Source organism: Pollachius pollachius (assembly GCF_949987615.1).
Source record: "Pollachius pollachius genome assembly, chromosome: 13".
NCBI lineage: Eukaryota > Metazoa > Chordata > Actinopteri > Gadiformes > Gadidae > Pollachius > Pollachius pollachius.
In genome coordinates this window covers 2,762,450-2,834,538 of record NC_136946.1, presented here as the reverse complement: position 1 = coordinate 2,834,538, position 72,089 = coordinate 2,762,450, and the positions used below count along the sequence as shown (strand labels likewise).

The 72,089-nt window shown below is 42.0% G+C and overlaps 4 protein-coding genes and 2 long non-coding RNA genes across 6 annotated transcripts; all 6 read left to right on the top strand.

The window, feature by feature from the left end:
• Positions 1 to 6,402: 6,402 nt before the first annotated feature.
• On the top strand, positions 6,403 to 7,579 carry LOC307084963 (uncharacterized protein). Its single transcript, XM_079749522.1, has 4 exons — positions 6,403 to 6,530; positions 6,681 to 6,807; positions 7,051 to 7,184; positions 7,343 to 7,579. The coding sequence occupies exons 1-4, from the start codon at positions 6,521 to 6,523 to the stop codon at positions 7,402 to 7,404; spliced, it is 333 nt and encodes a 110-aa protein (XP_079605648.1). The 5' UTR covers positions 6,403 to 6,520; the 3' UTR covers positions 7,405 to 7,579.
• Positions 7,580 to 17,172: 9,593 nt separating this feature from the next.
• LOC307085127 lies at positions 17,173 to 17,698 on the top strand. The gene is made up of 2 exons (XR_013812349.1): positions 17,173 to 17,297; positions 17,462 to 17,698. It is a non-coding gene; the product is annotated as an uncharacterized lncRNA (long non-coding RNA).
• Positions 17,699 to 31,449: 13,751 nt separating this feature from the next.
• On the top strand, positions 31,450 to 33,520 carry LOC307085126 (uncharacterized protein). Its single transcript, XM_079749801.1, has 4 exons — positions 31,450 to 31,537; positions 31,893 to 32,034; positions 32,375 to 32,511; positions 32,615 to 33,520. Exons 1-4 carry the CDS (start codon positions 31,474 to 31,476, stop codon positions 32,674 to 32,676), a joined length of 405 nt encoding a protein of 134 aa, XP_079605927.1. The 5' UTR covers positions 31,450 to 31,473; the 3' UTR covers positions 32,677 to 33,520.
• Positions 33,521 to 45,865: 12,345 nt separating this feature from the next.
• Positions 45,866 to 46,679, top strand: LOC307085391. Its single transcript, XR_013812371.1, has 3 exons — positions 45,866 to 45,932; positions 46,148 to 46,281; positions 46,438 to 46,679. It is a non-coding gene; the product is annotated as an uncharacterized lncRNA (long non-coding RNA).
• Positions 46,680 to 49,486: 2,807 nt separating this feature from the next.
• LOC307085387 (uncharacterized protein) lies at positions 49,487 to 50,579 on the top strand. The gene is made up of 4 exons (XM_079750167.1): positions 49,487 to 49,539; positions 49,690 to 49,810; positions 50,026 to 50,159; positions 50,338 to 50,579. The coding sequence occupies exons 1-4, from the start codon at positions 49,530 to 49,532 to the stop codon at positions 50,397 to 50,399; spliced, it is 327 nt and encodes a 108-aa protein (XP_079606293.1). The 5' UTR covers positions 49,487 to 49,529; the 3' UTR covers positions 50,400 to 50,579.
• Positions 50,580 to 69,067: 18,488 nt separating this feature from the next.
• LOC307085355 (uncharacterized protein) lies at positions 69,068 to 70,115 on the top strand. The gene is made up of 4 exons (XM_079750132.1): positions 69,068 to 69,120; positions 69,271 to 69,391; positions 69,607 to 69,740; positions 69,873 to 70,115. Exons 1-4 carry the CDS (start codon positions 69,111 to 69,113, stop codon positions 69,932 to 69,934), a joined length of 327 nt encoding a protein of 108 aa, XP_079606258.1. The 5' UTR covers positions 69,068 to 69,110; the 3' UTR covers positions 69,935 to 70,115.
• Positions 70,116 to 72,089: the final 1,974 nt, after the last annotated feature.

Here is a 72,089-nt window from a genome sequence, read left to right as displayed (position 1 = left end):
TGCCTGGGCGCTAGATCTCCTTTCAACAAATCATTTAGTGGCCTAACAACCCTGGCATAGTCTCTCACAAATCTTCGGTAATACCCTGTGAAACCTAAAAATGACCGAAGCTCTTTGGCTGTTTGAGGCCGGGGCCATTCTTTTACAGCAGCAACTTTGTCAGGATCGGGTTGGATTCCCTCAGCAGATATCACATGCCCTAGGTATTTCACAGAGGTCTGGAAGAATTTGCATTTGGAAGGGGACAGTTTGAGGCCAAAATCAGAGACGCGTTTGAGAACCTTCATTAATCTCTCCTCATGTTCCTCCAAAGAGCTAGAGAATATTATGAGATCATCAAGGAAAGCAACAACCTCTTGGAGGTTGATACCTTGCATCACCTTCTCCATGGTTCGCTGGAAGGTTGCTGGAGCGTTGGTCAGGCCTTGGGGCATTCTCCGAAATTGCCATGTTCCAAAGGGTGTTGTGAATGCTGTCTTTGGCCGATCAGAGGGTTCAACCTCCATCTGATAGTACCCACTCTTTAGATCAAGTACAGTGAACCATTTTGAGCCTGACAGCAGGGAGAATGTCTCCTCTATACGGGGTAATAGGTAGGCATCTTTTTTAGTCAAGTTGTTCAGTCTGCGGTAATCCACCACCATTCGCAGATCTCCGTTCTTTTTCCGGACAAGAACAATTGGAGAGGCGTAGGGGCTATGTGATTCCTCTATGATGCCTATGGCCAAAAGGTCTTGGAGATGCCTTTTTAAGTCATTGAAGTCGGCAGGTGAGACACGTCGAGTTCGCTCTTTGAATGGTACATGAGGGTCAAGCTCTATGCGATGAGTGACTCCTGCAATGTTACCAACATCTAGATCATGTCTAGAAAACGCATCTGGCACTTCTTTGTTTATTCTAGCCTGTATGTGCTCCCTTAGTTCTGGTGCTATGGGGCTGTCGCTGAAATCAGGATAGAAGATTTCAGCTGCTGAATTGATCTTTTCATTTTGTGACACCGACAGAGCATGTGTCTGTGGAAGGGCAACATCTGACTGTTTGTTCTGGTCAAAGTGTGAAACGGGCACTGCCCAGTCAATGGGAGAGCACTCAGCAATGACTGTTTTTGGGTATAAGGTGATGTCACGCTGAGAAATATTTCTGACAGCAAGCTTAAATTTATTGTGGGATTGAGGCTTTACATCCACTATCTGGTCATAGACGATCAGGCCTCCTGGCGTGGGTATTTCCTCCGTACCACCCACAAGAGCTTGGAACTCACATTCACCAGGTTTATTGTGACAGATGCCCCTTAAAGTACAAAGCTCGCCACGCTTCAAGCGTATGGGTACTTTGCTGCTGAGCCTTACACGCAGAACTTTGGCGTCTTTTGTTTGGGAGTCAGTCCGGTTGTCACACTCTCTAAAGCCATTAGCCAGCTGGCCTGGATGGAAGGGTTTCTGGGAACTTAGTTCCGCCTTGCCTAATGCAGTCTTGAATCATTGGACGCAGGACATTAGTACCTACAAGCAAAGAATGCTTGTCATTGTATGACTGATCTGGGCTTACTAAAGCTAGGATGTGAAAACATTGGTTTGTGCCACATTTATCTTTAGGGAACTGCACATCCACTTCAACATAGCCCAAATATGGAACCTTTTGTCCCGCTGCACCTTCAATGTTTAGGGCATCTTTAATAGAGAATAACTGTCGGTGGGAAAGGTAACGGGAATAAAATGACTGGGATATGATTGTTACTTGAGACCCTGTGTCAATTATGCAATTGCATTGGACTCCATCTAACCATGCTTCACTATCACAAGGCTCTCCAACAAGTCCTGCTGGAATCTGAATAGTTGCTGATGCATTTGGGGGTTCATGCATGCACTGGCTCAAAACAGGGGAACTAGTTTGACACTGAGCTCCTGCTTGTCCCACAGCAGGAGCCCTTAACTGTTTAAAGACAGATTTGGCTGGGGGCTTGTCTGTTGGTAGCTTAGTGGATGTTGGGTTTGTCTAGTTTGGTGTCTCTCACAAAGTTTCTTCTGCACAAGCACAGCATTAGTTTGGTTTGTGCATTGCGGCATCATATGTGACTCCTCTCCACAATTGTAACAAAACCTGCCTGCTTTAATGAGATTCTCTGTGGGCACGGCTTGGAGTGGTGGAGCTGTGTTGCTGCCTTTTGCTTTCGGTGAGAACTTTCGTCCTGCTTTATCATATCTGGGGGAATTGGCATTTTGAGTAGTGACACTTTGCTTTAGCTCAGCCTCTAACAGTCTGATTCTCTCCTCAAGCTGCTCCCTAGTGTTAGCATCGCACACCGCTAGGACTTTGTTGCTAGGGGGCTCAGACTCATCAGTAGTTAGGTGTGTCTTAGTATGAACTTTGGTTGTGCTCCCAGCAGTATGTCGCTTTTTCCTCATTTCCTTTAGCTGACTTTCTTTCTCATAATTTCTTATTTTGAACAGCAACTCTGAGAAAGTGGGCGTGCTCTGGGAGGGTTCATTGAGTTGTTCTTTTAGGTGCAATGTGGTTATCATACTGTCTTCCCAGCAGCCTCTTAGGAACTGCTTTAAAAGTTGAGAATCACCATTTTGTTTAGCCACACCTTTATTTTCAACTACTTCCTGTAACAGAGTTTGGAGTCGACGCAGGTAGTCGGATGCTTTCTCCCCACTGTCCTGATGGGTCTCTAAGAACTGAATATACAGCTCCTCACCTCCTGTAACGTTACAATAAGCCTTGTCTAGTTCATGGAGATAGTCACTTGGTGGGGCTTGGGCTCCAATAGAGAAAGCCACATTTAAAGCAGGGGTATGAAGGCTATCAAGAAGCATACGTCGCTGCTGTGCCTCTGACAGGCTGGAGTCATTTATTACTTGCTTAGCTCTAAGCCGCCACACTTTGTAATCCACCTCTGTGGAAGGTTTAGGAGAATTTCCGGAGAATGGACGCAGTTCTCTTGCAGGTTGAATGAACACCAGGGAGTCGTGTTTTACAATATGTTCCACGATTACTCTCTGAACATCTGCAGGGAGGGGGTCAACAAGCAGAGTGTCATTAGGGGCCTGTCTTGGACTGGACGAATAGCTATCAGCACTGAAGACAACCGGTCTTGGATTAGGGGTAGACTGTGCTTTAAATGCCGGGGCTTTAAGAGCAGATGCTGGGGTAGACGTTACTGGGCCCTTGTCACTATCCCCTTTTCCAGAAATATGATTCACTGCTACTTGATTCAAAGTAATGGGGCTCATGTTGTATGTTAGAGCTAACTCATTTACCTGCTCTCTGAAATTGACTGTCATGTCATTAATAGCACGAGCAAGAGGCACTACATCATCTGTGGGTGGCTCACTGACTGACTTAGGTGGACAGTATTCATCTATCTGCATAACCTCCCAATATGAGTCATCAGCTGGATGCTCGCGGTCTAGAAGCATTGGAGTTAAAGACTCGCTAAACTGACACAGAATGGTATTGGGAAGGCTGTCAATGTGATGCACTCCAACAACATCATCTAGTAATGCAAAAACCCTTTTTACATCTTCCAGTTTAACCTTAGCTGGGACACCCTTAAGCATAACTGTGCGCTCTGGGTCAAAACCATACATGTCACAAAACTCCATTTTGTTTTCTCAATTAAGCCAACCTTACAATTTTCAGATGATTATACTTTAAAGAGTTTTTATATTTAAGATCAAGTAGACACACTTCAGTCCCTGTTCGGGCGCCAATTTTCGTCTGTAACCAATAAACAGAATTTACTCGGGTTGTGATAGCAGTTTACTATCGATCCAGTTTTATTTAACATTTGCTGAACTGAAATGCATCTTACTTGATCAAAATGTAGGTCAGGAACAACATAAAACAGTAAACCTTAAATCACATGGAAATGTGATTATATTTTTGGTAACCCATGAAAACAAAATGGATACCGAACGGTCTTCTTATAGAACATAGAACAAATCTTGAAGTGTCCTTATATTGTCTTTAGCAACAAAAAAAATAACAAAATAAAGTAAAGTAAGGTGCTGGCCAGCAAAACAATATTATAGAGCTCTATATGTGTGTGGTTATTGAATTGGTTTTGCCTTCAATCCTTGGCGACGTTCAGAAGATGGCGACGGCTCCTCACGAGCCACTGGGAAAAGCAACTCAGGAAACAGCAGCCGTCTCTTTCATCAATGTTCATTAACTCGGCGGAGTTCCCTTCTTATGGCCTTCTTGTGTATACACTTTGCCGACGGGCTTCCGGCTTATTATCAAAAGCAGACCGAGTACTTTGTATGGTATATATTACACTTAAAATACTTTTAACAAGTTAAACTCCGGAAAAAAACAGCAGGAGAATTACAGCTTGACCACACGTTGCTTGCAGGCATTGAAAAAAAAAATCTACCCGCGAAAACTTAGTCTCCAAGGTAACAATAACACACACCGTAAAACAGCAGTCGTAAAGCTGCCGCAACATAAAGTGGTCGTAACCCTTAAAGAGACACACACCAAAAACAGTGATAATACAGAAAAGCATTAGCTGACTGAAAATATATCTGGGTTACATTCCCAAGAGGCTGTGCTTACAGGAAGGGTTACTGCAATCTTGCACGGTCTAAAGAGCTCAAAGAACACGTCCCTGTTCTACCGTTCATTCCTCATTTCATGATAGCTGCTATAAGAAGAAAAAAAACTTAGGGGCATTCATTAGATTTCGTTGAATAACCATCGCTCCCTACTTAACACGGGCAGATAGCCTTCTTCTCTTTACTCAAATGAATTTGGAATCGCAATGCAGAAGCCAAAACGGATGAAAATATGTGGTTAACATCACAACATTGTGTAGCCTAGACCTAGCAAGGATATTGACATCTGGATACTCGCTTCCTCTTCGATGAGTTTCCTTAGATATGATTAAGTTTCTAAATATATTGAGACCAGATATTTACAAACTGAATTTCATCATCAGTGTGAGGAACTAAAGTAGCACGGTTATGTGCAAAACAACAAGTGACTTATAAAATGAAATCGTATTGCTTAACTTCGACTCTTGCAACAGGAGAAATCGTTGCTCCTTTCTGCAAGAGAATTCGTTGAGCTCTCATTTACCGAGCAGCAGCAGCACGGTGTTGGGGTTAGAGTTGGCTCGGTCGCGAAGGAATCAGTTCGAATGAACGAATCTTTAAGACGAACAAAACGAACTTCGAAACGAATCTTTTCATTCTAAGTACACAAATACAGATCATCATGAATATTTATATAATTATGAATAGTTATTTATATTGTTCTTCATAGTCATTATTAATTTAGTAATTAATAGCTAGCATTAATATAGTTCAGTTTATATTCTATAAACTGCCTGCATATTATTTGATTCTATTCTTAAAAGCAAGATTCTGTGTTTATGTCTTATGCCTGTGTGCGTGTGTGTGTGTGTGTGTGTCTGTGTCTGGTGTTTGTGTGTGTGTCTGTCCGTGCGTGTTTTAGAAAGAATAATGTTTTATGGGAGGGTGTGTGTGTGTTATAGGGGTTGCAACTAACTTCAACTTTACTATTGCTCACTGCTGCTTTGAAAGGTCTTGGCACACCATTCCACTATAGAAACTATCATATGATATGTCTTATGTCCTTCTATGTGAATGTTTGTAGGTAGTGAATAAAGAAAGTGGCAGAAAGAGAATAAGCAGTATGCAAGAGTCCTCACCAATACTTACCCTTCATGCAGCAGTTGTCCAATCAACTCGGAGTTCAGCATCACACACAAATCAGAGTAATTTAAGAGACCACCCCATGGAAACATATATTGACATGACATCTTCACATTAAAAGTGGAGCGGCCGAAAAAAAGACAACAAAAATACAGAAAAAATAATAAAGAGAAAGAAATAATGATTACATTAAAAAAAAGACAAAAAACAGGCAAATAGACGGACTGATAGACCAACAAAAGATAAATAAACACACATACAAACATTCTCACTCAGAAGCTACACAGCTAACTGGACAAACAGCGACCCACTTAAAAAGACATAATATTTACACATGAAGGATGGGAGAACAGAGTTATGTTCTTCATTCAATCATTTTGAGAACATCAATGAATAAGACCTTGATGTTTATAATATGGTAAACCTCTTGACCCTGGGTTTTATTTAATTGAATTGTTCAGCGTTAGGATGCAGACCCAAAGACAGGTTGAGGTTTAAACACTTTTGACTGCAAGAAAAGATGAAGAAACAGCGTAGGATATTTCACACACAAAGCAAAGTCATCCGGGCTGGATGACTTTCCAAGGTGTGGACCAAGAAAGATGTATATCTATGTAATGGTGTTGCAATAATTACTTAATATGCTGAGTTACTGGGCATATTGCAAAGTACCCTGGACCATTGCCTTGTAACTAGTCTGAGGTTGGTTATCCTCTTGCTCTCACAACGTCTTCTCTGAGGTTGACTATAAAAGCAGGGGCCCCAAGAGTAGTAACCTCACCAACGACTCCCATCGCTGCAGAAGAACAGAACCAGTGAAGATCAACCTTCTAGACATGGCTGCAGGTAGGAGATACACAACCTCTCACTTTTTGGCAAGGGTTAGCCATCGGATTTTGGACAAACATTAAGAGCTTACACATTACTCAACTATAGCTAGACTAGGTTTTATACACTTAATACTTGTTCCTTATGCTTTTCCTTGTGCTGTTGAAGTGAGCTTTAAACTGGTGGTGGTGTTTGCTGATGAAAACAAGAGAGTTGAATACAAACCTGCTTCGCACTGCCACCAGTATCTCGGTTGGGCTTTGAAAGAATTTGAAGATTCAGTCTCAAACTTCAGGTAGGCTGTGTAGTCAAAATGTGTTGGCCCCTTTCATGTCCTCAATCCTCATTCATCAATCATCTGGTGCATGGAAACGAAGCCAGTCCTGAATCCCATTTTACTTCCTCTACATAATCTGAAAGATTTTACAATTCTTTCTGATTTGTAAAAGATTTTTATAATTCTTTATTTCATAAATCCAGATGGTCATTATGAATCAAACTAATTTACCTGTTGTCTATTTCTGTGTCCTCATTACAGTTTCAAAATGGAAGGCAAATTTGGATTGCCACCCTATTTGACCCAAGTGACTTTTGGTAATAACACTATTACCAAAACTGACAACAGCTTCTGGCAAATTCTGGTGAAAAACCACAACATGCTAACACCTGTTGGTAAGCTGAGAGCACTACGACAGACACACACACACACACACACACACACACACACACACACACACACACACACACACACACCTTTAAACATATATATGTCCGTTTGGTAAGTTTTTATTGGCTGCTGACATTTAGATTTCTTTCATCTGGTTTCTCAGCACTCTTCAACTACAAAGTCAATGACAGTGATGAGATCATCCTGCGCTACATGACCGTGTGATCCTGACTGTGGCGCCATCTCCCTGCAGGGTCCTGAATTACACTGAGTGCCTCTCGCTCCTTAAACATGAAGATTATTTAGTCTAAAAATGTCAAATGTAACAAATATGTTGAATTGAACATAGATATAAATGAATTAGAAGTGAAACATATAATGGAATAAAGGATTGCAATTATCTCATTCGTATCATTCCACTGTTTTTGCACACACTCACTCACAATAACCAGCCCACACTGCCTGCCATCCTGTCTCTTTTCATTCTAAGTACACAAATACAGATTATCACGTATATTTATATAGTTATGAATAGTTATTAATATTGTTCTCTATTGTTATTATTAATGTCTTACTACTATAATAGCAGGCCTGTCGCACCAGTTACTGAAGTTACTCAAGTGTGCATGTGCCAAGTGCTGACACACATATATAAGGAAACGCACACACACGCACACACATTACAAACACACACACACACAAGTACGAGGACACACTGCAAGTCAACACAAAGGCAGCAACACATACACGGAAGTGCACACTCAGGCACACGCAAACACACACACACACACACAATTACAATTAGGGCATTTAGCAGACGCTTTTATCCAAAGCGACTTACATCGGTTAATATACACATTGACACACCGACGGCAGAGTCAACCATGCAAGGCGACAGCCAGCTCGTCAGGAGCAGTTAGGGTTAAGTGTCTTGCTCAGGGACACATCAACAATCAGCTAGGAGGGGCTGGGGATCGAACTAGCGACCTTTCGGTTACAAGGCAACTGCTCTACCTCCTGAGCTAAGCCGACCCCCACACACACACACACACACACACACACACACACACACACACACACAGGTAAGACGTTTAACGGCTCCGCCATCGGCAAACGTGCAGGTAAGAACACACACGCAAGCACGCACATAAGCACGAACATACACGGAAACACACAAGCACGCGCACAAACCGCACGTTAACACAAAGGCAGCGACACATACATGGAAGCGCACACACGCGCCCACACACACGCGCACAGGTAAAGACGTTTAACGGCTCCACCATCGGCAAACCCGCAGGTAAGAACACACACGCAAGCACGCACCGAAGCGACACTCACCCAGTTAAGTCGTTATATTTTTAAACACGTCGACAAACTCTCACAGGTAACACGTTCTGTCTATAGACTGTAGAAATTGCGATAAAATAAGGGAAGAGGCAATTGCTCACCTCGACAAGCAACAGTGGGTCGTTCATTTTGTCATATGAAAACCGTTAAATTCAAACACCGCACAGACTAGTGTTGACTCGTTCGCGAACTAATCAGTTCGAATGAACGAATCGTGAAGACGAACGAACTGAACTGGTTCCTCTCTCTCGTTCGCCTCGTTCGTCTCGTTCGCCTCGTTCGTTCTCAGACTCGACTCCTCCCAGACCCACTAGTCGCTGACTCGCTGACAGTTCGTTCACTCACTCTGTGAGTGGTGAGGAGGGACCGACTGAGAGACGTCGCAACTCACGATAGCCAATCGTATGCTGTTCTAGGACTGAGTCTAGGACGCTCTCGTTGAATTTGTCAATGAGAGACAAAAATCAACCGGTATAATGGGGAAAAAACAAATGGGCTTAGTGAGCCAGCTATCTATTATTCACATTGGCCATATGTTGCATGGACGTATTTAAAGGATGCATTGTACATATTTATAATTCGAAATTCGTCCCAGCCTTTATACCACATTTTTCACAACCTACCAGCTCTCGTTGTGAAGACTATTCACCGCGCAATTCGTTTCAATGGAAATCGCGACAGTATACTTTCAACATAAAGTGTACATATTTATCATTTGGAATTCGTCCCAGCCTTTATACCAGAAACTCTAGAGTCTATAGTGTAGCGACCCTGGGACATTTAAAGAGTTTGTGTGTTATGTGTTGCATTGTATTTCATTGTCCGTTATGCCAGTTGTTCTCTGTGCATGCATTGGATGTTCTTCTTGTCAATCAGTGTGGGGGGCGAATCATCAGGTCAGCTGGGGGAGGGCCTTGGGAGAACAGGAGGGTGGGGGCTTGCACGTTGAAGGGACCGGGTTGGGGGGTTGTAACCGGTTGTTGTTAGTGTGGCTTTTTGCCGTTGGTTACGGGTTTTCAGTGACCTGGTTTGTCACCAGCGAGGTCATTACAATAGCGTATAACTGCGTTGTCTGATGACAGTTTAATGCATTTTTCACAATTAACCAGCTCTCGTTTTGAAGGCAGTGTTAATTTTGGCAGCTAGATTTAGTCTTTGGCTGCACAGGGTTCTGTTTATGGGAGCCTAAAACACCCGGGACACCCACCATCATTGCTAAATCAAGTCTATTGTTTTGCTGATATGTTAAACATCCAATAATCAACTACACCCCCCATCCCGCTGCGTTTGGTTAAAGTTGTAATGTTGACGTATGAGAATGAGAACGAGGGAGGCGCTGAGTCTGAGCCGTTCATTCCATGATTCTACCGGAAACTCGACTGAACCGGAAACCCGACTGAACTAACGAACTAACCAACGAACGAGGGGCTGAGTCTGACTGACTCAGACAACCGTGTATGATTCGATTCACCGCTACCGGAAACTCGACTGAACGAACGAACGAACGATTCGCGAACGACTCCTCTTGGCGAACTGAATGACGTGAACTGGTTCGCGGAAACGAATCACTAAGTCCAACCCTAGCACAGACCGCCATATAAACAAAGAAGTCACGTGATTCTTAAAAAGACAGTGTTCCTAAAACATGGAACGAAAACATGTCAATAACACAGTATGGTGAATTACGTCTATAGAGTCCACCACAAGACTACACTTTGTTGCTCAAATGTAATATCACTCCCCTTCTTGAGCCTCCCAACATTTCTTTACACTTTGTTGCTCAAACTTAATATTACTCTCCTCTTCATTAGCCTCCCCAAATGTATTGCGATATTGATATCCACCCCTCCCCTCTGTGGACGGTTTTAGCTGTTTTATTTTTCTTATATTTTGTGTGTGACTGTAGGCTACTGCTGCCTGTCTTAACCAGGACACTGGAAGAGATGTTTAATCACAATGAAGATTATTATTTTTCAACTAACCAATAGTAGTTGCCTTGCATTTTAAAGTGTCAATGCACTTTTCAGCCCTGAATAACAGTAAAAGCTATTTAATAATTGATTTGCATCCATAGTAAATTACACTTTCCATTGAATAACTTTCCCTGTTACCATAAATTTACAAATTTTATAATGTAATCAAATGCTCACACACTAGCTGCTTTCAGACACACGTGTAAGTCCTGATATTCTCCTGATGGGCTGTATGTGTGAACAATATATGCTGACATTTGTACCCTGAAAATCTCCTGAATAATACTACCCCTGAGGTAGTATTTTCTCTGTAGGAAATGTGAATTACTTTATATGTGAATGAGGAGTATAAAGCCGGTATTCCTCACACCACTTCAGTGGGCGTGTTGATGACAGTTCTGCCCGTCATTGAGTGGCCCCCTAAATGATCATCAGCCTGTTGTTCGCTGAATGGTTTAAAAAAATTAAAATGTTGGCACAGCTTTTGAGAGTCATTTGTTGTAAACGAATGTTATACGTTGGGTTTAATGGGTTTAATTGCAACTTAGGGATGATGCACGCGCGGAAACTCTAGTAGTTATTAATAGTTAGGATTAATATACTTCAGTTGATATTGTATAAGCTTCCTTCATATTATTAGATTTTTTTCTTAAAAGCAAGATTTATAAACGAAACAGGACGATGCATTACATTTACTTGAATGTATTAATTTTTAACCATACAGGACAGGTTCATTTACATTTTAAAGCTGTGCAAACAATTTATATATAGAGAGAAATGTCACATAATGCACATTCAAAGAAGGTTTGTATTCGCATCTCTTGTTGCCATCAGCAGTCTCCACCACCAGTTTAAAGATCACTTCAACAGTACAAAGAAAAGCATAAGGAACAAGTAGTGGACAAATAAAGCCTAGTCCAGCTATAGTTTGAGTAATGAGTAAACTCTTAATGTTCGTCCCAAATCCGATGGTTAACCCTTACCCTAAAAGTGAGCGGTTGTGTATCTCCTACCTTGAGCCATGTCTAGAAGCTTGATCTTCACATGTTCTGTTCTTCTGCAGCGATGGGAATCGTTGGTGAGCTTACTGCTCTTGGGGCCCCCTCTGTATAAGTACACAAATACAGATCATCACATATTTTTATATAGTTATAAATAGTTATTAATATGGTTCTTTATAGTTATTATTAATATAGTAATTAATTTTTAACATTAATATTGTTCAGTTTATATTGTATAAACTGCAAACATATTAATTGATTTTTTTCTTAAAAGCAAGATTCTGTGTCTATGTCTTGTGTGTGTGTGTGTTTCTGTGTGTGTGTGTGTGTGTGCGCGTAAAAAGTGTGTGTTGGAAAGAATAAGAGTGTATTTGTGTGTGTGTGTGTGTGTGTTATGGGATGGTGTGTGTGTGTGTTATAGGGTTAGTGTGTGTCCCACAAACACATAATATTGCTTCTTACTTCAACGTTACTATTGCTCACTGCTGCTTTGAAAGGTCTTGCCCAGTGTTGGGCAAGTTACTTTAAATTAGTAACTTAGTTACAGTTACTAGTTACTTCTTTCAAAAGTAACTCAGTTACTTTAAATTACTCGTTACTTTCAAGGTAACTAGTTACTAGGGAAAGTAACTTTTTTTTTCTAAATTATCTTATTTTGTGGCATCCCGCCGCCGTACCTCGGACCGGGCGGGTCCGAGGAGACGCAGGAGACCTGGTTTACCGTCGCCACCCTCCAGCCGGCGACAGAGAGCACCAAGTCTCTCCCCCCAATCAGCGCGATCGGGGACACCTGGCCGGAGGAAGGGAAAGGACCAGGAGCCGGGCTTAAAAGGAGCACCAAACCGGGCAAACGAGAGAGTGCCACGGAGAGAGTCCGCGCCACATGGAGAGTGACACGGGGGGAGTCCGACCCACGAAGCGAGCGACACGGAGGGAGTAAGCACCAGGCCGGGCGAACGGCGAAGCAACACGGAGGGATTACGCACCACGCCGGCGATCTAGAGGCTCCCGGAGACCCTAGCACGAGGACACAGTATTTATTCTTGTGAAATAAACGCAAACTGCGGCTTTAACCCTTGCTTTCCTCGTTATTCCTACCGGGTATCTGACACTTGGGGAGACGGGCTGCCACAATTTGTATCTTATGTGTTGCCTCCCTAACTGGATAGCTAGGGAGGCTGCCAGTCCTCTGGCTTGCTTACATGTAAGTCCTATCCTACCACAAGCGCAATGCGCCACTAGTGACCTGAACGTGCCATAGCAGTGTAGTAGTGTGAGTGCAAATGAATGAAATATTTCCATTGTTTCCAACTGTTTCCAACCCTCTACAAATGCACACACAATATTTTGGGGTTGATGTGGCATAGTGTTCGACAAAACAACTGTAAAATTTGATCATTGTAACCAGTATCACTACGATGAAGCAGTGGATAAACAAAACACAACATACAGTATGTTTTGAAACTTTTGATAGGCATATTTATCGTAGCCATTGAAACAGGTACAAAGTATAGTTTTGGCAGTGCAAAAATTAAACTGTTCCTCAGACCATTTAGCAACTGTAGGAATCAATAATGCAAAACTGATACAATAGATGTTTACAATGTAAACACAGTGAGGTTTATCCGTTCTTTGTAAGTTAACCTTAACTCAAAACAGCTAAACTCCACCAACTGGAGACCTCATCATCAATAATGATGGGCAAACTTAAAAGTATTTTCAGCCTCACAAAGAGAAACTAAATAAATAAAAAGTACTTTCAGCCTCACAAACATAGTTAATGTTTAAAAAAAATAATATTTCCTCCACTCTGGCCATTTAGATAAATAAAACAACTGATGAAATCAATAATGGAGGATAATGTGCTTTAGTAGTCTATGTTAGTATGTCTACGTCTATATCAGTCTTTGTCCATACATCTCCATCATTTGTTTAGCTGTGTCTGGGTTATAGACTGTGCAACAGGCTTTGTAAAATCAAGCTATCGTTGTTCGGCTGGAGTGGCTTCTCCTTTAGCGTCGGCGGAGCTGACGTTAGCAGCAGCATCACCTGTGTTACCTTCAGAGTCTTTTTCAACTAGCTTGGTAGATGCGTGTTGTTTCTGAAGATGTTTCATCAGATTAGAATTGCTAGTTTTTGATGTGGCTAGAGTTTTCGAACCTCCACAAAGATGACAGGTCACCAAAATATTCCTTATGTCTTTTACTGTCAGAAAGGAAAAAAGATGTGCATATTTCCATGAGAGAAATACGCCTGGACCGTCGTCGACTGCCGCTGTCACACCAAATTTGTACCGGGTGCCAAATTTGTACCGGGTACGTAATCCATACGTAATCCATTCCAAACCTGCCTGGCAACAGATGATCGCGGACGATCGCGTCGATTGACGTAGGAAGGTTCAAGAACATTCGCGGTTAAACACTCGGTTTGCTACACATTAAAGACAGAGGTTACTAGCTAAATTCGATTAAACAATTAAATGCAATACAAATATAAAGTTAGGAACGCTAATAAATGTAATTTGTCACACCAAATTTGTACCGGGTACGTAATCCATACGTAATGCATTCCAAACCTGCCTGGCAACAGATGATCGCGGACGATCGCGTCGATTGACGTAGGAAGGTTCAAGAACATTCGCGAAGTCGTTCATTGAGTTCAAGAACATTCGCGAAGTGAGCGCGTCAAGACAGATAGCCCTAACTTTACAAATTACATTTATTAGCGTTCCTAACTTTATATTTGTATTGCATTTAATTGTTTAATCGAATTTAGCTAGTAACCTCTGTGTTTAATGTGTAGTAAACTGAGTGTTTAACCGCGAATGTTCTTGAACCTTCCTACGTCAATCGACGCGATCGTCCGCGATCATCTGTTGCCAGGCAGGTTTGGAATGGATTACGTATGGATTACGTACCCGGTACAAATTTGGCACCCGGTACAAATTTGGTGTGACACCGCCATTGTTTTAATTCATTTACTTGCGCGTCGCTGCGTCACGTGACTCACGTCCGCTTCACGTTCACCACGGAAACTGTAGTTCTGGGTTATGCACGTGAAGTAACGAGTAACAAATCTCCAGGGTACAACCAAGTGCAAAACAATAGGCCATTTCCTATTTATTTTATCAGTTTCAGTGTTGATAAACTGTGTTCCCAAGAGGCTGTACTTACAGGAAGGGTTACTGCAATCTTGCACGGTCTAATGAGCTCAAAGAACACGTCCCGGTTCTACCGTTCATTCCTCATTTCATGATAGCTGCTATAAGAAGAAAAAACGTAGGGGCATGCATTAGATTTCGTTGAATAACCATCGCTCCCTACTTAACACGGGCAGATAGCCTTCTTCTCTTTACTCAAATGCATTTGGAATCGCAATGCAGAAGCCAAAACGGATGAAAATATGTGGTTAACATCACAACATTGTGTAGCCTAGACCTAGCAAGGATATTGACATCTGGATACTCGCTTGCTCTTCGATGAGTTTCCTTAGATATGATTAAGTTTCTAAATATATTGAGACCAGATATTTACAAACTGAATTTCATCATCAGTGTGAGGAACTAAAGAAGCACGGTTATGTGCAAAACAACAAGTCACTTATAAAATGAAGTCTTTTTGCTTAACTTCGACTCTTGCAACAGGAGAAATCGTTGCTCCTTTCTGCAAGAGAAGTCGTTGAGCTCTCATTTACCGAGCAGCAGCAGCACGGTGTTGGGGTTAGAGTTGGCTCGGTCGCGAAGGAATCAGTTCGAATGAACGAATCTTTAAGACGAACAAAACGAACTTCGAAACGAATCTTTTCATTCTAAGTACACAAATACAGATCATCATGAATATTTATATAATTATGAATAGTTATTTATATTGTTCTTCATAGTTATTATTAATTTAGTAATTAATAGCTAGCATTAATATAGTTCAGTTTATATTCTATAAACTGCCTGCATATTGTTTGATTCTATTCTTAAAAGCAAGATTCTGGGTTTATGTCTTATGCCTGTGTGCGTGTGTGTGTGTGTGTGTGTGTCTGTGTCTGGTGTTTGTGTGTGTGTCTGTCCGTGCGTGTTTTAGAAAGAATAATGTTTTATGGGAGGGTGTGTGTGTGTTATAGGGGTTGCAACTAACTTCAACTTTACTATTGCTCACTGCTGCTTTGAAAGGTCTTGGCACACCATTCCACTATAGAAACTATCATATGATATGTCTTTTGTCCTTCTATGTGAATGTTTGTAGGTAGTGAATAAAGAAAGTGGCAGAAAGAGAATAAGCAGTATGCAAGAGTCCTCACCAATACTTACCCTTCATGCAGCAGTTGTCCAATCAACTCGGAGTTCAGCATCACACACCAATCAGAGTAATTTAAGAGACCACCCCATGGAAACATATATTGACATGACATCTTCACATTAAAAGTGGAGCGGCCGAAAAAAAGACAACAAAAATACAGAAAAAATAATAAAGAGAAAGAAATAATGATTACATTAAAAAAAAGACAAAAAACAGGCAAATAGACGGACTGATAGACCAACAAAAGATAAATAAACACACATACAAACATTCTCACTCAAAAGCTACACAGCTAACTGGACAAACAGCGACCCAGTTAAAAAGACATAATATTTACACATGAAGGATGGGAGAACAGAGTTATGTTCTTCATTCAATCACTTTGAGAACATCAATGAATAAGACCTTGATGTTTATAATATGGTAAACCTCTTGACCCTGGGTTTTATTTAATTGAATTGTTCAGCGTTAGGATGCAGACCCAAAGACAGGTTGAGGTTTAAACACTTTTGACTGCAAGAAAAGATGAAGAAACAGCGTAGGATATTTCACACACAAAGCAAAGTCATCCGGGCTGGATGACTTTCCAAGGTGTGGACCAAGAAAGATGTATATCTATGTAATGGTGTTGCAATAATTACTTAATATGCTGAGTTACTGGGCATATTGCAAAGTACCCTGGACCATTGCCTTGTAACTAGTCTGGGGTTGGTTATCCTCTTGCTCTCACAACGTCTTCTCTGAGGTTGACTATAAAAGCAGGGGCCCCAAGAGTAGTAACCTCACCAACGACTCCCATCGCTGCAGAAGAACAGAACCAGTGAAGATCAACCTTCTAGACATGGCTGCAGGTAGGAGATACACAACCTCTCACTTTTTGGCAAGGGTTAGCCATCGGATTTTGGACAAACATTAAGAGCTTACACATTACTCAACTATAGCTAGACTAGGTTTTATACACTTAATACTTGTTCCTTATGCTTTTCCTTGTGCTGTTGAAGTGAGCTTTAAACTGGTGGTGGTGTCTGCTGATGAAAACAAGAGAGTTGAATACAAACCTGCTTCGCACTGCCACCAGCATCTCGGTTGGGCTTTGAAAGAATTTGAAGATTCAGTCTCAAACTTCAGGTAGGCTGTGTAGTCAAAATGTGTTGGCCCCTTTCATGTCCTCAATCCTCATTCATCAATCATCTGGTGCATGGAAACGAAGCCAGTCCTGAATCCCATTTTACTTCCTCTACATAATCTGAAAGATTTTATAATTCTTTCTGATTTGTAAAAGATTTTTATAATTCTTTATTTCATAAATCCAGATGGTCATTATGAATCAAACTAATTTACCTGTTGTCTATTTCTGTGTCCTCATTACAGTTTCAAAATGGAAGGCAAATTTGGATTGCCACCCTATTTGACACAAGTGACTTTTGGTAATAACACTATTACCAAAACTGACAACAGCTTCTGGCAAATTCTGGTGAAAAACCACAACATGCTAACACCTGTTGGTAAGCTGAGAGCACTACGACAGACACACACACACACACACACACACACACACACACACACACACACACACACACACACACACACACCTTTAAACATATATATGTCCGTTTGGTAAGTTTTTATTGGCTGCTGACATTTAGATTTCTTTCATCTGGTTTCTCAGCACTCTTCAACTACAAAGTCAATGACAGTGATGAGATCATCCTGCGCTACATGACCGTGTGATCCTGACTGTGGCGCCATCTCCCTGCAGGGTCCTGAATTACACTGAGTGCCTCTCGCTCCTTAAACATGAAGATTATTTAGTCTAAAAATGTCAAATGTAACAAATATGTTGAATTGAACATAGATATAAATGAATTAGAAGTGAAACATATAATGGAATAAAGGATTGCAATTATCTCATTCGTATCATTCCACTGTTTTTGCACACACTCACTCACAATAACCAGCCCACACTGCCTGCCATCCTGTCTCTTTTCATTCTAAGTACACAAATACAGATTATCACGTATATTTATATAGTTATGAATAGTTATTAATATTGTTCTCTATTGTTATTATTAATATCTTACTACTATAATAGCAGGCCTGTCGCACCAGTAACTGAAGTTACTCAAGTGTGCATGTGCCAAGTAATGACACACATATATAAGGAAACGCACACACACGCACAAACACACAAGTACGAGGACACACTGCAAGTCAACACAAAGGCAGCAACACATACACGGAAGTGCACACTCAGGCGCACGCAAACACACACAATTACAATTAGGGCATTTAGCAGACGCTTTTATCCAAAGCGACTTACATCGGTTAATATACACATTGACACACCGACGGCAGAGTCAACCATGCAAGGCGACAGCCAGCTCGTCAGGAGCAGTTAGGGTTAAGTGTCTTGCTCAGGGACACATCAACAATCAGCTAGGAGGGGCTGGGGATCGAACTAGCGACCTTTCGGTTACAAGGCAACTGCTCTACCTCCTGAGCTAAGCCGACCCCCACACACACACACACACACACACACACACACACACACACACACACACACACACACACACACACACACACACACACACACACACACACACACACACACACACACACACACAAAGGTAAGACGTTTAACGGCTCCGCCATCGGCAAACGTGCAGGTAAGAACACACACGCAAGCACGCACATAAGCACGAACATACACGGAAACACACAAGCACGCGCACAAACCGCACGTTAACACAAAGGCAGCGACACATACATGGAAGCGCACACACGCGCCCACACACACACGCGCACAGGTAAAGACGTTTAACGGCTCCGCCATCGGCAAACGCGCAGGTAAGAACACACACGCACACGCACACACCGAAGCGACACTCCCCCAGTTAAGTCGTTATATTTTTAAACACGTCGACAAACTCTCACAGGTAACACGTTCTGTCTATAGACTGTAGAAATTGCGATAAAATAAGGGAAGAGGCAATTGCTCACCTCGACAAGCAACAGTGGGTCGTTCATTTTGTCATATGAAAACCGTTAAATTCAAACACCGCACAGACTAGTGTTGACTCGTTCGCGAACGAATCAGTTCGAATGAACGAATCGTTAAGACGAACGAACTGAACTGGTTCCTCTCTCTCGTTCGCCTCGTTCGTCTCGTTCGTCTCGTTCGTTCTCAGACTCGACTCCTCCCAGACCCACTAGTCGCTGACTCGCTGACAGTTCGGTCACTCACTGTGTGAGTGTTGAGGAGGGACCGACTGAGAGACGTCGCAACTCACGATAGCCAATCGTATGCTGTTCTAGGACTGAGTCTAGGACACTCTCGTTGAATTTGTCAATGAGAGACAGAAATCAACCGGTTTAATGGGGAAAAAACAAATGGGCTTAGTGAGCCAGCTATCTATTATTCACATTGGCCATATGTTGCATGGACATATTTAAAGGATGCATTGTACATATTTATAATTCGAAATTCGTCCCAGCCTTTATACCACATTTTTCACAACCTACCAGCTCTCGTTGTGAAGACTATTCACCGCGCAATTCGTTTCAATGGAAATCGCGACAGTATACTTTCAACATAAAGTGTACATATTTATCATTTGGAATTCGTCCCAGCCTTTATACCAGAAACTCTAGAGTCTATAGTGTAGCGACCCTGGGACATTTAAAGAGTTTGTGTGTTATGTGTTGCATTGTATTTCATTGTCCGTTATGCCAGTTGTTCTCTGTGCATGCATTGGATGTTCTTCTTGTCAATCAGTGTGGGGGGCGAATCATCAGGTCAGCTGGGGGAGGGCCTTGGGAGAACAGGAGGGTGGGGGCTTGCACGTTAAAGGGACCGGGTTGGGGGGTTGCCCGGGTAACCGGTTGTTGTTAGTGTGGATTTTTGCCGTTGGTTACGGGTTTTCAGTGACCTGGTTTGTCACCGGCGAGGTCATTACAATAGCGTATAACTGCGTTGTCTGATGACAGTTGAATTCATTTTTCACAATTAACCAGCTCTCGTTTTGAAGGCAGTGTTAATTTTGGCAGCTAGATTTAGTCTTTGGCTGCACAGGGTTCTGTTTATGGGAGCCTAAAACACCCGGGACACCCACCATCATTGCTAAATCAAGTCTATTGTTTTGCTGATATGTTAAACATCCAATTATCAACTATAACCCCCCATCCCGCTGCGTTTGGTTAAAGTTGTAATGTTGACGTATGAGAATGAGAACGAGGGAGGCGCTGAGTCTGAGCCGTTCATTCCATGATTCTACCGGAAACTCGACTGAACCGGAAACTCGACTGAACTAACGAACTAACCAACGAACGAGGGGCTGAGTCTGACTGACTCAGAGAACCGTGTATGATTCGATTCACCGCTACCGGAAACTCGACTGAACGAACGAACGAACGATTCGCGAACGACTCCTCTTGGCGAACTGAATGACGTGAACTGGTTCGCGGAAACTAATCACTAAGTCCAACCCTAGCACAGACCGCCATATAAACAAAGAAGTCACGTGATTCTTAAAAAGACAGTGTTCCTAAAACACGGAACGAAAACATGTCAATAACACAGTATGATGAATTACGTCTATAGAGTCCACCACAAGACTACACTTTGTTGCTCAAATGTAATATCACTCCCCTTCTTGAGCCTCCCAACATTTCTTTACACTTTGTTGCTCAAACTTAATATTACTCTCCTCTTCATTAGCCTCCCCAAATGTATTGCGATATTGATATCCACCCCTCCCCTCTGTGGACGGTTTTAGCTGTTTTATTTTTCTTATATTTTGTGTGTGACTGTAGGCTACTGCTGCCTGTCTTAACCAGGACACTGGAAGAGATGTTTAATCACAATGAAGATTATTATTTTTCAACTAACCAATAGTAGTTGCCTTGCATTTTAAAGTGTCAATGCACTTTTCAGCCCTGAATAACAGTAAAAGCTATTTAATAATTGATTTGCATCCATAGTAAATTACACTTTCCATTGAATAACTTTCCCTGTTACCATAAATTTACAAATTTTACAATGTAATCAAATGCTCACACACTAGCTGCTTTCAGACACACGTGTAAGTCCTGATATTCTCCTGATGGGCTGTATGTGTGAACAACATATGCTGACATTTGTACCCTGAAAATCTCCTGAATAATACTACCCCTGAGGTAGTATTTTCTCTGTAGGAAATGTGAATTACTTTATATGTGAATGAGGAGTATAAAGCCGGTATTCCTCACACCACTTCAGTGGGCGTGTTGATGACAGTTCTGCCCGTCATTGAGTGGCCCCCTAAATGATCATCAGCCTGTTGTTCGCTGAATGGTTTAAAAAAATTAAAATGTTGGCACAGCTTTTGAGAGTCATTTGTTGTAAACGAATGTTATACGTTGGGTTTAATGGGTTTAATTGCAACTTAGGGATGATGCACGCGCGGAAACTCTAGTAGTTATTAATAGTTAGGATTAATATACTTCAGTTGATATTGTATAAGCTTCCTTCATATTATTAGATTTTTTTCTTAAAAGCAAGATTTACAAACGAAACAGGACGATGCATTACATTTACTTGAATGTATTAATTTTTAACCATACAGGACAGGTTCATTTACATTTGGAAGCTGTGCAAACAATTTATATATAGAGAGAAATGTCACATAATGCACATTCAAAGAAGGTTTGAATTCGCATCTCTTGTTGCCATCAGCAGTCTCCACCACCAGTTTAAAGATCACTTCAACAGCACAAAGAAAAGCATAAGGAACAAGTAGTGGACAAATAAAGCCTAGTCCAGCTATAGTTTGAGTAATGAGTAAACTCTTAATGTTCGTCCCAAATCCGATGGCTAACCCTTACCCTAAAAGTGAGAGGTTGTGTATCTCCTACCTTGAGCCATGTCTAGAAGCTTGATCTTCACATGTTCTGTTCTTCTGCAGCGATGGGAATCGTTGGTGAGCTTACTGCTCTTGGGGCCCCCTCTGTATAAGAACACAAATACAGATCATCACATATTTTTATATAGTTATAAATAGTTATTAATATGGTTCTTTATAGTTATTATTAATATAGTAATTCATTTTTAACATTAATATTGTTCAGTTGATATTGTATAAACTGCCTATATATTAATTGATTTTTTTCTTAAAAGCAAGATTCTGTGTCTATGTCTTGTGTGTGTGTGTGTGTGTGTGTGTGTGTGTGTGTGTGTGTGTGCGCGTGCATGTGTTAGAAAGAATAAGAGTATATTTGTGTGTGTGTTTGTGTGTTATGGGAGGGTGTGTGTGTGTGTGTGTTATAGGGTTAGTGTGTGTCCCACAAACACATTTTGTTGCTTCTTACTTCAACGTTACTATTGCTCACTGCTGCTTTGAAAGGTCTTGCCACACCATTCCACTATTGATACTATCATATGCTGTGGCGGTTTAGTGTTTAACCAGAGGGGCACAAAAAAAAGGCAAAAAATGACATTTAAGGATCATAAACTTTTTTAAGTACACAAATACAGATTATCATGTATATTTATATAGTTATTAATATTGTTCTTTATTTTCATTATTAATAGTTAGCATTAATATAGTTCAGTTTGTATTGTTTAAACTGTCTTCATATTATTTGATTTTCTTCTTAAAAGCAAGATTTATAAACTAAACAGGACAAGGCATTACATTTATTTGAATCCAGTCATCGACTGGATTGGTTATGGGGGCACTTTGATCAGGAGTGGGTTCTTTTCTTTTCAAATATTTATACATGTTTGCGTTGCGTTACTCGCGTGTACATCAATCACTTCATCTGTAATTTATTGTTTGCATATCTTCCAATTAATTGCACTGCCTACCGCCACCAACAGGCATATGGGAGTATTTACGTAGCATACCACCAACAGCGCGACCACGCGCACTCGGCTCAGACTGGCTTACACAGAGTAGACCAATATATATATTGTTTAACCAATGAAGTGAATTCACATCATGTTTCATGGCACACCTGTCCATCTCTCACGGCACAGTAGTGTGCCGTGGCACAGTGGTTGAAAAACAATGATTTATAGCATTAATAAAGTTCAGTTTATATTGTATAAACTGCCTACATATTATTAGATTTTCTTCTTAAAAGCAAGATTCTGTGTCTTTGTCTTGTGTGCGTGTGTGTGTGTGTGTGTGCGTGCGTGCGTATGTGTTACGCGCTGGTGGCTCGGAGTAGGACGCAACATAAGGGCAACAGGTTTGGGCAAGTGAGGGTGCAGCCAAACAAAATCCAAGACAAAAGGTGAATTCAATATAAAGTGTTTACTTACAAAAAAAAGGCAACACAGGGATCAACAAGGACTGTCAGTGGCACCAAAGAAAAGAACATAACAAAACCCACCCCCCCATTGACAGGTGCTTTGCACCCAAAAAGTACAGTGGGTGGTGCTCACTCTAACCTAGGGTATTAACAACAGGTAAACCTACGTGTATGAAATATGTAAAGCCCAGGGTATCTTACCTATCCTTATTGCCCCTGTGCGCACAACAAAATAATTAACAAAGGCAAAGACAAAACTAAAGTAGGCTGCTAACAACTAAAGTAATGAGGTTTAAACAAGTGTGTAATAACTAAAGACAATACACTAAACCAACAAAGAAACCAAGCACTCGCAACCACTAGTAAACACTAGCAAATACACTCCAAAACAAGCCAACAGAGCTCAACTAAAGCTTTGCCACAGCTCAAACCAAAGCACTCCCCCCTGACAAATAAACACAGGACTATTTAAAGGGGAATGGTTGATGGGAGATCTGGAACAGGTGTGGTGATTTGGTGACTGGGACCAGGTGTGCACATCTGAGAATTTGGAGAATGAAAACAGGAGGAGGAGACAGAACAACACAAACATACTACACAAAACAGAACACAATACATGTAGGCCTATACCATGTATAACATATAAGACATACAAAACACTGTACGTAACAGTATGTGTTTGTGTGCGTGCGTGTTTTGGAAATAATAAGAGTTTAATTTTGTTTGTGTGTTTCATGGGAGTGTGTGTGTGCGTTATAAGGGTTGTGCGTGTTCCACAAACACATGGGTGTTGCAACTTACTTAAACTTTACAATTGCTCACTGCTGCTTTGAAAGGTCTTGGCACACCATTCCACTATAGAAACTATCATATGATATGTCTTTTGTCCTTCTATGTGAATGTTTGTAGGTAGTGAATAAAGAAAGTGGCAGAAAGAGAATAGGCAGTATGCAAGAGTCCTCAGCAATACTTACCCTTCATGCAGCAGTTTTCCAATCAACTCAGAGTTCAGCATCACACACCAATCAGTCATTTAAGAGATCAACTCATGGAAACATGTATAAAAATATATATATATTTTAAATTGACGTGACATCTTCACAATGAAAGTGGATCTGCCGAAAAAAAGACAACAAAAATACTGAAAAAATTAGAGAAGAAATAAATAAAGATGAAGAAATAATGATTACATTTAAAACAACAAGACAGAAAACAGACCAATTGATGGACTGATTGACCGACAAAAGATAAATAAACACACATACAAACATTCTCACTCAGAAGCTACACAGCTAACTGGACAAACAGCGACCCAGTCAAAAATACATAATATTTACACATGAAGGATGGGAGAACAGAGTTATGTTCTTCATTATATAATTTTGAGAACATCAGTGAATAAGACCTTCATGTTTATAATATGGTAAACCTCTTGACCCTGGTTTTTTTTTTAATTGAATTGTTCAGCGTTAGGATGCAGACCCAAAGGCAGGTTGAGGTTTAAACACTTTTGACTGCAAGAAAAGATGAAGAAACAACGTAGGATATTTCACAAACATAGCAAAGTCATCCGGGCTGGATGACTTTCCAAGTTGTGGACCAAGAAAGATGTATATCTGTGTAATGGTGTTGCAATAATAACTTAATATGCTGAGTTACTGGGCATATTGCAAAGTACCCTGGACCATTGCCTAGTAACTAGTCTGGGGTTGGTTATCCTCTTGCTCTCACAACGTCTTCTCTGAGGTTGACTATAAAAGCAGGGGGCCCAAGAGCAGTAACCTCACCAACGACTCCCATCGCTTCAGAAGAACAGAACCAGTGAAGATCAACCTTCTAGACATGGTTGCAGGTAGGAGATACACAACCTCTCACTTTTAGGGCAAGGGTTAGCCATCGGATTTTGGACAAACATTAAGAGCTTACACATTACTCAACTATAGCTGGACTAGGTTTTATACACTTAATACTTGTTCCTTATGCTTTTCCTTGTGCTGCTGAAGTGAACTTTAAACTGGTGGTGGAGTCTGCTGATGGCAACAAGCGAGCTGAATACAAACCTGCTTCGCACTGCCGCCAGAAACTCGGTTGGGCTTTGAATGAATTTGAAGATTCAGTCTCAAACTTCAGGTAGGTTGTGTAGTTAAAATGTGTTGGCCCCTTTCATGTCCTCAATCCTCATTCATCAATCATCTGGTGCATGGAAACGAAGCCAGTCCTGAATCCCATTTTACTTCCTCTACATAATCTGCAAGATTTTACAATTCTTTTTGATTTGTAAAAGATTTTTATAATTCTTTATTTCATAAATCCAGATGGTCATTATGAATCAAACTAATTTACCTGTTGTCTATTTCTGTGTCCTCATTACAGTTTCAAAATGGAAGGCAAATTTGGATTGCCACCCTATTTGACCCAAGTGACTTTTGGTGATATCACTATTACCAAAACTAACAATAGCTTCTGGCTTATTCTGGTGAAAAACCACAACATGACAACACCTATTGGTAAGCTGAGAGCACTACAACAGACACACACAAACACACACACACACACACACACACACACACACACACACACACACACACACACACACACACACACACCTTTAAACATATATATGTCCGTTTGGTAAGTTTTTATTGGCTGCTGATATTTAGATTTCTTTCATCTGGTTTCTCAGGACTCTTCAACCACATTGTCCAGGACGGTGACGAGATCATCCTGTGCCTCATGACCTTGTGTTCCTGTCTGTGGCCCCATCATCCTGCAGGGTCCTGAATTACACTGAGTGCCTCTCGCTTCTTAAACATGAAGATTATTTAGTCCAGGGGGGCCCAAATTCTTCCCTGAATAAACTATACTTTATAATAGAAATCATGTTGGTCATTATGAATTAAAGTAATTTACCTGTTGTCTATCACTGCGTCTATTTTGCAGTTTCACAAGTGAAAGTAAATTTGGTTTGCCAACCTATTTGACCCAGGTTACTTTTGGTGGAATATTAAAAGTACAACAAATAACCAATTCTGGCAAATTTTGGTCAATAAAAATGGCACCGTCACACCTGTTGGTAAGATGAAAAGAACAAATGATTCACACACACATACACATTTAAACAGATATCTACCAATATGGCAATCATTTGCTGCTGATATTTAGTTGTACTGCATCTGGTTTATCAGGACTCGAAAACTACTTCGTCCAGCCAGTTGACAAGGTTTTCCTGCGCTTCACAACCCTCAAACTGTGACTGTGGCGCCATCTTCCTGCAGATTCCTGAAATACACTGAGGGCTGCTCGACAATCTTGCAATATTTGTCGCTCGCTTTAACAAATGAGTTTATTTGGTATGGAAATTAGTTTAAAAAAAACGAAATGGAGGTCGAATTATAATTACTTATTATTTAATTACTATAATTAAATAAAGGATTGAATTTCTCTTATGAGTATCATTCAATTTTGTTCACACACAAACATACAGACAAACAGCCCCACACAAACACACACACAAACGTGTTTAAGTGAATTAGGATATGTCTCTTATAGACAGAAAGACAAAAGCAGACAAACAGACACAGTCAGGCAGACAGACACATGCATATAGGCAGACAGACAGACAGAAAGACAGATGGACAGATTTAGAGAGAAACAGGCAGGCAAAGAACAGGCAGAAAGAAGGACAGACGGACGGAAAGAGAGACAGAGAGAGAGAGGGACAGACAGGCAGTCAGACAGATGTTGGATGCAGTGTGGTGCCTCAGTACTCTTGTGGTGCGTCAACTCTATAGTCCAAAGAATACAATGGTCAAAACGTTCGACAGAACACACAAAATAGAGGCTTTTGTCATATTCACAGCTAGTACATTTTCAGACCTCTCATTTCCTCGACCAGTTTCCAGTTAAAGACGATCAGTATAAAATAAGCCATTGTAATTTAATAATTATAAAAATACTGATTATATGAAGGAGGTGGTCACCGGCTCTAGCCCAAGGTGGCTATCACAAAAGCTAACCATTGCGGACATCGCGGAACCTAACCATCCTCAATATTTAACCTAGAAACACAATGTTAAGCTTAAATGGTTACTGTATTTTTTATTACACTGGCGCTAATATTATTAATCGATTGGAAATACGATGCTTACTTGCTACATATGCAGTATACTCCTGATGGAAGCTAAATCTGAGACTATAGAGTACAATGGTATAAGCCTCATCATTTTGTGAACTTATTTCGATGAGCTAGAAGTGAAAGAATAACGTCAATAGCACACTTTTCCTGGCTACTACAAGTGATGACACACACACAACCACACACATACACACCCACACACACACACATTCACACACACTTGACTGAAATTTGTTGTAAACTATTTAACATTATTTAAATGGTGTGCATGTTGACATTGTTTAGTCCATTTACAATCTGGTCAAATTCCTTCACTTGATTCAAGCCTTCAACATTTCTTCACGTCTTAAACGTGTTGATTTACTAAAACATATTTTCAACCTCACTTTGCACTACAGCATTTACCGCATTTTCTGTAGGGAATACATTTTTCAGTTATTATTAATGTAGATATTAATAGTTTATTATTATAACTATAGTTATTGATAGTTATTACATTATTATCTAATAATAACAATGATATAGTTTAGTGTATATTGTAACAACCTCAAACATACATGAGTTGACATTTTTCTTAAAATCCAGATTTAGAAACAAAACAGACAATAATATTACATTGATTTGAATTTATTAATTTTGTGTGTGTGTGTGTGTTTTGTGTGTTGAGAGACAATGTTTGTGTGTTTGTGTTATAGAGGAGTGTGTGTGTGTGTGTGTGTGTGTGTGTGTGTGTGTGTGTGTGTGTGTGTGTGTGTGTGTGTGTGTCCCACACAGCGTGTGCACTAACCCTTCATCCCCCGTGGTTAGCAACATCATGATACAGTTCTGTAAGTGATGCGACTCTCAGCAACACACATCAGGCTTCAAGGTCAGATATGTTGCTTGTCCAGTGAAGTGGGTGAAATACGCATTCTGCAATCCGACCCAGGCAACAGATACATACTCTCTGCACAACTAGAAATGTAAGATATAAATGCCAATTGATATCGGATGTCAGACTGTTCTCAGTTTTCTTCTTCACTACATTGCTGTTTTTAAGTCTTTGGGTGCAAGTCTAAGTCAAGTATCAAGTCTTTAAGGTCCCTATCCAAAATCATCATAAATAGTCCAGCCTCAAAGCAGGGAGTCAGAGTCCAGTCGCACAGCAGGGAGTCAGAGTCCAGTCTCACAGCAGGGAGTCAGAGTCCAGTCTCACAGCAGAGAGTCAGAGTCCAGTCTCACAGCAGGGAGTCAGAGTCCAGTCTCACAGCAGGGAGTCTGAGTCCAGTCTCACAACAGAGAGTCAGAGTCCAGTCTCACAGCAGGGAGTCTGAGTCCAGTCTCACAGCAGAGAGTCAGAGTCCAATCTCACAACAGAGAGTCAGAGTCCAGTCTCACAGCAGGGAGTCTGAGTCCAGTCTCACAGCAGGGAGTCAGAGTCCAGTCCCACAGCAGGGAGTCAGAGTCCAGTCTCACAGCAGGGAGTCTGAGTCCAGTCTCACAGCAGGGAGTCTGAGTCCAGTCTCACAGCAGGGAGTCAGAGTCCAGTCTCACAGCAGGGAGTCAGAGTCCAGTCTCACAGCAGGGAGTCAGAGTCCAGTCTCACAGCAGAGAGTCAGAGTCAAGTCTTCTTGCGTGGTTTCCAGCACCATTGGCACAAGGTGACCTTTCTGCATTATTTTTCATTGTTTTGCCTACAATAACAACGTGCATATGTATTTGGTCTTTAGTGGTGTACCCAGAAACATCTACATTCACGCAGGAAGTACGAAAATGGGAAGTACGAAAAAACTAAATAAAAAATAAGCCCGGACAGAAAAAATCGTATGTTTCCAAATCGTTTGATCCTGATTTTGTGAACCTAACTAAAAGAAGACAAAAATGAAAAAAATTAAGTAAATTGCGGCGATTAATATCTTAAACTGTTACAACATCCTGGGTCTCTATTGCCCCCAAGACAACTTGCATCAGTACAAATGTTGCCTTAGATTGGATTAACAAAGATCGTATTTATATTTGATCTTATAAGTTTTTCACGACATCTACAGTTGAGCAGGAAATATAATGGTGATTTTAATCTGCTGCAGCTATTGCAGGGGGAAAGCACCTAGAATGTTCTCTAAAGATAATCACGGTGAAAACACAGAGCTTCCTCCATGCCATTGCAGATCAATTTAATTGAAATGTGTTGTAATATCTGTTTCTATTTTAAGAGCTCTCATTTTCTTTTTCAGTTAAACACAACATCAAGATCAATATAAAACAAGCCATTGTCAGATACTAATTATAACAATACTACTTATATATCATTTAGATTCTTTATTTTCATTACTATTGTGGCCCCCAGCATGTTGTGGATCTTTAAACGGACCCCTAGCTAACCTCATTGAAGACCCCCGCTCTATAAACTGGGGTCTGAGCTGTGTGTGTGTGTGTGTGTGTGTGTGTGTGTGTGTGTAAAATATTTGATATTTTTACATGAAACATAAAACTTATATCATGTGTGTGTTGCAGGCATCAGCTGTTTGATTCCTCAAGCCTATGAGATGGTTATCCTGAATTATACCAAGTGGTAGACAGAGATCACCTCTCTGGATCACAAACAGCCTATTCCATGCAGAGAACAGGACTAAGAAAACAGAATAATCAATCAGCTTATTCTATTGATACCCGTTGTCAAGACAACTGGTACATATCTTGCCTTAGATTGGATTAACAAAGATCATGATTATATTTGCTTTCATATGGTTTTTTATATGGCGATACTGCGAAATATGATAGTATAGTAGTTATGCAGATGATACACAGTTGTACCTGTGTGTTACCAGATAACATTAGCTCCATTGATTGGCCCCCTGAGAGGGGGGGGGGGGGGGGGGGGGGGTAGACGACAGTGTCAAGTTTTACCTGGGGCCCAGGTAAGCCTGTGCATTAAGGCGGCCTAGCCAATAACATCAGCTCAATGGATAAGGATGAACGGTGAACTGCATCGATTGGATTAATATATGGATAGCACAAATCACCCACACCCTTAAACCAAGCGGTGCCCGGTTCCAACACAGCGTGCCCACTAGCCCTTCATCCCTGCGGTTAGCGACATGCCGATGCAGCATCACTCATCAAGCTTCAAGGTCAGACAGGTTGCTTTTTCAGTGAAGTGGGTGAAATACACATTCTGCAATCCGACCCAGGCAACAGATACATTCTATCTGCACAACTAGAAATGTAAGATATGAATGCCATTTGATATCGGATAAGAGACTGTTCTCAGTTTACGTTGTCACTACATCGCTGTTTTTAGTCCTCTTGTCCAATTTGGTAGTTCTCCCAGCCTCCAGTTCACCCCTGAAGGCCTCACAGGAAACCAGTGTTGCCAGATTTGGCCAGACTTCCAGCCCAATCTGGCCCAATGGGCACTGGTTTACTTTTCAACAACAGCTTCGCCCTTCAGGAATGCATTCAAATTGTGTTTTACATCCACAATCCTCATTCATCAATCATCTGGTGCATGGAAACAGACCCAATTTACCTTCTCTTCATAATCTGAAAGATTCAATGATTGAAACCCTTTCAACACTTTACTTCAGAAATCTGGTTGGTTGTTATGAAGGAAATTAATTTGAGCGTGTATTATGTCAGCATCCTCTTCGTAGTTTATGGAGTTTTGGCTCAGGTGGTTTTTGGTTGGCAAAGGACACCTGGTCAATCCTGACCAATCAGAAAGACACAAGCAACAGGTTCCACACCTGACACCTGTTATGTGAAACATTTTACGTCATTCAGACATGTCTTCCTGATTTGGAATGAAGAAATATTTAGATAAAATTTGACGTCTGTTACAAAGAGAGTCAGAAACACAATGGTGAGCTGGAAAGTTCCTAAAAGGAAGATTTGACACAACAAACTCTTTATTGCATTCTTGCTAACTTGCTGGCTTAGCTGAAGCAAATACTTCAAAATGAAAAGTAAAGATGAATGAGAGGAGATTCCATAAGAGGGTGTTCATTTCATATTTCTGGTTGTGCAGGTCAGTGTATCTGTTGCGGGGTTCGGATGTCAGAGGATATCACTTGGCTTCCTGAACAGTGTCTGAGGTGTAGCGAGCTACGCGGGGGGTAGCTTGGTGCATTTTGCATATTGATAATAGTCACATGGCTTCCAGAACAGTATCAGGAAGTGTTGCAAGCTGCAGGGAGGGGCGGGTTAGCGGTCACAGTCGGCTATAAGATTGGCACAGGTAAATCTGCAAGTGGTACTTGAAGTCGTCCGTCACAATGGCCTCCTCAGCTCTGCTCTCGTCTCTCCTGCTGCTCTCTCTCTCAGGGATCCTCGCTAAAAGTAAGAACGACCTCCACAAACATACACACCTCTCTCATCCCACACCCGTTCGGTTCAATGTTACAATAGGTCATTTTAGTTTGCTATTAGCGAGAGCAAACCACTTTTTAGTTGTATTAACTATATTAACTTTTGACCTTAAGTGTGTTAGTCTAAACTACCAGAATATTGTAATGTTTAATGTTTAGTCAAGTACTGTTTTCTAAAGGGGCGCCATGTTTTGAGTTGGGTGGAGCATTGTGGTACGTGGTTTTGAAGCCTCACTGAACACAAAACAAAGTCGCCATTCTTTGTCCACAACATGGCACCGTTCTGTGGTGAGTTTGGTCTTCAAAGAACCACCAACTGTGACCAGCTGCAGGTCAGGTGCCCTTCCTCCTGGAGGTGAAATACAACCAACCGGACAGAAACAGTCAGGTGTTCTCTGCCCAAGCTGCCCCCGGAGGAACTCTGTTTGGGGCCATGACCAGGCTCAACAACTCCAACCCAGACTTCAAGTAAGTCATGTTTCTCTGTTACTCTTTGTATGCGTAGACTCAGTCGAAGTCTTCACCAGAGATAAGATGATGGAGGAATGCCCAATAACGCCTTTTGTCTGGTCAGACTTGCTATTTTTGGAAATAACTTGATGATATTAAAGCACAATTGTGCATATTTTTTGGTGTTTTTTTCGCAAAGAAGCGAAGCATGTTTTGGGTCCAGTTCAGGTCAAGCTTTGTGACGGACAATGCAAGTGAGCCGGACTCTTCCCTGACTGCAGTGGTTTGGAAGGTGCTTCAGTCCCCTACCTTTAGCCCCATCTGTCCTATGTTGTCCACTAAGTGTGTTTCCTTGCAGCTTCACCTCGTCAGACTGCATTGACAACGGAGCGTTCCTGGAGAGCGTCAACGGTTTGTTTGGCAACGACCAAGACCGGACCTACTGGGAGCTGCTGGTTCAGAAAGAGACCAACAAAATTATCAGACCTGATGTTGGTAGGTTTGTGTGTGTGTGTGTGTGTGTGTGTGTGTGTGTGTCTACGATATATGATCTTCCAGCTTCCTATAAAACATAAAACTTGAATGTTGTGTGTTGCAGGGATCAGCTGTTACCTTCCTCACGCCAACGAGAAGGTGATCCTGAACTATACCACTTATTAGACAGCGGTCCCTTCTCTGGATCGCTCTCACTTGGAGAGTATGGACCTTATGCCCCTGACGGTCATCTTGGTTCTAACCTCAGCAGTATTTATGCTCCTGTTTGGAACCAAGATTGCAGCTTTGTAAATAAGGCCCAGGCTGTAGAACAGGGACAATTCACATCTCAGCCTGGCCTTGCTCGTTTTTTTGTTCCATAATAACTTCTAGTGTATAAACCTCCACCTGCCTGGTCCACATCCTGACTCTGAACATTATAATAGGATCAAATAAATACAAGAAATAGATTTATAAAACTGAATGTCGAGAGGGTTACAGTACATTTATCGTAATATGAATAAAAACATATCAAACACAATACACACCTCTTGAAATCCTATGCTAAGTTATACTTGTTATTAGATAATAAGCAAAGTATCACTCATTGAAGTTATACTTATAGCACACAACAGTACTTGCCTGCTGCATCATAGTGTTTCAACACACCACCGAAAGATGACATCATCGAGCCGCACAGCAGGAAGCTACATGGACGTAACATTGATACCTCGAATGGGATAGAACGCTGTTCAGTAACCTTGAGGACGTGTGATTCAAAGCATGGAGCCCTGAGATTCCCCAAATCTTCTCCATCTTACGTTCTGTGGAGGGCTGAGACGCCGAAGGCCCTCCACAGGGGGGACAGGAGATTAATTAATTTAAATATTACTTATCTTATTTTATTTCATCTGATCAAATTTTATTTTATCCTCAATGCACCGCGGGTCAGAGCTGAACGAAAATTTCTATTATTCTATTTGTCTTGTGCATTTGTTGTAATTGACAATAAAGCTAACTTTGACTTTGACTTTGACTTTGACTTGGACAATGGCCTTTCCCCAAAAGACAAATACTTGGACAAGTTGTCGACAATCGGTTTTATCAAGCACACCTGCATCATGATTACCAATGGTCAATCGTCCCCCAGCCTCCAGTTCAACCCAGAAGAACACACAGGAAACCAGTGTTGCCAGATTGGGCCAGATTTCCGGCTCAATCACTGCAGGAAACCGACACAGACCAGGAGGACGTTACGTTGGACATTCACCCTCCTGCTTGCCGTCACCGTTTTCAATGAAACCTCTTGATACTTCTGCTCACAACAGTCTGTTAATGTCTCCAGGTAGGAGAACGGCCAGGAGAACGGCCGGTATGCTGCCATTTTGACTGTTTGCTGGGTATATATGATTGTTCATAGTGTTACTAGGCTGTTACGGGGTGAATTGTACAAGATCCATGTGGGAGCTAGCACAGCTCAGGAAGTTAAAGCTTGGAATGTTTGTTGTGAGACTAGTAAGGGTATTTTGGGGTTTGCTGTTTAGAGCAATATATGGGGTGGGGTCAGAGTGGGATGGGTGGGTGTTAACTGGGGGTTTAGCTGATAAGCCATCACCTGCTGTGTTTTCAGTTATTTATGCTTTCCTTTTTTGTGTGTTTTTCTTTTCCTCGATATTTTGCTACTCTGTCGTTGAGCCTTTCTTTTTTTCATCGGATCAACTCTTTTTACTCTCAGTATAACTGAGCTTGATGAAGGGCAATCTTAATTTAATTAGTTGGAATGTCAAGGGGCTAAATCACCAAGTGAAAAGGGGTAAGGTCTTAACCCACCTAAAGCGGCTCAGGGCTGGAATAGTTTTCCTTCAAGAAACCGCCGGCCCCTGAGGTAGCTGGAGGCAGTGGAGAGGGGGCCCCTGGGGACCGCCGACAGGCAGGAGAAGAGGGCAGGGGCAGGAAGAGGAGAGGGGCTGAAATGTCCCAGTTTGTTTGGGGTTGCTAGCGGTTACATGACTCTGACCAAGGGCGATTAGGTAAATGCTGGCGTGGGCAATTTTTCCATTCTAATTTGAGGGGTAAGGCTAGGGGCACAGCTATCCTTATTGATAGTAATATTCCTTTTGAGTCCTCAAACATTATATCAGATAAAAATGGACGTTTTATTATTGTTTCAGGCAAACTTTACAATAAGTCAGTCATCTTGGCCAACGTCTACGCGCCTAACGTTGATGATGTAGAATTCTTTAAGAGATTTTTTCCTCAACTCCCTGATCTCAATTCCCACTGTCTTATTCTTGGTGGGGATTTTAATTGTTACTTAGATCCAGTCTTAGACCGCTCTTCCCCTAACCCTGCCACTCTTAGAAGATCTGCAGGTTATATCCAATAATTTCTTGCTGATTATAGCCTCTCTGATCCATACAGGTTTTTATACCCCACAGGAAGAGAATATTCATTCTTTTCACATGTCCACCACACCTGCACCCGAATAGATTATTTTTCTGTTGATAATTCATTAATGTCAGACCTTAAGTCATGCAGTTATGAAAGTATTGTGATTTCAGATCACGCTCCTCTGCTCCTTCGGCTGGCTTTCTCTGACGCTGAGTATACAAGAAGGCAGTGGAGACTGGATCCATTGTTGCTCACAGATGAGTTTTCTTTCACACATCTCCACACATATTAAAACTTTTTTGAGTATAAATAAAACACCAAATGTGTCCAATGCAACAATTTGGGAAGCCCTGAAAGCCTATTTCAGGGGTGAAATTATATCATTTGCAGCATACAAAAATAAGTGACAAAACAGAAACAAACTGAAATTGCTGATCAGATTCTGAACATAGACAGACAATATGATAATAATAATAATAATTCACCTTCATCTGAACTTTACAAAGAACGTTTAAAACTTCAGACAGAATTCAACCTTCTTTCCTCTCATCAAGTTGCTGACCAGTTGCGTAGGAGCAGAAGTACTTTTTACGAGCATGGTAAGAAGATGGTACTCCTGGCCAATCAACAGTGCGGATTTAGAGTGAAGCAACTTATCCCTGGAATACAGACAGACAGTGGGTGTACAACATCAGATCAGAAATTGATAAACGAAAAGTTCAAAACATTCTATTCAAATTTGTATAGTTCTGATTGTACAGTAGACGTAACTGTTATGGGAACCTTTTTCAGTAACCTAAACATGCCTTCCCTATCTCAAGACCTGAGACATAGCCTTGAGGCACCTATTACTCAGAAGGAAATTATTGCAGCAATAACATCTATGCAATCAGGTAAATCTCCTGGTCCAGACGGACTTCCATCTGACTTTTTTAAGAATTTTTCAGCCGAATTGACGCCTTTTTTATTTTCAGTATTCTCAGACTCATTTGACTCAGGTAAACTCCCGCCTTCGTTCTATCAGGCCTGTATCTCCCTGTTGTTAAAAAAGGATAAAGATCCTCTAGATTGTGCATCATACAGACCAATTTCACTATTAAATACGGATGTGAAGATACTTGCTAAAATTCTTGCCCACAGATTGGAGGATGGTCTCCCCTCTATCATATCCCCTGACCAAACTGGGTTTATAAAGGGACGCCAATCATTTTATAATATCAGCCGGTTAATGAACATTTTATATTCCCCCAAAAATATTGAATCAGAATGCCTCGCTTCTATGGATGCTGAAAAAGCATTTGATAGAGTATAATGTAATTATTTGTTTTTTACCCTTGAGAACTTCGGTTTGGGTCCTGTTTTCACTTCTTGGGTTATATTATTATATGAATGCCCTTCCGCCTCAGTATGAACAAACAGCCGTTACTACATTAGTTTTTATTTGCACCGTGGGACCCGGCAGGGCTGTCCTTTGAGCACGCTCCTTTTTGCTATTGCAATCAAACCACTTGCGATTGCCATTCGTGGTAACAAACAGATACAGGGGATATGGGGAGGAATTGGTACATAAGGTATCATTATACGCCGATGACTTACTTTTGTTTGTCTTAAAGCCAGCCACCTCCCTACCGGAGGCACTTTCTGTGTTGGAGGTCTTTAGTCAGTTTTCTGGCTATTAACTTAACTTGAGTAAGTGAACTCTTTCCGATTAATAAAGAAGCTCTTAAACTTGATTATACAGCTCTTTCACTCAAAGTGGTGACAGATCATCTGAGTTACCTTGGGGTGTGTTTTACCAGAAATTTTAAAAACCTATTTAAATCGAATTTCCTCAAATTATTGGATCAGGCGAAGCAAATATTATCGAATTGGTCTCCTCTGTCTTTTTCTCTTATAGGTAGAATAAATTCAATTAAAATGACACTGCTCCTAAAGTTCCTATAGCTATTCCAATGTCTCCCCATCTTTCTCCCCAAATCCTTTTTTTTTCCCTCTTTAATGATAAATTATATTTGGAATGGTAAACACCCTCGGTTACGGAAAGCTTTTCTTCAAAGACCCAAACAAACAGGTGGAATGGCCTTCCCTAATTTCCAATACTATTACTGGGCTGCTAATATCCGTTCTTTAGTGTATTGGGTGCATTTTCACCTTGACAACTCAGCCCCAGTCTGGGTTACAATGGAGTCCAGCGCTATAAGCCCATTGTCTCTATCTGCCCTCTTAAGCGCCGCACTCCCACTCTCTTCGGCTATTCCCAACAGTAGTCCAGTGATTAAGCACTCCCTTCGAATCTGTACCCAATTTAGGAAGAATTTTGGACTGCAGAATTTTTCACTTTTCAGCCCAATTGCAGCTAATCATTTGTTTGCTCCCTCGACGGGGGATGGTGCATTTAAGATCTGGCATAAAAAAGGCTTAAAATGCCTCAGCGATTTATTTATTAATGATTTATTTGCTAGTTTTTCTCAATTGACAAAAAAAATTGGTATAGAAAAGACTCATTTTTTCAGATTTCTGCAAATCAGGCATTTTACACAGAAGTTAATTCCTCAATTCCCTTATAAACCGCCAATCATGTCGATATGTTTCTTTCTGTAAACCCCACATTGAAAGGCTAAATTTCTGTGTTTTCAACCTTATTTCGAAGTTGCATATCCCTTCATTAGCAGTTATAAGAACCCTGTGGGAGCAGGACCTAGGTTCTGCCTTCACAGATCACATGTGGGATTCAGCCCTGGATCGGATACACTCTACCTCCATGTGCGCCCGACATGCTCTTGTGCAATTTAAAGTAGTACATCGTATCCACATATCTAAAACTAAATTAGCTTGTATGTTCCCTGATGTGGACCCGACCTGTGATAGCTGTAACAGCGCACCTGCGTCACTCTTTCACATGTACTGGTTGTGTCCCACCTTGACTGAGTTCTGGACATCAGTTTTTCAAACAATTTCTGAAGTACTTCAGCATCAAATTGAGCCAAACCCTTTTACTGTGATTTTTGGCATTGCTCCAAATTCGGGCTTGCCTAAAGTGAAGCTGAAGGTACTGGCCTTTACCTCATTACTTGCTCGTAGGGTTATCTTACTCAAGTGGAAAGATCCTGCTCCTCCTTCCCACTCACATTGGATTAGAGACATTACGTCATGAATGAATCTAGAGAAAATACGTTACACTACTCAGGGATCTGAGAATACATTTTAAAAAATATGGCGCCTCTTCTTAAATTATTTTAAGAAGCCAACTACAACAATACCAGAGTAGCTACATAAATCAAAAACAGGATTGTTTTCATTGTATCTGGTGCGTATTCATCTGAAGTCGGCTTTACCTGATAGTATTAGGCCTTTTCATTCCAATGACATGGTTAACAGGCAGTGGAAAAAACTGTACTAGTTTATTCTAACTATTCTAGTAGTCCCAGTCCAAAATCACATTTTACTAGATTGATGCAGTTACCTTAAACGTACCCATCTTGAGGGTACATCTAGAGAAAATAAATCCATTCTTTTAGTGTATCATTTCTCCTAGGACAAAATCACTGTAAACCAAAGAGTCAGAAATAAATGAATGGATGTATTTATTTACCATCTCTTAAAAAAATAAATTGTACATCATTCAATTTGCATCAAATGTGAGTAATCACCACAGACATTTGCCAGAACCAGTAGCTCACACAATGTCTTATAAATTATAAAAGCCAACAAAAACAACCAATTTCCCTCTACTGAGGACTCTAATGTGCACAGGTCAAAGGTCAGATGTTGATATGTTGTGCTTGGTTTAAAAACACAGCGTCCTTGCACACACAGTATTCAATCCTTGCGTGTTGCGCATACCATGAGGCATTGAAATTTCTTCTCCTTTCACCAAATGCAGTCCTAGGAAACTCTTTGAGCTGTGGCTGGACCGGGGCATCCACTCTCGATCTAGAAATGTCTAAGACAAGAACAAGATCTATAAGCCATCAACCATGCCACCAAATATCTTTATATTCACTATGCACAACATGCACACTGTATGAATGTGATTTAAATACCCGAAGGAGCCTCTTCCATGACAGCATTAGTCACCATCTCGTCCTGTTGATTATCCAGGCATGGTCTGTTTACACCTGTCAGTGTAACCACAAGATAAAACTATAGCTGCGAGCAGCAATGGGGGGGTCAAGCAGAATAGGACTCCATGAACTAATTTTGGTGGACAGACATAATTGGTTACGTGGCTACATGATGACCGTCTCAGTAATTTCACCTACAATGAAAGCTATGGCAAATGGTTATCACAATGAAAACACATTGAAGTTGCTTTCTAAGGGCCGGAATAGACTTGCTGCTAACAACGCCCCCCTAGGCGCACCAGGATAGGGTCATAAGCAGTGTGAACTGTTATTTACAATGGGTAACAATACGGGCATACTATCTACCTTGTGAAGTGCAAGGCATGGGCTGTGTTGTAGCATCACTCTCAATGTCTGAAACACACAGTTGTCATGGTAAATCAACTGTCATCATGGCAAGTCTTAGTGATTTTAAACTGGTATTTTAAGTACATCAAGCACAATAATATTGTGCTTGATGTACTTAACTACCTCAGCTGGACGTCTGGTACCGCCATCGCTAAGAGCAAGCAAAGGTCGATCAGCAAAGTCACAACTTTTCTCTGTTTTGGGACCTCAGTGGTGGAACGAGCTCCCTACCGATGTCAGGACCGCAGAGTCGCTCACCAGCTTCCGCAAATGACTCAAAACTCACCTGCTCAGAGTTCATCTCGACTCTGCATAGAAACCAATGCACAGCCACCATTGAATGTTGTTCGTCCTGGCACTTGTACATTGCATTTATTCAAGGTACTTAATTGTGTAGCATCTACAGTAGCTGCCATCGTTGCTTTACACGGGGAATGGGTTAGCCTAGCGATTGTAATACCTGCACTTGGTTCTATGAACATCTTTACTGTACCGACAGCGATATATTGTTTCACTTCCTATGACAAATGTACTTATTGTAACAAATGCACTTATTGTAAGTCGCTTTGGATAAAAGCGTCTGCTAAATGCCCTAAATGTAAAATGTAAATGTAATATATCATATAACACATATTGTCTCTGGAAGGCAGAATCCTACACACATGGAGGGCTTACAGTCAGAGTGAGTTGTACCTGTAGGTTTGGTTCCTTGAGAGATGAGGTCGTCTGACTTGCTCTCACTCTCAGGCTGCACACCCCCCCCCCCCCCCCCCCCCCCTTGCGTCTCTCTCCCTCACTCTCATCCTCTCACTCTCGTCCTGTCTTACCACATCACTGTGCCTTGTTTCCTTACTTGGCTTTAAGTAAAGCATGAGGTATTTTTTCTTTTCATTCTGCCTGACAGGTGAAGAGAGCAGGCAGCAAAATATATATCAACCACATTATCGAATAGGGGTTTAGATCATGCCCACAGGCAGCTTGCAAGACAACATACATCATTGAATCAGTGAACAAAACCCTGATGCTGCTGGTGCTGGCCACTCAATGATACATTTTGTAAAAAATAAACAAATGAACAGAGATCTTCATTCTATGATACAATTTTGAGGCAACAGTTATAATGAATCACTACATGGGTATTATTCTCAGAGCCTTATCCAGACACACAACAAGGCGATTTGGAAACCAATAGTTTTCGCTTAGCATGCTAGCGCTAGTGAGCTCAATTACGTTGCTAAATGAAGCAAAATCTTTCAACACTCTTTCAAAAGAATGAGCTTACACATAAATAACTTACCTACCTCACACTCTGTGGAGGCCGAAACCTCCTCCACACGTGTTACAGAGCCTCTAGAGTTGCATCTATCCATCCATGTGGGATCCACCACACGCATTGGAAGCTCCTGTTTTGTGTTGCAGTAAAATGCGTCCGAAAGGGAACGACAGCTATGCGAAAGTAGCGTTCCGTTTTTTTTGTGTTTTTTTTGGCCCGGTCGTAGTGGTGGCCAGCGTGGTGGCCGAAGTTTCACCAATGGTGGCCACGGCCACCCCTGGCCACCACGTGGCCCGCCACTGCGCGTCTCTCATGCGTCTTCGCGCAGAGTCGGAAAACTTCGTCGGTGGCATGTTGCTTTAAATATTGCCGCCGTAAAGGATTATGGGATACCACTATCTCCTTTCCTTTCGCAAATGAAGCTCAGGAGTAACCTATGCTAAAGGAGGGTTAAAGGAAGCATCGAGGCTCCTTTCCTAAGCATTTTTAGAACTTGAATCACCTTTCCTCCAAGCACTTCCGGGTCATCTCCATAGGAAAAGACATTTTCTATGCAAAAAAGGGAATTTTTAGAGGCCCCCATTCATATTTTTCGATCTCATAGGTCCCATGGGCTCTACCGGAAGGGGCGTGACTTCGCCACTCTATCATGGCTTGACGCATATGCTTGATGAAGTCTTTGACAAACGTTTGGAGAGCATGTCGGAATCGTCAACGTGAGCACCCCAAACCAAAAACTAACAGGCAAAGGACAGGAACAAGCACACAAAACATGGATAAAAGGAAGAGGTCCGAACTGGAGGATGACTCTCAAGTAAGTTTAAGAATGTAATGCTATAGTAACGGTAGCTGGTTCTAGCCTGCTAGCTGTTTGCTAGCAAACTTTTTTGACTTACATTACTTTCTTTCAGAGGCTTTGGCGTGCTTCATCTTGAGCTAACGTTTAGCCTATGCTATCATGTGAAACTAGGTAAACAAACGTATTTAGTTCTAACACTTGTGTCATGAATCCATGTCTAAACGGCTTAATGCTTAATGTAACCTGTCTGCTAACTCTCTATTGTGGTCAATGTTCTTTGTGTTTCTTTATAGAGCAACAAGAAAGACCAGCCAGAAGAATTCTCAACCATCTTCTGAGGCCATGGAGAAGCCGGACTCAGATACATCTAGTCGTTTTTTTTTAAATGTTGACGTTCAAGAATATGTTCTGAAGTTTTTAAAATTAAAAACATATTTTTCAAAAGAGCTGTCTTAAAGTGTGTTTTTGTGCTTCACCGCAATAACATTGTATTCACAGTACATGCCTTTTTTATTTTACCTTTTATCAACCTTGATAACATATAGTACTCATTAACTGTTAATAAGTGTATATTAAAGGACTTATTAACCTTAATAAGCTTTGTTCCCACTTTAGGTCCCTTGCCTGCAAAAGGCATGATTAGCAGTTTAGTAAAGGACTTATTAACCTTAATAAGCAGGGTTCCCGCTTTAGATCTCGTACCTGCAAAATGCATTATTGGCAGTTTAATAAAGGATTTATTAACCTTACTAACTATAAAAAATGCTTATTAAAGGTTTAAAAATGACATAGTTAAGTTTGTCAGACTGAATGAATAGGATTGTAATGTTATGTTACAACTATAAGAAACTCATAAGCCCATTATTAATTTTATTAAGCAATCAATAAATAGTTAACAAGTGTCTTATAAGTGCTTATAAAAGTCTTATAATCTCTCAATAAGCATGTTTATTATGTTATTATTAGCACTTATTGATGGTCTTATTAACACAAATTAATGTTAATAAGGATATAATAAGGTCTTATTACATATTAACAGAGACTTATTACAAGGACCTTAATATAAATTGAAATGTATTTGTATTCACATCTCTTGTTGCCATCAGCAGTCTCTTCCGCCCGTTTAAAGTTCAATTCAACAGCATAAGGAAAAGCATAAGGAACAAGTAGTGGACATTTATAATTACATTAATAATAATAAACAACCAGACAGAAAACAGAGAAATAGACAGACTGACAACAGAGAAACAAACACCCATGCACACATTCTCACTAAGAAGCTACACAGCTAAACAGCATCCCAGTCCAAATGACATCATCTTGGAGGACCGGAGAACAGAGTTATGTTAGAATTTATACACATAAATAGAGATCATAATGAGAACATTAATGAATAAGACCTTTAAGGCTATAATATGGTAAACCTCTTGACCCTGTGTTTTATTTTATTTAATTGTTCAGCGTTAGGATGTAGACCCAAAGACAAGTTGAGGTTTAAACACTTTTGATTGAAAGAAGAGATGATGAAACAACGTAGGATATTTCACAAACAAAGCAAAGTCATCTGGGCTGGATGACTTTCAAAGGTGTGGACAAGGAAAGTTGTTTATTTGTGTTATGGTTTTGTAATAATTATAATAATTATATTGCCAAGTAACTAGTCTGGGGTTGGTTATCCTTTTGCCCTCACAACGTCTTGCCTGAGGTTGACTATAAAATCAGGGGCCCCAAAAGCAGTAACCTCACCAACGATTCCTATCGCTGCAGAATAACACAACCAGGGAAGTGAAGGTCAATGTGTTGGTTTAATTTCAGCCAGTGTTTCACCTTTTCATTAAACCTATTCAGATCAGTATGTTCCTTCCTTTCAGCTGGTAGGGCATTCCAAAAATGTATCCCCTTTACTGAAAAAGATGACTGACCTTAAGTGGTTTTGCACTGTGCCACCCTACAGTTGCCATTCGCTGATGCCATAGTGATGATTCTATTGGTGATGTTTTTGTCACATATGGACAAAGTACAGCTGGGGCGAGATTATTTACAGATTTAAAAATCAACTTGATAAAAAAAGGTTTCATTTCCTTTGTTTTTGATCCATTATTTTCAGTGCTTGTTTGTAAAGTGATGTAATGGATTTGAAAGTTGACTGTGAAGCCTGGCTCCATACAGTAACACAATAGGGTAGGTCTGAAAATATCATGGCATGGATGAACAGTGGAGCTGCCAGTTTAGGTTTGTCTTTACGGTCTTGCATTACTTTTTAACGTGTTTGTAAAATTTGAGTTGGGAGTCCATAGTGATACAAAGAAAATTAAAATCACTGACTTCCTCTATTTCGTCTTGATCTATTGTAATTGTAAGATTATCTTTTGCCTTCCTTCTTATGGAAAAAATTGACACAGTCCATCATTGATCGCAAGTTCACCTTCAAAAGTAACACAGACTGCATCTTCAAGAAATGTCAACAACACCTGTTCTTTCTCCGGACGGCATTAAGTCGACAAGTCAATACTCCAGGCATTTTACAACTGCTTCATTCAATCCACCCTCACCTGCAGCATCCTGGCATGGTTTGGTTCCCTGAGTGAGGTGAACAAATGTCCCCTCAACAGGATCATAAAAATGAGCGGGAAGATCATTGGACAGCCACAGACCACTCTGAAAGCCATAAATGAAAAACAGGCCATCAGGAAAATTAGACGGATCATGTCGGATCCCACCCATAACCTCAACAACCAGTACCATTTGCTACCTTCAGGAAGGAGACTTCATTCCCTGCCCCTAAGAACCAAACGAGCCATGTCCACCTTTGTTCCAGCAGTAAGCCCCCCGTATCCAACCCATCACTCCAGACTTCAACCTATCCACATTCCCCCAAATAACAATCTACTCTCCCTACCCACACCTCCACCCCTACTCACAGGATGTTTTAGCTTTTAAGAATTTATTTATTCTCGTACGGGAATGCTAACTATTGATTGTTGAAGTATGTCTTGTTTGTATGTGCCTGACCACAAATGAAGTTCCCTCACAGGAAAAATGAAGTTCTTTGAATTTGAATTGAACCCTGACTCTTAAGGCCCTCTGATGACCCTCTGTTTGAGCGCACTGCATTGATGGACAACTCTCTGTGGTGGGTTTTGTAATAAGACACAGAATAACAGTGTCTAACAATAGCGTGGTTTCATTGTGAAGTATTTCCTTTTGCTAACCAAGCAAGTTGGCAAATATACAATGGGGAGTTTGTTCTGCAAAGGTGTCAAATCGTCCTGTCGAACTTTCCAGCTCACCTTTCTATTTCTGACTCTCTTGGTAACAGACTTTCAATGTTATCTAAGTCCTTCTTGATTCCAAATCAGGAAGACATGTCTGAATGACGTACAATGTTTCACACACCTGATGACCAACAGGTTCCAAGTGTGGAACCTGTTGCTTGTGTCTTTCTGATTGGTCAGAATAGACAAGGTGTCCTTTGACAACCAAAAAAAACCTGAGCCAGAACTCCATAGACTACAAAGAGGATGCTGACATAATACACGCTCAAATTAATTTTCTTCATAACAAACAACCAGATTTCTGAAGTAAAGTGTTCATTTTTGAAAGGGTTCCAAGAGTTGAATCTTTCAGATTATAAAGAGTAGGTGAACCTGGACGGGGGGGGGGGGGGGCTAGATCGGTTTTCATGCACCAGATCATTGGTGAATGAGGATTGAGGAAGTAAAACACATTTTGACTGCATACCTGAAGGGTGAAGCTGTTGTCGAAAAGTAAACCAATGCCCACTGGAGGACCTGCTGTTGGCTTGCAGAAGGTCTGAAGGTCTGCCTCACTGGTTCATCAGCAGTCTTCACTACGAGTTCAACGATCACCTCAACAGGCCAAGGCGAAGCATTGGGAGCAGTGATGTCCTCTAAAGATCCTAAGCGAAAGCAGCCCTTTTCAGATTAAACTTCCCTTGTATTACCTGCTCTGGGGGATCGTGCTCCAGTTACGGAAATAAGTTATCAGCTGTCAATCAACCCCAATTCTTTGTGATTACAAAGTAATAAGAGCCGTGAGACCAGTGTATGTTTTTCAGAGCTCTTAGCAGAGATGTCCTGATTTGTGCATTCATGGACAAGGTGAGTCCACAGGTTGCATATAAAAGCAGGGGCCCCAAGAGCAGTAACCTCAACAACGATTCCCATCGCTGCAGAAGAACACAAACAGTGATCAACCTTCTAGACATGACTCAAGGTATGAGATACACAACTTCTTACTTTTAGGGAAAGGGTTAGCCATCGGATTTTGGACAAACATAAGAGTCTATTCATTACTCAGCCAAAGCTAGACTAGGTATTATACATCTACTACTTGCTCTTTATGCTTTTCTTTGTGCTGTTGAAGTGAACTTTAAACTGGTGGTGACTGCTGATGGCAAGAGTCAGGAATTCAAACCTTCTACGGACTGCAACCAGCGACTCATATGGGCGTTGACAGATTTGAAAGAATCAGTCTCAAACTTCAAGTAGGTTGTGTAGTCAAAATGTGTCCCTATTTGGTCCTCAATCCTTATTCATCGATCATCTGATGCATTGAAATGGAGTCCTGCATCCCAGTTTACTTCCTCCACATAATCTGGAAGATTAAACGATTTCAAATAAAACATTATTTCAGAAACCCAGATGGTCATTATGAATGAAAGTAATGTACCTGTTGTCTATTTCTGTGTCCTCGTTACAGTTTCGAGTCTGGAAGCAAATTTGGATTGCCACCCTATTTGACCCGGGTGACTTTTGGTAATAATATTATTACCAAAACTGAGAACAGCTTCTGGCAAATTCTGGTCAAAAACCACAACATGATCACCCCTGTTGGTAAGCTGAGAGCACTACATCATGCAAACACACACACACACACACACACACACACACACACACACACACACACACACACACACAAACATATGTCTATACATATGGTAACTTTTTATTGGCTGCTGATATTTAGATGTGTTTAATCTGGTTTTTCAGGACTCTGCAAATACGTTGTCCAGGACAGAGACGTGATCATCCTGCGCTACATGACCGTGTGATCCTGACTGTGGCGCCATCTTCCTGCAGGGTCCTGAATTACACTGAGTGCTGCTCGACTCTCCTTAAACATGATGATTATCTAGTCTGAAGATATCAAACGTTAAAAATGTGTTTAATTCAAAATACATAGAAATGATTTGGAAGTGAAACATATAAATTGGAATAAAGGATTGAAATTATCTCATGCGTATCATTCCACTGTTTTTGCACACACTCACTCACAGTAACCAGCCCCCACTTCCTGCCATCCTATCTCTTGGATGTACACAAAAACAGATCTTCACGTTTATTTATATAGTTGTGAAGTTATTAATATAGTTCTTTATAGTTATTATTAATACAGATATATATAATTAACATTAATATAGTTCCGTTTATATTGTATAAACTGCCTACATATTAGATCTTTTTCTTAAAATAAGATTCATGAACGACATAGTACAAAACATTACATTTATTTGAATGTATTCATTTTTAACCATACAGTATAGGTTCATTACCATTTGAAAGAAAGAAAGAAAGAGAATATACGCCGTATGCAAGAGTGCTCACCAATACTTACCCTTCATGCAGCAGTTGTCCAATCAACTGCTGCAGTGTGTAAACTGTGTGAGGACCTGGCTCCAGTGGTTATCACGCAGGTTGGCGCAGGTGTTGAAGTCGACCGTCAGAATGGCCTCCTCAGTTCTGCTCTCGTCTCTCCTGCTGCTCTCTCTCTCAGGGATCCTCGCCCAAAGTAAGCCTGGAAACGACGACCACGCACATTCAGACCTCCCTCCCTACACCCGTTGGGTTAAACGTGACAATAGGTCATTTTAGTTTTGTCTTTAAGTGTTCTTGTCCTAAGTACCTGAATAGTGACTGTTACACACTGTTTAGGACTTGAAGACCTTTAGTACTGTTTTCTAAAGGGTCGCCATGTTTTAAGTTGAGTTGAGCATTATTGGACTTTGTTTGGAAACCTCACTGAACTTAAGCAGAGTAGCCACTCCTTGCCCACAACATGACGCCGTTCTGTGGTGAGTTTGGTCTTTAATGATCCACCAACTGTGACCGGATGGAGGCCAGCTGCCCTTCAACCTGGTGGTGGTGGACAACCAACCCAACAGCAAACCAATGATGTACTCCGCACACGGCCCGCCCGGAGGCCTTCTGATCGGGGCCATGATCAGGCTCGCCAGGTCAGCCCACTCACACTTTACACAAGTCATGATTGTTTTGGAAGCCTGAACACAAAACATAGAACCGACTCCTTGCCCACAACATGGCTCCGGTCTGTGGTGAGTTTTACTTTTCATATTATGAACTCATTATTTGAGTCATAACCAAAATGAAAAACGATCGTCCAGTTAAAAAAATAAATAATTAAGTCACTTCCTGCTATGGATCTTAACTAAGACTCCCTGCTGTGAGACTGGACTCAGGCCCCGTCCACACGCAGCCGATATTTTGGTGAAACCACACAACTCTTGTGCGTTTCGGCCGACCGTCAAGACGGATCCGGCGGATCCGGTGCCCGAAACCGCTTTTTTCTGAAACCATGTCCAAGGGTGGTTTAAAATAAATCCGGACCTATGCGGTTTCGTGTTAGGATTCGTATGGATGACAGCCACGCAAACGATGATGTCATCGCCCCACTCCTCGACCCTGTAGCCTTAGGTATTGGCTAGCCCGCGGCATCTCAGAACGACAACAACTGGGACTGTATGTTCTTATCATGAATTTCTCTTTTTGCAGGTGCAGAGTATCTGTTGCGTGGGACGGATAACTTTGTGTGCTTCTGATTGACTTCGTCAGAAAGGCAACATGTCTGAACACATTCAAACTTCTCTCACACCACACCTTTTGGCTTCCATGGGACAATAGGTCATTTTAGTTTGCCAGTAGCAAAAGCAAACCCCTTTTGAGGTCAATCAACTGGTGAACATTAAGCATTTTAGTTTTGGCCTTCATCTTTCAAAGTCCTTCTCGACCTCTCGTATTTTGGTAGTTTTATATTGTGGGTTCTTATCCACAACACAAGTGATCCAGAGATGTGATCTCTGTCTACCACTTGGTATGATTAAGGATAACCCTCCAATTGGCTTGAGGAATGAAACAGCTGATGCATGTAACACAAACATGATTCAAATTGTATGTTTTATGTAAAATATCAAATATTATCCACACACACACACGCATGCACACAACATTAGGTCTCGTTTACAATAACAACCAAAAGCTCCCAGTCGTGTTGTCTTGGACAAGTTGAGCAGGTTGTTCAATGTTTTGTTCATTTGTCATTCTATGATATACTGTCTTCTAGAGTCTTAGTCAGTGATGTTTATTTAGTAAAAATGGTTAAAAATGGAGCAGCCCCAGAACAGACGAAGAAAATACAGAAAGAATAAGAAAGAAAAAATAATTAAAGATGAAGTTAAAAAAAATTACATCAATACTAATAAACAACCAGAAAGAAAACAGATAAACAAACACACATGCAAACAGCGACTGAACAAACAGCGACCCAGTCCAAATTACATCATTTTTACACATGGAGGACCAGAGAACAGAGTTATGTTAGCAACTATATACAGAAATAGAGATAATAATGAGAACATTAATGAGATAAGACGGTTATGTCTATTATATTGTAAACCTCTTGACCCTGTGTTTTATTTAATTGAATTGTTCACCGTTAGGATGCAGAACCAAAGTCAGGTTGAGTTTTAAACACTTTTGACTGCAAGAAGAGACGATGAAACAACGTAGGATATTTCACAAATATAGCAAAGTCAGCCGGGTTGGATGACTCTTCAAGGTGTTGACCAAGACAGATGTAAATCTGTGTTATGGTGTTGTAATAATTACTTAGAATGACAGTTCCTGGGCATATTGCCCAGTAACTAGTCTGGGGGTGGTTATCTTCTTGCCATAACAACGTCTTCCCTGAGGTTGACTATAAAAGCAGGGGCCCCAAGGGCAGTAACCTCACCAACGACTCCCATCGCTGCAGAAGAACACAACCAGTGAAGATCAACCTTCCAGACATGGCCCAAGGTAGGAGATACACACCTCTGACTTTTAGGGTAAGGGTTAGCCATCGGATTTTGGACAAACATTAAGAGTCTATTCATTACTCAGCCAAAGCTAGACTAGGTTTTATACATCTACTACTTGCTCCTTATACTTTTCCTTGTGCTGTTGAAGTGAACTTTAAACTGGTGGTGACTGCTGATGGCAAGACTACTGAATACAATCCCTCTACGGAATGCAACCAGCGACTCATATGGGCGTTGACAGATTTGAAAGAATCAGTCTCAAACTTCAAGTAGGTTGTGTAGTCAAAATGTGTCCCTATTTGGTCCTCAATCCTTATTCATCGATCATCTGATGCATTGAAATGGAGTCCTGCATCCCAGTTTACTTCCTCCACATAATCTGGAAGATTAAACGATTTCAAATAAAACATTATTTCAGAAACCCAGATGGTCATTATGAATGAAAGTAATGTACCTGTTGTCTATTTCTGTGTCCTCGTTACAGTTTCGAGTCTGGAAGCAAATTTGGATTGCCACCCTACTTGACCCGGGTGACTTTTGGTAATAATATTATTACCAAAACTGAGAACAGCTTCTGGCAAATTCTGGTCAAAAACCACAACATGATCACCCCTGTTGGTAAGATGAGAGCACTACATCATGCAAACACACACACACACACACACACACACACACACACACACACACACACACACACACACACACACACACACACACACACACAAACATATGTCTATACATATGGTAACTTTTTATTGGCTGCTGATATTTAGATGTGTTTAATCTGGTTTTTCAGGACTCTGCAAATACGTTGTCCAGGACAGAGACGTGATCATCCTGCGCTACATGACCGTGTGATCCTGACTGTGGCGCCATCTTCCTGCAGGGTCCTAAATTACACTGACTGCTGCTCGACTCTCCTTAAACATGATGATTATCTAGTCTGAAGATATCAAACGTTAAAAATGTGTTTAATTCAAAATACATAGAAATGATTTGGAAGTGAAACATATAAATTGGAATAAAGGATTGAAATTATCTCATGCGTATCATTCCACTGTTTTTGCACACACTCACTCACAGTAACCAGCCCCCACTTCCTGCCATCCTATCTCTTGGATGTACACAAAAACAGATCTTCACGTTTATTTAGATAGTTATGAAGTTATTAATAGGGTTCTTTATAGTTATTAGTAATACAGATATAGATAATTAGCATTAATATAGTTCCGTTTATATTGTATGAACTGCCTACATATTAGATATTTTTCTTAAAATAAGATTCATGAACGAAATAGTACAAAACATTACATTTATTTGGATGTATTCATTTTTAACCATACAGTATAGGTTCATTACCATTTGAAAGCTGTGCAAAGAATTTATATATACAGAGAAATGTCACGTAATGCACATTAATATTGTGCATTCAAGGGGTGTGTTTGTGTGTTTCTATGTAATGTGTGTGTGTGTGTGTGTGTGTGTGTGTGTGTGTGTGTGTGTGTGTGTGTGTGTGTTCTTGAAAGAATAAGCGTGTGTTTTTGTGTGTGTGTTTTATGGGAGTGTGTGTGTGTTATAAGGTTTGCGTGTGTCCCAAAAACAAATGGGTGTTGCAACTTTACTTTTGCTCACAATTGCTTTGAAAGGCCTTGCCAGAACATCCCATTATAGGAACTATCATGTGATATGTATTTTGTCCTTCTACGTTAAGATACGTCTTTTGTCCCTCTACGTTAATGTTTGTAAATAGCGAAAAAAGAAAGTGGCGGAAAGAGAATATACGCCGTATGCAAGAGTGCTCACCAATACTTACCCTTCATGCAGCAGTTGTCCAATCAACTGCTGCAGTGTGTAAACTGTGTGAGGACCTGGCTCCAGTGGTTATCACGCAGGTTGGCGCAGGTGTTGAAGTCGACCGTCAGAATGGCCTCCTCAGCTCTGCTCTCGTCTCTCCTGCTGCTCTCTCTCTCAGGGATCCTCGCCCAAAGTAAGCCTGGAAACGACGACCACGCACATTCAGACCTCCCTCCCCACACCCGTTGGGTTCAATGTGACAATAGGTCATTTTAGTTTTGTCTCTACGTGTTTTTGTCCTAAGTACCTGAATAGTGACTGTGACACACTGTTCAGGACTTGAATACCTTTAGTACTGTTTTCTAAAGGGTCGCCATGTTTTGAGTTGAGTTGAGAATTATGGTACTTTGTTTGGAAACCTCACTGAACATAAACAGAGTAGCCACTCCTTGCCCACAACATGGCGCCGTTCTGTGGTGAGTTTGGTCTTTAATGATCCACCAACTGTGACCAGATGGAGGCCAGCTGCCCTTCAACCTGGTGGTGGTGGACAACCAACCCAGCAGCAAACCAATGATGTACTCCGCACACGCCCCGCCCGGAGGCCTTCTGATCGGGGCCATGATCAGGCTCGCCAGGTCAGCCCACTCACACTTTACACAAGTCATGATTGTTTTGGAAGCCTCCCTGAACAGAAAACATAGAACCCACTCCTTGTCCACAACATGACGACGGTCCGTGGTGAGTTTTACTTTTCATATTATGAACTAATTATTTGAGTCATAACCAAAATGAAAAACGATCGTCTGTCACGCTACGTCCTGCTACGCGGTCCAACACCCCCATCTAGTGGCCGCTGGTGGCTTCTGGTCCTCATCCCCTCGACGCACCTGCCGGTAATATGCCAATCACCGTACACTACTTCAATCGGGGATTTCCAGTCTGCCGGCGCCAGTTCGTCGTTTACTGCTACAAGTTAGTATCGCCCTACCAGCTCTTGTTCAAGTCTTGCCCCAATTCTTTGCTCCCTTGGCAATCCCCTCTCCCCCTCTCTAGTTCTCCTTCCGCCTGTCTGCCTACCCGTTATCGGACCTTCGCCTGCCTGACTACCCGTCCATTTCCTTCCTGGGGTACATAATCAGCCAGGACCGGGTAGAGATGGATCCCTTCAAGGTCTCGGCGGTGGCCGAGTGGCCTCCTCCCGCAACCCACAAGAGGTTGCAGCAGTTCCTTGGCTTCGCAAACTTTTATCGTCGTTTTATACGCGGTTACAGCCAAATCGCGGCACCCCTCACGGCACTGACCTCCACCAAGAGCGCCTTTGTATGGACGCCGGAGGCGGAGACCGCCTTTCAGGGTCTCAAGCGGCGTTTCATTTCTCCGCCCATCCTCACGCAACGAGACCCCTCGCTCCAGTTCGTAATGGAGGTCAACGGTTCGTACACCGGAGTGGGTGCGGTGCTCTCCCAGTGTTCCTCCTCCGACCACAAGCTCCACCCCTGTGCCTTCTTCTCCCGAAGGCTGTCCCCGCCGGAGCGAAATTACGATATAGGCAATCGCGAGCTCTTGGCGGCCAAGCTCGCCTTGGAGGAGTGGCGACATTGGTTGGAGGGCGTGGAGCATCCATTTATCATTTGGACTGACCACCGCAACCTAGCCTACATCCAGTCGGCAAAGAGGCTCAACTCCCGACAGGCCAAGTGGGCCTTATATTTTGGTCGGTTTAACTTCGCCCTCACCTACCGTCCCGGCTCCCAGAACGTCAACGCCGGATGCTCTGTCCCGCCTTTACTCCCCTGAGGACCCGGGTGCAGACCCAGAGACCATCCTGCCACCTGCTTGTCTCATCGCCACTCTCACCTGGGAGGTGGAGTCCGCGGTTCGTCTAGCTCAGAGGCAGCAGCCAGATCCCGGTCTCGGCCCCCCTAACCGTATGTTCGTTCCTGACGCTGCAAGGTCCAAGGTGCTGACCTGGGCGCACTCCTCCCGGCTCACCTGCCACCCAGGTATCACCCGCACCTTGGACTTCATCCGGCAGCGTTTTTGGTGGTCCACCATGGACCAGGACGTTCGCTCATTTATTTCGGCGTGTGCAACCTGCGCCCGGAATAAGACCTCAACTCGTCCCCACTCCGGGTTACTACGGCCTCTACCCATCCCTAGTCGTCCCTGGTCCCACATAGCCCTGGACTTCGTCACCGGTCTACCCACGTCCGAGGGCAACACCACCATCTTGACCGTGATCGATCGTTTTTCTAAGACCGCCCACTTCATCGCGCTCCCCAAGCTTTCCTCCTCAACGGAGACCGTCAACCTTTTGGTCAGACCTGTGTTCCGCCTGCATGGCATTCCCGCGGACTTAGTCTCTGACAGAGGCCCCCAGTTCACCTCACAGGTTTGGTGGTCATTCTGTAAGGCTCTTGGTGCCACCCCCAGTCTCTCCTCCGGATTTCACCCCCAGTCAATCCGAGCGAGCTAATCAGGAGATGGAGGCGGCACTCCGTTGCATCACCCACGCCAGCCCCACCTCTTGGAACTCTCAGCTGCCCTGGGTTGAATATGCCCATAACACTCTGGTGAACGCCTCCACGGGGCTCTCTCCGTTCATGTCCTCCCTGGGGTACCAACCACCCCTGTTCCCTGAATTGGAGGAAGAGATAGCAGTCCCGTCCGTTCAGACTCATCTGCGCAGATGCCGGCGCACTTGGAGACGCACGCGCTGCGCTACTCCATGCATCCTCTCAACTACAGGCCAACAAGCGCCGACTACCGGCCCCCCAGTACGCCCCCGGACAAGGAGTTTGGCTTCGGGCTAAGGACCTCCCCTTAAAGGGTATTTCTCCCAAACTTTCCCTCCGCTTCATCGGTCCTTTCGAGATCGAGAGAGTCATTAACCCCAGTGCCGTTCGCCTCAGGCTCCCCCCATCCCTCCGGGTACATCCAACCTTCCATGTCTCCCAGGTCAAGCCCGTCTCCACCAGCCCGTTGTCCCCCCCCGTCACACCTCCAACCCTTCCAAGGGTGATTGACAATCATCCGGCTTGGACGGCCCGTCGCCTCCTGGATGTGCGGCGCCGCGGCCGGGGCCACCAGTACCTGGTCGACTGGAAGGGGAATGGTCCTGGGGAGCGTTCCTGGGTTCCCCGGAGGCACATCTTGGATGCCGCACTCATCCGGGACTTTCTCCGAGATCACCCGGCTGTGGGGCGTCCGCCGAGAGGCGTCCGTCGAGGGGGGGTACTGTCACGCTACGTCCTGCTACGCGGTCCAACACCCCCATCTAGTGGCCGCTGGTGGCTTCTGGTCCTCATCCCCTCGACGCACCTGCCGGTAATATGCCAATCACCGTACCCTACTTCAGTCGGGGATTTCCAGTCTGCTGGCGCCAGTTCGTCGTTTACTGCTACAAGTTAGTATCGCCCAACCAGCTCTTGTTCAAGTCTTGCCCCGATTCCTTGCTCCCTTGGTAATCCCCTCTCCCCCTCTCTAGTTCTCCTTCCGCCTGCCTGCCTACCCGTTATCGGACCTTCGCCTGCCTGACTACCCGTCCATCGCTGAGCCCTTGCCTACCCGATCGCCCGCCCGGTACCTGACCCTCCACCTGCCTGTCCCGCCTTGCTTGTGTCAATAAATCCCGTTGCCCTTGCCCTGTCTCCGCCTCCCTGTGTCCAGCACTTGGGTCTCCGCGTTCTGTTCCCTAACATCGTCCAGTTAAAAAAAAAAAAAGCTAAGTCACTTCCTGCTATGGATCTTAACTAAGACTCCCTGCTGTGAGACTGGACTCAGGTCCCGTCCACACGCAGCCGATATTTTGGTGAAACCACAAGTCTTGTGCGTTTCGGCCGTCAAAACGGATCCGGCGGATCCGGTGCCCGAAACCGCTTTTTTCTGAAACCATGTCCCATGGTGGTTTCAAATAAATCCGGACGTATGCGGTTTCGTGTTAGGATTCCTGTGGATGACAGAAACGCAAACGATGATGTCATCGCCCCACTCCTCGACCCTGTATCCTTAGGTATTGGCTAGCCCGCGGCGTCTCAGAACGACAACAACAATGATGGCGGATTACATGCTTGTGACGATTCGGCAGCAGATAATGTCCCTTGTTGGGTTGCAAGTGCAATATTTAATTTTGTTCCTCTACCAAAGTAAGCTCAAAAGGATTACTGACAGAGCACATACACCAAATCTAATTAGATCCACCGCGAAGCGCTAGCAGGAGGTACAGGGACTGTATGTTTGTAAACAGCAAGCAGGCTTCATGCGCATGCTAGCCTCTTCTTCTTCTGTTTTTTGCTGGAGTTCTGTAGCAGAAGCAGCGCCCCTTATGGGCTTGAAATGTGTACTACAGCGTTTCTACAGCTCGATGGGCTTTCGCAATGAATCCGTCTTTACATAGATGTTCCTGAGGCGCATGAAACGAAAACGGATTGTTTTCCTTTGTGTGGACGGGGCCTCAGACTCCCTGCTGTGAGACTGCACTCAGACTCCCTGTTGTGAGACTCAGACTCCCTGCTGTGAGACTTGACTAGGACTCCCTGCTGACTGACTCCCTTCAGAGACTGGAAAGCAAACATTTGTTCAGATTTGAGCTTTGATAAATGGTCATTGTAGGCGTTGTTTGTTTGTTATTCGAAACAACGCAACATTAAACGTATTGCTGCTTTGCAGGGATATAGAATGATTTTAACTTTTTAATTTGAAGCCCAAGATTTAAAAACAGCCATTTGGTGAAGAAGACATACCAGTGGTGTTTCGGATATCAATCTGCATTCTTATCATGAATTTCTGTTTTTGCAGGTACACAGTATCTGTTGCGTGGGACGGATGGCGTCATGTGCTTCTGATTGACTTCTTCAGAAAGGCAACACGTCTGAACACATTCCAACTTCTCTCACACCACACCTTTTGGCTTCAATGGGAATATAGGTAATTTTGGTTTGCCAGTAGCAAAAGCAAACCCCTTTTGAGGTCAATCAACTGGCGAGAATTATGCATTTTAGTTTTGGCCTTCATCTTCCAAAGTCCTTCTCGACCTCTCATATTTTGTTAGAGTTTTATATTGTGGGTTCTTATCCACAACACTACTGATCCAGAGAGGTGATCTCTGTCTACCACTTGGTATAATTAAGGATTACACTCCCATTGCCTTGAGCAATGAAACAGCTGATGCCTGTAACACAAACAAGATTCAAATTTTGTTTCATATAAAATATCAAATATTGTACACACACACATACGCATGCACACAACATTAGGTCTTGTTTAAAATCTAAACCAAAAGCTCCCAGTCGTGTGGTCTTGGACAAGTTGAGCAGGTTGTTCAATGTTTTTTCATTTGAATGACACGTCTCACAGCAGGGAGTCTTAGTTAAGATCCATAGCAGGAAATGACTTAACTTTTTTTTTTTAAACTGGACGATCGTTTTTCATTTTGGTTATGACTCAAATAATGAGTTCATAATATGAAAAGTAAAACTCACCACTGACCGGCGCCATGTTGTGGACAAGGAGTGGGTTCTATGTTTTGTGTTCAGGGAGGCTTCCAAAACAATCATGACTTGTGTAAAGTGTGAGTGGGCTGACCTGGCGAGCCTGATCATGGGCCCGATCAGAAGGCCTCCGGGCGGGCCGTGTGCGGAGTACATCATTGGTTTGCTGTTGGGTTGGTTGTCCACCACCACCAGGTTGAAGGGCAGCTGGCCTCCATCTGGTCACAGTTGGTGGATCATTAACGACCAAACTCACCACAGAACGGCGGCATGTTGTGGGCAAGGAGTGGCTACTCTGTTTATGTTCAGTGAGGTTTCCAAACAAAGTACCATAATGCTCAACTCAACTCAAAACATGGCGACCCTTTAGAAAACAGTACTAAAGGTCTTCAAGTCCTGAACAGTGTGTAACAGTCACTATTCAGGTACTTAGGACAAAAACACGTAGAGACAAAACTAAAATGACCTATTGTCACATTGAACCCAACGGGTGTGGGGAGGGAGGTCTGAATGTGCGTGGTCGTCGTTTCCAGGCTTACTTTGGGCGAGGATCACTGAGGGAGAGAGCAGCAGGAGAGACGAGAGGAGAGCTGAGGAGGCCATTCTGACGGTCGACTTCAACACCTGCGCCAACCTGCGTGATAACCACTGGAGCCAGGTCCTCACACAGTTTACACACTGCAGCAGTTGATTGGACAACTGCTGCATGAAGGGTAAGTATTGGTGAGCACTCTTGCATAAGGCGTATATTCTCTTTCCGCCACTTTCTTTTTTCGCAATCTACAAACATTAACGTAGAGGGACAAAAGACGTATCTTAACGTAGAAGGACAAAATAGATATCAGATGATAGTTCCTATAATGGAATGTTCTGGCAAGGCCTTTCAAAGCAATTGTGAGCAATTGCTTTGAGGGGGGGGGGAGATGGGAGCCTCTTTTTATATATTAGTTAAAAACATATAATTGCCGAAATTGAGTGATAGGTTATGCAATTAAGAAAAAACAACGGTGGGCCTCTTCATAACTAATTTATATATTTTTTTAATTCAATAATGTAATAATTTTTTTAATTTTTTTTACAAACCATCATTTTTGGTGCCCCCCCAGGTACTTGGTGCCCTACGCACTCTGCGTACTCTTCGTATAGGGAGTGGCGGGCCTGCCCAGGGTGGTTTCAAATAAATCCGGACGTATGCGGTTTCGTGTTAGGATTCCTGTGGATCACGAAACGCAAACGATGATGTCATTGCCCCACTCCTCGACCCTGTATCCTTAGGTATTGGCTAGCCCACGGCGTCTCAGAACGACAACAACAATGATGGCGGATTACATGCTTGTGACGATTCGGCAGCAGATAATGTCCCTTGTTGGGTTGCAAGTGCAATATTTAATTTTGTTCCTTTACCAAAGTAAGATCAAAAGGATTACGGACAGAGCACATACACCAAATCTATTTAGATCCACCGCGAAGCGCTAGCAGGAGGTACTGGGACTGTATGTTTTTAAACAGCGCGCAGGCTTCATGCGCATGCTAGCCTCTTCTTCTCCTGTTTTTTGCTGGAGTTCTGTAGCAGAAGCAGCGCCCCTTATGGGCTTGGAATGTGTACTACAGCGTTTCGACAGCTCGGTGGGCTTTCGCAATGAATCCGTCTTTACATACATATTCCTGAGGCGCATGAAACGAAAGCGGATTGTTTTCCTTTGTGTGGACGGGGCCTCTGACTCCCTGCTGTGAGACTGGACTCAGACTCCCTGCCGTGAGACTTGACTAGGATTCCCTGCTGACTGACTCCCTTCAGAGACTGGAAAGCAAACATTTGTTCAGATTTGAGCTTTGATAAATGATCATTGTAGGCGTTGTTCGTTTGTTAATCAAAACAACAACGCAAATTTAAACGTATTGCTGCTTTGCAGGATTTAGATTGATTTTAACTTTTTAATATCAAGCCCAAGATTTACAAACAGCCATTTAGTGAAGAAGACATAACAGTGGTGTTTCAGATGTTCATCTGCATTCATATCATGAATTTCTGTTTTTGCAGGTACGACGGAGGTAGGAGGTAGGCGTAATGTGCTTCTGATTGACTTCGGTGGAAAGGCAACATGTCTGAACACATTCAAACTTCTCTCACACCACACCTTTTGGATTCAATGGGACAATAGGTTATTTTAGTTTGCCATTGGCAAAAGCAAACCCCTTTTGAGGTCAATCAACTGGTGAGCATTAAGCATTTTAGTTTTGTTCTTAAGTATAGTTTTTCTGTTTTTATTTGAGTATTGCAAATGAGCATAGCCAGATTAATGGGATGGATAAGACTAAGCAGACTGTATTTTATATATTTTTTTGCTACATTATTGTTATGCTCATTCATTTTATGAGGTATTTATTTAGAGTGGAAAGGTCTGTATTATACATTTCATTTGTATAAAGGTATCAAGTTGTTTTTGTAGGCAAAAAAATGGAAAATAATTAACTTTAAAAGTTAGAACTTTGCTCACTTCTGTCTCTCTCTTCTCGTGTATTGATTATCTTGAAGTAGAGTATTGATTGTGGGTTTTTATCAACAACACTAGTGACCCAGAGAGGTGATCTCTGTCTACCACTTGGTATAATTCAGGATAACCCTCCCATTGGGTTGAAAAAAGAAACAGCTGATGCCTGCAACACACACATGATTCAAGTTTTATGTTTCATATCAAATATCAAATATTGTACACACAAACACACACTCACACACACACACACACACACACACACACACACACACACACACACACACACATGCACACGACATTAGGTTGTGTTTCTAATCACAACCAGCAGCTCCCACTCGGTGTGGTCTTGGACAAGTTGAGCAAGTTCTTCAATGTATTTTCATATGTTATTCTATAATATACTGTACACATGTATAATTGTGGGTAACAATAAAAATGTTTCCAAGGTTTCTTGATTCAATTCCTCAGAGTCTTATTAGCTTATAGAGCAGGGGTCTTCAATGAGGTTAGCTTGTATCGGCCAATCAAACTCAGTCCTGGTGGTATATAATATGTTCCCTTTAAGAGTTTACTCATTACTCAAACTATAGCTAGGCTACGCTTTATACGTCTACTACTTGTTCAATATGCTTTTTCTTGTGCTGTTGAAGTGAACTTTCGCCTGTTGGTGGAGACTGATGGCTGGTCAGACCGAAGGATCTTCAATCCTGCTGCACACCCACAATAGAGCATCCATTTGGCGCTGACTGAATTTGCAACAAGAGACTCAGAATTCAAGTATGTTATGTACTCCAAATGTGTTAGCCCCTTTAGGTCCTCATTCATCAATCATCTGGTGCATGGAAACGGACCCAGTCCCAGATGCCAGTTTACTTCTTCTACCGTCTGAATAAACTATACTTTATAATCGGCTTAGCTCAGGAGGTAGAGCAGTTGCCTTGTAACCTTGTAAACCTTGTAACCGAAAGGTCGCTAGTTCGATCCCCAGCTGATTGTTGATGTGTCCCTGAGCAAGACACTTAACCCTAACTGCTCCTGACGAGCTGGCTGTTGCCTTGCATGGTTGACTCTGCCGTCGGTGTGTCAATGTGTATATTAACCGATGTAAGTCGCTTTGGATAAAAGCGTCTGCTAAATGCCCTAATTGTAATAATAGAAATCATGTTGGTCATTATGAATTAAAGTAATTTACCTGTTGTCTATTACTGCGTCCTCTTTGCAGGTTCACAAGTGAAAGCAAATTTGGTTTGCCAACCTATTTGACCCAGGTTACTTTTGGTAGAATATTAAAAGTAAAACAAATAACCAATTCTGGCAAATTTTGGTCGATAAAAATGGCACCGTCACACCTGTTGGTAAGATGAAAAGAACAAATGAATCACACACACATACACATTTAAACAGATATCTACCAATATGGCAATCATTTGCTGCTGATATTTAGTTGTACTGCACCTGGTTTATCAGGACTCGAAAACTACTTTGTCCAGCCAGATGACAAGGTTTTCCTGCGCTTCACAACCCTCAAACTGTGACTGTGGCGCCATCTTCCTGCAGATTCCTGAAATACACTGAGGGCTGCTCGAAAATCTTGCAATATTTGTCGCTCGCTTTAACAAATGAGTTGATTTGATATGGAAATTAGTTAAAAAAAAACGAAATGGAGGTCGAATTATAATTACTTATTATTTAATTACTATAATTAAATAAAGGATTGAATTTCTCTTATGAGTATCATTCAATTTTGTTCACACACAAACATACAGACAAACAGACCCACACAAACACACACACAAACGTGTTTTAGTGAATAAGGAAATGTCTCTTATAGACAGAAAGACAAAAGCAGACAAACAGACACAGTCAGGCAGACAGACACATGCATATAGGCAGACAGACAGACAGACAGAAAGACAGACGGACAGATTGAGAGAGAAACAGGCAGGCAAAAAACAGGCAGGAAGAAGGACAGACGGACGGAAAGGGAGACAGAGAGAGAGAGGGACAGACAGGCAGTCAGAAAGATGTTGGATGCAGTGTGGTGCTTCAGTACTCTTGTGGTGCGTCAACTCTATAGTCCAAAGAATTCAATGGTCAAAACGTTAGACAGAACACACAAAATAGAGGCTTTTGTAATACCTACAGCTAGTACATTTTCAGAGCACTCATTTCCTCGACCAGTTTCCAGTTAAAGACGATCAGTATAAAATAAGCCATTGTAATTTAATAATTATAAAAATACTGATTATATGAAGGAGGTGGTCACCGGCTCTAGCCCAAGGTGGCTATCACAAAAGCTAACCATTGCGGACATCGCAGAACCTAAACAACATCAATATTTAACCTAGAAACACAATGTTAAGCTTAAATAGTTACTGTATTTTTTATTACACTGGCGCTAATATTATTAATCGATTGGAAATACGATAGTTTTATATCAGGGTTTATCTATGGGGGCCCCGTTTACATGGCTGGAGGCTAGCTGCTTGCTACATATGCAGTATACTCCTGATGGAAGCTAAATCTGAGACTATAGAGTACAATGGTATAAGCCTCATCATTTTGTGAACTTATTTCGATGAGCTAGAAGTGAAAGAATAACGTCAATAGCACACTTTTCCTGGCTACTACAAGTGATGACACACACACGAGCACACACATACACACACACACACACACACACACACACACACACACATTCACACACACTTGACTGAAATTTGTTGTAAACTATTTTACATTATTTAAATGGTGTGCATGTTGACATTGTTTAGTCCATTTAGAATCTGGTCATATCCCTTCACTTGATTCAAGCCTTCAACATTTCTTCACGTCTTAAACATGTTGATTTACTAAAACATATGTTCAACCTCACTTTGCACTACAGCATTTACCGCATTTTCTGTAGGGAATACATTTTTCATTTATTATTAATGTAGATATTAATAGTTTATTATTATAACTATAGTTATTGATAGTGGTTACATTATTATCTAAAAATAACAATGATATAGTTTAGTGTATATTGTAACAACCTCAAACATACATGAGCTGACATTTTTCTTAAAAGCCAGATTTAGAAACAGAACAGGACAATAATATTACATTGATTTGAATTTATTAATTTTGTGTGTGTGTGTTTTGTGTGTTGAGAGACAATGTTTGTGTGTTTGTGTTATAGAGGAGTGTGTGTGTGTGTGTGTGTGTGTGTGTGTGTGTGTGTGTGTGTGTGTGTGTGTGTTTTCTGGAAAGAATAAGCGTGTGTTTTTGTGTGTGTGTTTTATGGGAGTGTGTGTGTGTGTTATAAGGTTTGTGTGTGTCCCACAAACACATGGGTGTTGCAACTTACTTAAGCTTCACTTTTGCTCACAATTGCTTTGAAAGGTCTTGCCAGAACATTCCATTATAGGAACTATCATCTGATAGGTCTTTTGTCCTTCTACGTTAAGATACGTCTTTTGTCCCTCTACGTTAATGTTTGTAGATAGTAGAGTTGGATGTCTCGAGACCGGTCTCGAGACCACTTTTACGTGGTCTCGGTCTTGTCACAGTCTCGACCGTCTTTGGTCTTGGTCTTGTCTTGGTCTCGGATCCCTCGGTCTTGTCTTGGTCTCATTGTCTTGGTCTTGCGGTCTCAGGTAGACATAGTGGTCGGGAGATTTGCAACAAATAATGTCCATGATACAAAACATAATATTCGATAATGCAACATTAAATGATTTCGCCTTTCACGCCCTTCAAATGCAACCTTTCAAGTGCAACCAATCAATGACATACATGTATTTTTGTTGTGATTAAGAAACTGGCGCTCATCCAATCAAAAGACGCAAGTGTAGCCAGCGCGAAACGTTTTTTTTACGTCGTAGCTGTCAGTCTCAGTCAGACCTACAGTAGTAATAATAATGTCATAATGTCAATTCTGCCATCATTAAATTTGCATTCACCGAACACAAAGAAATTTGCAGTCCAGGGGCAACAAAGAAGCATTCTGCAAAATGCAAGTTTTGCAAAGTCTCTCTAACCGAAACAGCCGGGACGACATCAACGTTCACCAGACACCTGGAGCGGAGTCACCCGGAGAGGTAAGCTAGCAGTATAAATTATTTAGGGGACGGATATTTTTTTGCAAGCTTCAGTTCTTTGCAGACTTACTGAAACATTTTTGACTAAGAGTGTAACTACATGCTAAGTACAGGTAGTTAACTTATCAGTGTCTCTCGGCTACTTAAACATTAACAGTTTTCACCAAAGTTAGATATTTTGGCGAATTCATTGAGTAGAAATACTGTATATCAAAACCATGTCAGTGAGCACTTTAAGGGCTGGTATCATGTGGTTTGTTGTTGATTTTGGCATAATATGGTTGCTGACACGCAAGGAAGGATGAGCAATTTTGGTGCCTCGACATTGCTAGGTTAGCACTAGCGGCATTCTCGACGATGAAGCCAGATCATATCAGAGCAGCTCTGGCCTAGATAGCAAGGATGATGATGGAATTTAGCCTTAATTTTATAGTTAATAAAACTCAATTTCTCTCCATTCCCAAAACGCTGCTTTGACATCTGTTTTCGACTGACATTGTGTCATAAAAGCTGTGAGGTAAAAACGTCCTAAAACCAGAGACACTTATGAAGGAGAAAGTACAATTTGACATGTTGATTGTTTAGTGACAGCTCGAAACTCCTTGCAACGAGTTTGATTCACACGCCGCAACTCCTCGTCATGAATCTTAAGACTTTTTTGAATATGTATATTTTTTTCTTTAATTTCTTGTCATCAGCTGTGTCTGATGCTGGCTGACACATAAGGAGGCTTAATGCAACGTGAAAAATCAATTTTCTGTTCATGTGTCATACTGGATTGGATGAGGTTATTTTGTATGTAAAGACCTGCACTCATTGATAGATTTAAAATTACTGCATTGTAAGATACAGTAGTTTGTTGTGGTTGAATAGAAACAGATGACTTACAGATTCTTTTTCCCCTATGTTGTAGGTACTTGGAGTACAAAGCTAGATCTACAGCATCATTGTCTGATCCAACACAGCCACAAATAGCGGTGTTTGCTTCAAACATCCAGCTATATTCTCCAAATTCATCCAGGCAACAGGCTATCACCCAGTCCATCCTCCAGGACCTCATAGTTGGATGTTCTCTCCCCCTGTCTATCGTTGAGAATCCATACTTTAGACACTTCCTGAATGTCCTGGATAGCAAATACACTCCTATGTCAAGGGCCACTTTGACAGAGAGGTTGATTCCTCACCTTGTCAAAAAAGTTAAGGATGACATAATCAAAGCCCTTGAAGTCCAGCCAAATGTAGCAATAACAACAGACCTCTGGTCTGACCAGAGGCCTCGGTCCTTCCTGGGAGTTACTGCTCATGTTATCTGCAAGAACAAGGACTCCTACATTTTACAGTCTTTTTTGCTAGACTGTAGCCATTTCACAGGGAAGCACTGTGGTGAACGAATTGCCTTAGCATTTGACAGCATTGTTGAGGAGTATGGCATTGGCCATAAGATAACCTACATCCTGACGGATAACGCGTCCAATATGAAGCGGGCCTTTAAAGTCAGGATGCTAGAAGTAGAGCAGCCTGAAGGTGACAGCAGCGATGAGCTCGATGATGAAACAATGTGGGAGGATGCAGAGGATTCTGATCCATGTTCAACGGGTGAACGTCTCTCTTGCTTTGCCCACTCGCTGCAACTCGTGATTAATGAGTGTGTGAATGTGTGGCACTTTTTCAAGGCCTTTTGATCAGAGAGGCAGACAGAGATGCAGCTGCAGCACGAATAGAAGAAGATGCAGAAGCATCGGATAGTGACTCCGCCCCACCGCCGAAACAGCGTCTTCTTTCACGCTACAAGACCTTTAGGTTGCAACGCAGCACAACCCAGGATTCGAGCACTGATGCACAAATACGCAAGTACCTAGACAGCATAAATGACTGTGACTGTGATGCACTCACCTTTTGGTCGAAAAACAAAGAGCGTTTCCCCAGTCTGCACAGTGTTGTCATGAAAGTCCTCTCTGTCCCTGCCTCTTCTGCCCCAGTTGAGAGAGTTTTTAGTAGAGGTGGAATTCTAATGAGACCCCACTGTGTACGGCTAGGCTGTAAGCTGTTGCAATCTTTAATTTTCCTGAAGTGCAATCAGCCACTATTTTAAAATGTGAACTGTTTTCTCTCACTCCCTCCACTCTGAAAATATGCCTGTTTAGTTAAGTGATGCCCTCATTCTGTGTCTCTCTCTCTCTCTCTCTCTCTCTCTCTCTCCCTCTCTCTCTCTCTCTTTTAAGTATCATCTGTTATGTGTTTATAGTGTCTGTTCTGTTGTTCTTGCCTTACTGAAGAACAGGCTTTATATTATTGGCAGTATGTTGTAATCACATGCTATTGCAGACATCAAGATGTCAGCATCTTGTCTCTATTCTTGTTAATGCAACATTTGATGTGCAGTTTGTATTGGTATGTAGAATTTGTAGTTTGCATTTGATTCATGTGACATGTGCGCATGTCATTGTTGTTTACTGTATTTTATTTAAAATGGAGTTGTTTAACTAAATAAATGTGACCATTGACATTAAAATAACATCTGCATATCACATTGTTTTGACTTCACAGGCTTAATCCATTTCTGGCAAGGTTATAATTGTGTATCTTCAATTTCATCTACAAATTAAGTATAATTGTAATTAGTTACATATTTCCCATAGCTGTTGGAGGTGTTAGCTGTTTTATCAGATGACTTTTGGACCAGTTAGTACCAGTCAGTCAGTAATATCAGTCCTCAACAGCAGACAAAGGAGTCTCAATCCTCTAATAGTGCAGTAACAGCTGTCATGCAATTGCTATACATAGTTTATCTCACCCAGTCTACGAAAACATTTACAGTGAGTGAGCTCACAGTCACACACATTCATGACAAGCTCTGTCTCTGCATTGTTCTGTCTGTAGTTGAAATAATACCTTCTTCAATTGAATTTAAACTGGGACTGAACCTCTTACCCCAGTATGCTGCTCTTATTCAACTGATGCAAGTTATGGTGTAACACTAGCTCACTAGCTGTTTTTTTTGTTGGTTTTTTTGGTCTCGGTCTTGGTCTCGTCTCGGTCTCGTCTCGACTTTGTCTTGGTCTTGACTCAGTCTGTCTTGGCCTTGGTCTCGTCTTGGTCTCGGTCTTGATACCCTCTGGTCTTGGTAGTGTCTTGGTCTCGGTTTAGGCGGTCTTGACAACAAGTCTAGTAGATAGCGAAAAAAGACAGTGGCGGAAAGAGAATATACGCCGTAAGCAAGAGTGCTCACCAATACTTACCCTTCATGCAGCAGTTGTCCAATCAACTGCTGCAGTGTGTAAACTGTGTGAGGACCTGGCTCCAGTGGTTATCACGCAGGTTGGCGCAGGTGTTGAAGTCGACCGTCAGAATGGCCTCCTCAGCTCTGCTCTCGTCTCTCCTGCTGCTCTCTCTCTCAGGGATCCTCGCCCAAAGTAAGCCTGGAAACGACGACCACGCACATTCAGACCTCCCTCCCCACACCCGTTGGGTTCAATGTGACAATAGGTCATTTTAGTTTTGTCTTTACGTGTTTTTGTCCAAAGTACCTGAATAGTGACTGTGACACACTGTTCAGGACTCGAATACCTTTAGTACTGTTTTCTAAAGGGTCGCCATGTTTTGAGTTTAGTTGAGCATTATGGTACTTTGTATGGAAACCTCACTGAACATAAGCAGAGTAGCCACTCCTTGCCCACAACATGCCGCCGTTCTGTGGTGAGTTTGGTCTTTAATGATCCACCAACTGTGACCGGATGGAGGCCAGCTGCCCTTCAACCTGGTGGTGGTGGACAACCAACCCAAAAGCAAACCAATGATGTACTCCGCACACGCCCCGCCCGGAGGCCTTCTGATCGGGGCCATGATCAGGTTTGCCAGGTCAGCCCACTAACACTTTACACAAGTCATGATTGTTTTGGAAGCCTCCCTGAACACAAAACATAGAACCCACTCCTTGTCCACAACATGGCGCCGGTCAGTGGTGAGTTTTACTTTTCATATTATGAACTCATTATTTGAGTCATAACCAAAATGAAAAACGATCGTCCAGTTAAAAAAAAAAAAAGTTAAGTACCTTTCTGCTATGGATCTTAACTAAGACTCCCTGCTGTGAGACTGGACTCAGGTCCCGTCCACACGCAGCCGATATTTTGGTGAAACCACACAAGTCTTGTGCATTTCGGCCGACCGTCAAGACGGATCCGGCGGATCCGGTGCCCGAAACCGCTTTTTTCTGAAACCATGTCCCAGGGTGGTTTCAAATAAATCCGGACCTATGCGGTTTCGGGTTAGGATTCCTGTGGATGAAACGCAAACGATGATGTCATCGCCCCACTCCTCGACCCTGTAGCCTTAGGTATTGGCTAGCCCGCGGCATCTCAGAACGACAACAACTGGGACTGTATGTTCTTATCATGAATTTCTGTTTTTGCAGGTACAGAGCATCTGTTGCGTGGGACGGATGACGTTATGTGCTTCTGATGGACTTCGTCAGAAAGGCAACATGTCTGAACACATTCAAATTTCTCTCACACCACACCTTTTGGCTTCAATGGGACAATAGGTCATTTTAGTTTGCCAGTAGCAAAAGCAAACCCCTTTTGAGGTCAATCAACTGGTGAGCATTAAGCATTTTAGTTTTGGCCTTCATCTTTCAAAGTCCTTCTCGACCTCTCGTATTTTGGTAGAGTTTTATATTGTGGGTTCTTATCCACAACACAAGTCATCCAGAGATGTGATCTCTGTCTACCACTTGGTATGATTAAGGATAACCCTCCAATTGGCTTGAGGAATGAAACAGCTGATGCCCGTAACACAAACATGATTCAAATTTTATGTTTCATGTAAAATATCAAATATTGTCCACACACACACACGCATGCACACAACATTAGGTCTCGTTTACAATAAAAACCAAAAGCTCCCAGTCATGTGGTCTTGGACAAGTTGAGCAGGTTGTTCAATGTTTTTTCATTTGTCATTCTATGATATACTGTCTTCTAGAGTCTTAGTCAGTGATGTTTATTTAGTAAAATGGTCAAAAACGGAGCAGCCCCAGAACAGAGGACGAAAATACAGAAAAAATAAGAAAGAAAAAATTATTAAAGATGAAGTTAAAAAAAATTACATAAATACTAAAAAACAACCAGACAGAAAACAGATAAACAAACACACATGCAAACAGCGACTGGACAAACAGCGACCCAGTCCAAATTACATCATTTTTACACATGGAGGACCAGAGAACAGAGTTATGTTAGCAACTATACACAGAAATAGAGATCATAATGAGAACATTAATGAGATAAGACGGTTATGTCTATTATATTGTAAACCTCTTGACCCTGTGTTTTATTTAATAGAATTGTTCACCGTTAGGATGCAGAACCAAAGGCAAGTTGAGGTTTAAACACTTTTGACTGCAAGAAGAGAGGATGAAACAACGTAGGATATTTCACAAACATAGCAAAGTCATCCGGGTTGGATGACTTTCCAAGGTGTTGACCAAGACAGATGTAAATCTGTGTTAAGGTGTTGTAATAATTACTTAGAATGCCAGTTCCTGGGCATATTGCCCAGTAACTAGTCTGGGGGTGGTTATCTTCTTGCGATAACAACGTCTTCCCTGAGGTTGACTATAAAAGCAGGGGCCCCAAGGGCAGTAACCTCACCAACGACTCCCATCGCTGCAGAAGAACACAACCAGTGAAGATCAACCTTCCAGACATGGCCCAAGGTAGGAGATACACACCTCTGACTTTTAGGGTAAGGGTTAGCCATCGGATTTTGGACAAACATTAAGAGTCTATTCATTACTCAGCCAAAGCTAGACTAGGTTTTATACATCTACTACTTGCTCCTTATACTTTTCCTTGTGCTGTTGAAGTGAACTTTAAACTGGTGGTGACTGCTGATGGCAAGACTACTGAATACAATCCCTCTACGGAATGCAACCAGCGACTCATATGGGCGTTGACAGATTTGAAAGAATCAGTCTCAAACTTCAAGTAGGTTGTGTAGTCAAAATGTGTCCCTATTTGGTCCTCAATCCTTATTCATCGATCATCTGATGCATTGAAATGGAGTCCTGCATCCCAGTTTACTTCCTCCACATAATCTGGAAGATTAAACGATTTCAAATAAAACATTATTTCAGAAACCCAGATGGTCATTATGAATGAAAGTAATGTACCTGTTGTCTATTTCTGTGTCCTCGTTACAGTTTCGAGTCTGGAAGCAAATTTGGATTGCCACCCTATTTAACCCGGGTGACTTTTGGTAATAATATTATTACCAAAACTGAGAACAGCTTCTGGCAAATTCTGGTCAAAAACCACAACATGATCACCCCTGTTGGTAAGCTGAGAGCACTACATCATGCAAACACACACACACACACACACACACACACACACAAACATATGTCTATACATATGGTAACTTTTTATTGGCTGCTGATATTTAGATGTGTTTAATCTGGTTTTTCAGGACTCTGCAAATACGTTGTCCAGGACAGAGACGTGATCATCCTGCGCTACATGACCGTGTGATCCTGACTGTGGCGCCATCTTCCTGCAGGGTCCTGAATTACACTGAGTGCTGCTCGACTCTCCTTAAACATGATGATTATCTAGTCTGAAGATATCAAACCTAAAAAATGTGTTTAATTCAAAATACATAGAAATGATTTGGAAGTGAAACATATAAATTGGAATAAAGGATTGAAATTATCTCATGCGTATCATTCCACTGTTTTTGCACACACTCACTCACAGTAACCAGCCCCCACTTCCTGCCATCCTATCTCTTGGATGTACACAAAAACAGATCTTCACGTTTATTTAGATAGTTATGAAGTTATTAATAGGGTTCTTTATAGTTATTAGTAATACAGATATAGATAATTAGCATTAATATAGTTCCGTTTATATTGTATGAACTGCCTACATATTAGATATTTTTCTTAAAATAAGATTCATGAACGAAATAGTACAAAACATTACATTTATTTGGATGTATTCATTTTTAACCATACAGTATAGGTTCATTACCATTTGAAAGCTGTGCAAAGAATTTATATATACAGAGAAATGTCACGTAATGCACATTAATATTGTGCATTCAAGGGGTGTGTTTGTGTGTTTCTATGTAATGTGTGTGTGTGTGTGTGTGTGTGTGTGTGTGTGTGTGTGTGTGTGTGTGTGTGTGTGTGTGTGTGTGTGTGTGTGTGTTCTGGAAAGAATAAGCGTGTGTTTTTGTGTGTGTGTTTTATGGGAGTGTGTGTGTGTTATAAGGTTTGCGTGTGTCCCACAAACAAATGGGTGTTGCAACTTTACTTTTGCTCACAATTGCTTTGAAAGGCCTTGCCAGAACATCCCATTATAGGAACTATCATGTGATATGTATTTTGTCCTTCTACGTTAAGATACGTCTTTTGTCCCTCTACGTTAATGTTTGTAGATCGTGAAAAAAGAAAGTGGCGGAAAGAGAATATACGCCGTATGCAAGAGTGCTCACCAATACTTACCCTTCATGCAGCAGTTGTCCAATCAACTGCTGCAGTGTGTAAACTGTGTGAGGACCTGGCTCCAGTGGTTATCACGCAGGTTGGCGCAGGTGTTGAAGTCGACCGTCAGAATGGCCTCCTCAGCTCTGCTCTCGTCTCTCCTGCTGCCCTCTCTCAGGGATCCTCGCCCAAAGTAAGCCTGGAAACGACGACCACGCACATTCAGACCTCCCTCCCCACACCCGTTGGGTTCAATGTGACAATAGGTCATTTTAGTTTTGTCTCTACGTGTTTTTGTCCTAAGTACCTGAATAGTGACTGTGACACACTGTTCTGGACTTGAATACCTTTAGTACTGTTTTCTAAAGGGTCACCATGTTTTGAGTTGAGTTGAGCATTATGGTACTTTGTTTGGAAACCTCACTGAACATAAACAGAGTAGCCACTCCTTGCCCACAACATGGCGCCGTTCTGTGGTGAGTTTGGTCTTTAATATTCCACCAACTGTGACCAGATGGAGGCCAGCTGCCCTTCAACCTGGTGGTGGTGGACAACCAACCCAACAGCAAACCAATGATGTACTCCGCACACGCCCCGCCCGGAGGCCTTCTGATCGGGGCCATGATCAGGCTCGCCAGGTCGGCCCACTCACACTTTACACAAGTCATGATTGTTTTGGAAGCCTCCCTGAACACAAAACATAGAACCCACTCCTTGTCTTCAACATGGCGCCGGTCAGTGGTGAGTTTTACTTTTCATATTATGAACTAATTATTTGACTCATAACCAAAATGAAAAACCATCGTCTGTCACGCTACGTCCTGCTACGCGGTCCAACACCCCCATCTAGTGGCCGCTGGTGGCTTCTGGTCCTCATCCCCTCGACGCACCTGCCGGTAATATGCCAATCACCGTACCCTTCTTCAGTCGGGGATTTCCAGTCTGCCGGCGCCAGTTTGTCGTTTAATGCTACAAGTTAGTATCGCCCTACCAGCTCTTGTTCAAGTCTTGCCCCGATTCCTTGCTCCCTTGGCAATCCCCTCTCCCCCTCTCTAGTTCTCCTTCCGCCTGTCTGCCTACCCGTTATCGGACCTTCGCCTGCCTGACTACCCGTCCATTTCCTTCCTGGGGTACATAATCAGCCAGGACCGGGTAGAGATGGATCCCTCCAAGGTCTCGGCGGTGGCCGAGTGGCCTCC

Coding starts and splice junctions, on each gene's coding strand:
- LOC307084963 (XM_079749522.1), top strand. Junction 6,808..7,050: donor GATTCAGTCTCAAACTTCAG/GTAGGCTGTGTA, acceptor TCCTCATTACAG/TTTCAAAATGGAAGGCAAAT. Junction 7,185..7,342: donor CAACATGCTAACACCTGTTG/GTAAGCTGAGAG, acceptor CTGGTTTCTCAG/CACTCTTCAACTACAAAGTC.
- LOC307085126 (XM_079749801.1), top strand. CDS start 31,474: ATGGCCTCCTCAGCTCTGCTCTCGTCTCTCCTGCTGCTCTCTCTCTCA. Junction 31,538..31,892: donor CTCAGGGATCCTCGCTAAAA/GTAAGAACGACC, acceptor AACTGTGACCAG/CTGCAGGTCAGGTGCCCTTC. Junction 32,512..32,614: donor AATTATCAGACCTGATGTTG/GTAGGTTTGTGT, acceptor TGTGTGTTGCAG/GGATCAGCTGTTACCTTCCT.
- LOC307085387 (XM_079750167.1), top strand. Junction 49,811..50,025: donor GAATCAGTCTCAAACTTCAA/GTAGGTTGTGTA, acceptor TCCTCGTTACAG/TTTCGAGTCTGGAAGCAAAT. Junction 50,160..50,337: donor CAACATGATCACCCCTGTTG/GTAAGATGAGAG, acceptor CTGGTTTTTCAG/GACTCTGCAAATACGTTGTC.
- LOC307085355 (XM_079750132.1), top strand. Junction 69,392..69,606: donor GAATCAGTCTCAAACTTCAA/GTAGGTTGTGTA, acceptor TCCTCGTTACAG/TTTCGAGTCTGGAAGCAAAT. Junction 69,741..69,872: donor CAACATGATCACCCCTGTTG/GTAAGCTGAGAG, acceptor CTGGTTTTTCAG/GACTCTGCAAATACGTTGTC.